The sequence below is a fragment of the Leucoraja erinacea genome, chromosome 3, assembly GCF_028641065.1.
Source record: "Leucoraja erinacea ecotype New England chromosome 3, Leri_hhj_1, whole genome shotgun sequence".
NCBI classification, from domain to species: domain Eukaryota; kingdom Metazoa; phylum Chordata; class Chondrichthyes; order Rajiformes; family Rajidae; genus Leucoraja; species Leucoraja erinaceus.
In genome coordinates, this window is record NC_073379.1 from 96,949,399 (window position 1) to 97,021,487 (window position 72,089).

Here is a 72,089-nt window from a genome sequence, read left to right on the forward strand (position 1 = left end):
TTCACCAGCACACTCACCGTTCTTCTCTGCTGCGAGTGCATCAAGTTTTGTCCCGACCAGTGGCATAATGTAAACGTCAGCGAGGTTTAAAAAACTTTTAAAACGCGCGTGCGCAGATCGATCTCCTCTCCTGCCAGTCAGCGCCGCATGGATTAGTCTCTTCTCCTGTCACTCCCTGGGACAGTCCGCCCCATCCTGTGCCATCGCATCTTTACTGGAGCTGAGGGACGCTCTGGATGGTCGGCGGAGATCTCCAACCGTACACAGTTTTGGAGGGACCAGAGATGGCCCATCCCAGCCCAGCCCTGCCCAGCCCGGCCCAGCGCTGATTAGGAGATGTTGGCGATGTCGCCAAATGGAAAGCGGAGACTCTGATCCCGGCGGAGGAGACCGACCAGCGCCCAGCGCCCGCTGTGAGCCCCCATCGCAACGTCAGATCCAGCCCCTTCCCCACTGGTTCCCCTCGCTGGCTCCTGCCCTCCTCCGCATGATACCCCCTTCTCCCCATAGGTCTTCACCCATCTTTTCTCCGAGCTCTCTCCCCCTTCCCCCCCCCTGCCAACACAGCCCCCACCCCCCAACCCCCACCCCCCCAACCCCCACCCTCCCGCTGACACACCCCTCCCCCCACAACCCCTCCCACACATCCAGCCACCCTCACAACCCCCCCGCCCCACATCCTCCCCACACACCCCACACCCCCCCGCTGACACACCCCCCCCCCACACACCTCCCCCCAGCACATGCACACCCCCTCCGCCACACACTTCCCCCTCCCGCCCACATCCCCTCCTCCCCCCTCCCACACCTCCCCTCCCGCTCACACACCCCCCTACACACCCCCTCCCCCCCCACCCACACCACTCCTGCTCACATACACCCTCCCCTCCCACCCCACATCCCCCCCCATCCCCCCACCACCACAATCTCCCCCCTCCTACATCTCCCTGCCTACACACACACCCCCGCCACAACCCCTCCTCCCCTCCCACACCATACCCCCCCTCCCCTGCCACACACCCCACTTCCCTCCACCCCCTCCCCTCCCACACATGAAAAGGAAGGGGAGGGAGTGCTCGGGGATGAGGGAAAATGAGCTGCACCTGCGCAGTTAGGGGCTATGGGTGAATGGTGGAATATTGCATTGGGGGAACGGGTGAGTGGTGGAATATTGCATTGGGAAATGGGTGGCGTTAGGGTACCAGGCCTCCCATGTGACTGGGACCCAACGGTTCCCACTCAGTCTAGTGTGTATTGTATATGATTTGTATGTGTGCTGAGGTCATTATATACTCTAGAAGACAACATGGGTTTATCCAGAGTTGAATAACAAGACAGGGATTTAGGGACATTCTATTTTTTTACTTTTGAAGATCAGCATAGAGAAAATGTCCACAAATAATTGACTATATAAGGAAGAATTAATAAGGGTGGCACATTGGCGCAGCGATAGGGTTGCTGCCTTGTAGTGACTGAGAACCGGAATCGATCCTGACTACGGATGCTGTTTGTACGGAGTTAGTGCGTTCTCCATGTGACCACATGAGTTTTCTCTGGCTGTTCTGGTTTCCACACACACTCCAAGGATGTACAGTTTTGTAGGCTAATTGGCTTCTGTAAATTGTAAATTGTCCCTAGTGTGTAGGATAGTGCTAGTGTATGGGATAATCGGTGTTCAACTTGGACTCGGTGATCGGAAGGGTCTGTTTGCACACTGTAACTCTAAGGTCCAAAATCTAAAGTAAAATAATAACATACCTTGTAAATAATGGCATTAGCAGGAAAATTAATTGGCTGAATGGATTGCTCTGATGCTCCAGAAGAAAAGGGCAATAATTTGTATAACAAATAATTTCCAATCTTTTAAATTATACATTTCAGAAATCTTACTGTTGTGGCCTCCATATTAACTGAATATGCTTTTTCTCTAAAGGTAGCAAGCTGTCATTGCAGTCTGACTGCCAGAATGCCACCGGTAAAAAGTGTGTTGATGGAAATGCCAAGAGCTCTGCTAGAAATCGTGCAACCCCTTCACGAGAACATGGAGGTCCTCAGTCAGCTGAGGAAAGCAGTGACAAAGGCAGCAGGAAACACCACCATGGCGAATCCAGGTCTAATATGGAGCTGGATACATTGGACTACAAGGTAGACAAAACAGAGGACAAAATTACCTTCCAGGCATTGATTAAACAAGCTTTGGCAGAAAAAGTATCAGTCACAATAGAGCACTCAGAGTTGAATCCAGAAATAATTCAGAACACCAGGATTATTTTGCAGCAGCAGCCTTTGTGCAAAGCTAAAGCTGGCAGTTCAAACCAGGAGGCTACTGCCAAGGCAAGATCCAAGTCTTCCAGTGTCAAAGTGGAAATCAAAACCATTTCATTTTCTGGTGATGGAAGTACTTTCATGCTCAGCAATAAAAAGGAAGAATGTTCAAGGTGTCAAAGGCATAACATGCTGGCGTCTTGTTCCGCTGCTTTAAACAACTGGGAGTGTGACCCACAAACTGACCAAAGTCCTTGGCCTGAATTTAGGATTACAACAAATGACAAGGAGCTGAAAGTTTCCGAGGAAAATGACGTTAGCTGCAGGAATAATGTTCCAATTTGTGAACAAAACTGTTACGAGAAGTTCACGTATGAAGAGAAGTACAACGATGAAACATTACACTATCCCAAAGATCACCCTTCATCAAAAGGATCCTGCAATTCATACATACTTAAACATGCAGGAGACTGCGCATGCAATCCAAATCTATTTATTGATTGTGCATTGACTATCCCACCTCCGATCGAGTTTGCAGATGGCAGTGAAGATATAGAACTACTCCCTGAGACTCAAGAAAGCGAATGTTTCATTCAAGAGAAGCACAACCGTGAGTCTGATGTCTCACATGGTACGTCAGCATGTTGTGAGAGTTACCTTTCTTCCAATGGGAAAGAAATGGTAGGAAATCCAAGGTACAAGTCCTCCCATATCAACGTTAATCACGAATGCCAAATCTCCGATAAGTGGGAAAGATTATCTGAATATGGTCACAGAGTTCGAGTCTTGGAGCCATTGGAAACAAGTTCCACAAAGAATGATTTGAGCAAAAATAAAAATAGCTGCAGAAACAATGGCATTGATAATGTAGAAGGGATAAGGGCTCCTAACATTCGTCAGATACAGCCAACCGTGAGGAGGAAGACATACCCACATAGTGATAGCATGGATGTGGCTCTTCAGATGGAATGGAAGGATGTCACTAACCTGCCTCACCAAGGCCAGCCACATGCACTGCATATTGCCCCCCCTTGCTTTACACATACTCTTCCCAGGAAACAAGGCAAACCAGAAAGAGTTTCCAGTGAAGATATGAGGAGTTTTAGACGTTTTCAAGGATATACTAACCCTGGCAAACAAAACTGCAAGGATTCGTGTGATGGGAGTAGATTCAGCTGCTGGTCATCATCGGACACGCTGAGTCCCATGAAGTCCCTAGATGGAAGTCCTGAGATGCAAGGAAGAGTCAATCACAGCCCGTTTGGGTTTCATTCAGAAGAGAGTGTTGACGATGTGTTCTGTCTGAGTCCGATCACAAAATCAGAATTTGAAGGCAGGACTGATATTTTTAGGACGGACTTGTGCCCGCACCAAGTTGCACTCCCTGAAGAAAGGATGAAAGATGTCACCAAGAGAGACATGGATTCATGGCAGAGTACAGATCCCCAGGAGCAAGGAGATTTCACAGAGAGTGGCTTCGATGAAGAGACTTTAGATAGTGACTATCCCAGTGAGCTTGTTGGAGATATTGCTTCAGCAAATGAGCAATTTCAGATACAAACCACACTACTTTCACCAAGTGACCACGCACCCAACAATGACCAAGAAACTGCAAATGTATTTGACACCATTTCTAAGGTGGATACTGACATCAGAGCAAAGACCGAAGATACAACCACTGAAGTCAAAAGGAGAAGGCACTCAGTGACAATATTACAAACAGGAGCACTTGATCAAATATCAATCATTCAAAATAACAACCGTAAGATTGAGAATATTGATGCATCACCACATTTCTCTGCATTTAGAGAATGTAATGAGGACGACATGGTATTCAATGAGTCTAACAGGGCTGATAGGTCTGACCTTGAACAAGAAAGTACTTCCTCAGACACTGTGGGAGATATTCAGACTTTGCTTGCCACTGAATGTTTGGCTCGGGTTTCTCTTACTACATTGAGTGGTGATTGTGAACAAAATCATGAAAAGACGGTTCCTTCGGCTAATGAAGAAAGTGACGATGAGACGCTGAAAAGTAACCACTGCAACACAACTACTGCTATTCAACAAAACAGCAAGCAACATAATAACACAGAATGTTCACCTCATCAAGGCGGCAATGCACAGAATCTTGTGAAAAGATATGAAACGTTAAAAACGAACATGGATGAAGTGACAATTCCCACAAGTGAGAATTGTCTCCTTGAGGATACACAGCAACAAGACTTTGCAGCACCAAGTGAAAGAGAGGAAGGGGAAATAGATTGCGAGAAGTCAGCACAAGCGGAGAAACGAAATTGTCAACAAGGTATGGCAGAAGCTATTAGTGATAACATTGATAAAGTTTACCATATAAAACAAGAGCGTTATTTGTAATAATACTTTTTTAATGGATTAAATATACAATTATATTTATTTTTACAATGCAGGGCAGAATTAGATTGCATGCTCAAACCCATTACAAGGCACCATCCTCTGATATTAGGGATCTCCAGAACTCTATCCCTCAAGTTTCTAAAAGTAAAATACTGTAAGGTAATAATGTAACAGCTACATTATAGCCTTGGATTTTTCAGTACGGGCCCTGTCAGCATTCCATGTTTCTCATTCCCCCTAGGATTTACTTTCTCAGGATGCAGAAAGAGAAACTTACTTATCCTTGTAGTCCTGGAACCACGACGAGTTCCTGAATGGAGGAAAGGCCTCACAGGACATAGAAACATAGAAAAACATAGAAAATAGGTCTAGGAGTAGGCCATTCGAGTCTGCACCGCCATTCAATATGATCATGACTGATCATCCAACTCAGTATCCTGTACCTACCTTCTCTCCATACCCCCTGATCCCTTTAGCCACAAGGGCCACAAGGGTCACATCTAACTCACAGTGGCGCAGCGGTAGAGTTGCTGCCTTACGGTGCCAGAGATCCGGTTCAATCCTGACTACGGGTGCTGTCCGCAAGGAGTTTACAAGCTCTCCCTATGACCGCGTGGGTTTTCTCCAGGTGCTCCGGTTTCTTCCCACATTCCAAATACATAGTTTATAGGTTAATCGCTTCAGTTAATAGTAAATTGTCCCAAGAGCATAGGATAGCGCTGGTGTAGGGGTGATCGCTGGTGGGCACGGCTTGACGGGCCAAAACGCCTGTCTGTATCTCCAAAGTCTAAAGTATACTGTAAATAATGTAACAAAGTCCTATGGACAGATCAGAACAAGCCTTCTTTGAAGAACTCCTCTAAAAGCTTCTATCAGCCAGCATGCCTTGCTGTCAGCATTTCTGGCTGTCAAAGTTGACAATAACTACAACATTAAAATAAACAATGATAAATTGTTTAAAAAAATCATATAAAATGATATTAACCATAAATATTTAAATACTTTTAAATGATTAACAATAATAAACCAATTAAAAATATTTTTTACAATTTTCAACTAACCTTATTCCTACATTTCTTCTCACAACCTTATAATCCCCTTTCAAATAACTCTCTTCTTGGATCACACACTGGGTTTAATTTAATATAACATCCAAAAGCCAAGTGTGTCAAGAGCGTTTCCTTGCTATATGTGCCAACAAAGGCACATTTAAATTCCTACTTGCTGCAACTTAATAACCATATAATAACCATATAACAATTACAGCACGGAAACAGGCCATCTCGGCCCTACAAGTCCATGCCGAACAAATTTTTTTCCCCTTAGTCCCACCTGCCTGCACTCGTACCATAACCCTCCATTCCCTTCTCATCCATATGCCTATCCAATTTATTTTTAAATGATACCAATGAACCTTAATGGGCCTGTTAATCCTAAAACACAGAGATAAATATATTTATCTAAATATTAATCATACTCAAATCCCCCAGCATAAATGCTACAAAACCTCAGCTAGACTCTGTTTGACTATTGAACTCTGTGTGGAGTCCAGCAATGGGGTACAGCCAAGGGCAAATCTGTGCATATACAAATGTCCTGGAAACTGCCTGCATTTACACTGAAGAATTTCTCCTCACAGAAGGAATTATCTGTCCAAAATTCCTACAGAAGTAAGATCACCGGAGGTAGTTAAAGAGCAGGTAGATTAATTTTTGACATATCAGGAATTTGCAAACAACGGGGAATTAGTACAGAAGAGATGCTAATCAGCCGTAATCATGAATTGTGTGGCAGTCTTGAAGGACTGGATGACTACTCCTGCTCTCTTCTGTCAATTGTGCAGTTCCATGCTGATCTGCCAGGATAAAACAACAAATGGTATGCCAGCTCCTTGCAAACAAGTCCACACAATGGGAGCAACTGTGTTGATGTTTGGCCCATTTTGCTTCCTTCTGATCCGTTCCCCATTGGAAATTGTAGGCTGCCATGTGACCTGCCTCCCGATCCTTTCCAATGTCATTCTGTGGCTAAACACTAGAGGGTAGCCAAAACAGCTGAGAATGATTCAGCCACCAATTGTAAACAGGTGAAGGTTTGACCTGTCATGATGTCAAGTTGTATTTTAAGCTACTGTTAATGAAAGTATCCAATATCCTAATTGCACCAAATATGTTGCTGCACATCACAGCAAGGCTAACCTGCACTCACCGTATGAAAGTATTTCCATCACTTTGCACTAATATGTAGCAGGCCCTATCTATTAATAAGAGGGACTAATTTTATATTTCTCTTATTTCTTTACAACATATAAGGTGGCAACAGCCCACCTTGTCTACACCAATTCCCAGAGCATTCCTATAATTCTAACTTCTCCACTAATTTTTCTGTAACCTTTTCTCTCTCACATGTCCATTAGCACAACAGTGCAGCTGGTAGAGCTGCTGTATCACTGCGTCAGAGACCCGTGTTCGATCCTAGCCTCGGGTGCTGTCTGTGTGGAGTTTGCACGTTCTTCCTGTGATCGCGTGGGTTTCCTCTGGGTTCTCCAGTTTCCTCCCAAATCAGGTTTTTAAGTTAGTTGACCTCTGTAAATTGTTTTTAGAGTCCAGGGAGTGGATGTGAAATTGGAATAGAGCAAATGCGAATGGGTGATCAATGGTCAGCATGGTGGGATGAAGGGCCTGTTTCCATGCTGAATATTTCAATAATTCAACAATTCAACAAGGATATGGCGGACCAATTGAATAACTACTTTGGTTCCGTCTTCACTAAGGAAGACATAAATAATTTGCCGGAAATAGCAGGGGACCGCGGGTCAAAGGAGTTGGAGGAATTGAGTGAAATCCAGGTTAGCCGGGAAGTGGTGTTGGGTAAATTGAATGGATTAAAGGCCGATAAATCCCCAGGGCCAGATAGGCTGCATCCCAGAGTACTTAAGGAAGTAGCTCCAGAAATAGTGGATGCATTAGTAATAATCTTTCAAAACTCTTTAGATTCTGGAGTAGTTCCTGAAGATTGGCGGGTAGCAAACGTAACCCCACTTTTTAAGAAGGGAGGGAGAGAGAAAATGGGGAATTACAGACCAGTTAGTCTAACATCGGTAGTGGGGAAACTGCTAGAGTCAGTTATTAAAGATGGGATAGCAGCACATTCGGAAAGTGGTGAAATCATTGGACAAAGTCAGCATGGATTTACGAAAGGTAAATCATGTCTGACGAATCTTATAGAATTTTTCGAGGATGTAACTAGTAGCGTGGATAGGGGAGAACCAGTGGATGTGGTGTATCTGGACTTCCAGAAGGCTTTCAACAAGGTCCCACATAAGAGATTAGCATACAAACTTAAAGCACAAGGCATTGGGGGTTCAGTATTGATGTGAATAGAGAACTGGCTGGCAAACAGGAAGCAAAGAGTAGGAGTAAACGGGTCCTTTTCACAATGGCAGGCAGTGACTAGTGGGGTACCGCAAGGCTCAGTGCTGGGACCCCAGCTATTTACAATATATATTAATGATTTGGATGAGGGAATTGAGGGCAATATCTCCAAGTTTGCGGATGACACTAAGCTGGGGGGCAGTGTTAGCTGTGAGGAGGATACTAGGAGACTGCAAGGTGACTTGGATAGGCTGGGTGAGTGGGCAAATGTTTGGCAGATGCAGTATAATGTGGATAAATGTGAGGTTATCCATTTTGGTGGCAAAAACGGGAAAGCAGACTATTATGTAAATGGTGGCCGATTGGGAAAGGGGGAGATGCAGCGAGACCTGGGTGTCATGGTACACCAGTCATTGAAGGTAGGCATGCAGGTGCAGCAGGCAGTAAAGAAAGCGAATGGTATGTTAGCTTTTATTGCAAAAGGATTTGAGTATAGGAGCAGGGAGGTTCTACTGCAGTTGTACAGGGTCTTGGTGAGACCACACCTGGAGTATTGCGTACAGTTTTGGTCTCCAAATCTGAGGAAGGACATTATTGCCATAGAGGGAGTGCAGAGACGGTTCACCAGACTGATTCCTGGGATGTCAGGACTGTCTTATGAAGAAAGACTGGATAGACTTGGTTTGTACTCTCTAGAATTTAGGAGATTGAGAGGGGATCTTATAGAAACTTACAAAATTCTTAAGGGGTTGGACAGGCTAGATGCAGGAGGATTGTTCCCGATGTTGGGGAAGTCCAGGACAAGGGGTCACAGCTTAAGGATAAGGGCGAAATCCTTTAGAACCGAGATGAGAAGAACTTTTTTCACACAGAGAGTGGTGAATCTCTGGAACTCTCTGCCACAGAGGGTAGTTGAGGCCAGTTCATTGGCTATATTTAAGAGGGAGTTAGATGTGGCCCTTGTGGCTGAGGGGATCAGGGGGTATGGAGAGAAGGCAGGTACGGGATACTGAGTTGGATGATCAGCCATGATCATGTTGAATGGCGGTGCAGGCTCGAAGGGCCGAATGGCCTACTCCTGCACCTAATTTCTATGTTTCTATGTTTCAACTCCCCGAATTCTCCTGCCACTCGCTGGCCTAAGAGCTGCCAATTAACCAAGTGATACCACTTTAGGGTGTGGGACGTCTTCTTGGGAATGAAACATAAACCAAAGGAATAGTTAGATCTCAAGCCAGATGTTGAGCAGCCAGGTTGTTGTCTTTGCGTCAATGTCTGCCAGGCCCTGAGCTCCATTTGTGGGTGGTAGAGCGGGCACCCAGAGATTACATGGTTGGCTGTCTGTTGGTCTGCTCCGCATTCACAGGCTGGGCTCTGGCGGAGCCCCCATCTCCACATGTTGGCATTGAAACTCCCAACTCCAGTACGGTTGAGCTTCACTCATGCTCCTCTGGGGAGGTATGATCCTGGACAGCTTTTATCTGGTGATGAGATGTAGCAGTGTAATGGAGATGAGGTTGCCTTCCACTCCTGTGGCCACCTGGTGGCTATCCGGTGTGCTTTTGTCTCAGTTGGCTGGATGGATGCTAGGAGTTGTTTTCCATGTGGAGCAAAGGGGTGAGGGGACTTCAGTCGGGGTGACCTCTGCTCTCTGCTGATAGCCTGATGGAGGAGATGATCTGGGTCCATGGCACGACGAGATAGTGCCAGAAATGCTGCTTGTCTTCGGATCCCTGCAGGCGGAATGCCTACAAGTATAGGGAGCTGCTCGACTGGAGTAGGTTGAAGGCACCCAGTGATGGTTCGCTAGGTTCTGTTCAGGCTCGTGTCTACCAGGCTAGTGCGTCTACTACTACTCCATACGGGTGCGCAGTACTCAGCTGGGGCATACACAAGAGCTAAGGCAGAGGTGTGAAGAGTTGATGGACTGGCTCCCCAACTTGCTCCTGCCAGCCGTCAGATGAGGCCGCTACGTGCCATCATGACCTTGTCGCGGATACCAGCCAGGTGTTGATGGAATGTAAATGACCTATCCAGCTTTACGTCGAGGTAAGTGGGTGTTTGTTGGAAGTCCAAGCGCCTGTTGTTAACAAAGACAGCTAGCTCTCGCTTAGCTTGTGGGAGAAGATCAGACAACCCCATGGAAACTCAACACTGTCATAGGGATACCATGCAAACTCCACAAAGTCAGTAATCGAGATTGACTCAAACCTAGGGTCACTGGGACGAGAGGGGCTGGGGTTGGTAGGAGAGTGTGCAGCTGCAGAACTACCTGGTGTGCTATTATGTCACCCCAATGTTATGTATAATACCTTCTCTCCAATATCATGGTATGTCACACAGTATAACAAGTACAATGTGTAGGAAGGAACTGCAGATTCTGGTTTAAACCGAAGAGAGACACAAATTGCTGGAGTAACCCAGCGGGACAGGGAACATCTCTGGAGAGAAGGAAAGGCGATTGGCATCCTGATAGCATCATTAATATAGTTTCTCTTGAACTAGATCTGAAGGCTGAAGCAAGTTGTCTTCTGCAGCTGCCCAGCGACTCCGTGCAAAGAGACGGGACAGCCAGTGAAAATTGTCCAGTGACTCCACCAGCAAGAGAAGGATCTGAACACTGGGCAAAGAGGTGCAAACAGTATAGGGAGAGTAAACACTGTAACTCAATTGGAGGAAGCTCGGGCACCAGCAACCAGGAATCAGGTGAGAACATGAGTGGACACATTAAAGATGTCATTAAAGTACCCTCACAGGTTTCATGGTGCCAGGATGTTCTGCCGCAGCGAGATTCATTCCTTTGCTGCAGAAAAATACAGACTTACTTTTTTTGCCTATCTCTTGATGTTAATTTGCTGATATCATTATGGGGGGAAATGGCATGGCCCTGCTCGGCACACGGGTTTTGTATGACACAATGCCATCACAAGTATGACCTGAAACAGGTTTCTCTTAGAAGGCAATTGAAAATCATTTGCTCACCCAGCTAAGATTTATCATCAGCTATTTCAGCTGTCGAAACTATCTTATACCTAGAATGTTTCTGAATGTCCCTGATATTGAGAAAAGTTTTTTTTTTAATGAATCAGCTAAACCAATTATTACAAAAATATTGTAACAATATTAAATACAAATAAGAGGCATAGATATGGGAAATAGTCACAGAATCTTTTTCCCATGGTCAGGGTATCAAAAATAAGACATCATACTGCTTAATTCCGTGACTCAACGATACTATCTTTTTAACTCTTAAAAACATTGAAATAAGTGCAAATGATAAAGCAAATTAATTTAATCAATAAAATAGAAATTAAGTGAAACTCGCCATTCTCCCTCACAGCTGTTCCTGTGCCAGGTCTCACTTTACTGATTTTCCCGTGTTATATGTTGGGAAATTGTTGTGGAATGAGACCCATACACAGGAGTAACAACTCATAGTCCTTTATTGTAACACAAGTGGAGGAAACATTACATGCTATCGTCTCCGTAGTCAGCATTAAGTCTGACCATGACTTGGTGAATGCACTGTTATCAATAGTCCGGGGTAGGGATGAAGATCCGGACTGGACTACATATGGAATGTGCAGCATGCATAATATGTGTGGTGATAGATATAGTAAAGGTAGGCTAATATGGTTAATCTACAGACATTCAGTAAGTTTGTACTCCATCTCTGGATTCCACATGGAGTTTGCATCAAGGAGCAACTGGAGGAGGCAGGGTAATTGCTAGCAGAAATCACAAAGAGCTGCACACGTATATTAATAAATTCCAGTCTAATATTACTCCACCATTCTGAAGTTTCTACTTTTCAAACCACTGCCCCCCCCCCTGTAAAACTCTGATAAACGGTTGTCTGATTATTCAGGAATTCTGGCTTCTGCATTCCCTCGAACGCACTTCAGGCTCATTTCTCACATTCGCTTGAAATTCACCTGGTCCACTGAATGATTTATCACGCTATTGCATAATGTCTGGAAAAAAAAGTGAATTAAAAGCATGTTGGTGTTTCAGAACATAGTAATTTTATTGCACTGTTATATAGGAGAAGTCTGTACTACATGCTAACCTTTGATGTCCGTCCAAGGTTCAGAGCAGCTCCTGACAACCTACATAGTGGTGAGCAGCAACAGCCATTGTTCAAAAATACCCTTAATTATAATCAAGCAGTTACTTCACATCTTTCGAAAAAAGGTTCTTGCATTATCCATGAATCAACCTCATTACTGACTGAATTTTTAAATGGAATTGCTTGTCCAGGCCCCATTTCAAATATAAGAAGCTCTTTATGTCCCTGTTATTGGATTTTATTTGGAAGGGGTCCTGGTTATGATAATCATCCCCAGCTCCAGGTCAGAGAGTGAACATATATTGTAACTCACTCATGTGAAAACAAATGCTGAAATTGACAAATAGCCTGAGAAAATGCAAGTGGTCTCTTTGCCTTATGTACTAGCAAAACAATTATTTCACCCAGAGAGTTGTGGATCTGTGGCATTCTCGGCCACAGAAGGCAGTGGAGGCCAATTCACTGGATGTTTTCAAGAAAGAGTTAGATTTAGCTCTTAGTGCTAAGGAAATCAAGGGGTATGGGGAAAACGCCTGAACGGGTTACTGATTTCGGACGATCAGCTATGATCATATTGAATGGTGGTGCTGGCTTGAACGGCCAAATTGCCTACTCCTGCATCAAATTTCTATTATAAAAGCTTTCAGCTAAATTCCACTTCATTACAACCTGTGAGACTGTTGAATTTTACGTTTTCATTTGAATGGGGAAGAACCAGCTTTGAGGGTGAAAGGCCAATGGGAGTAGAATGCTTTTATTTAATTAAAAGTTTCTCAAATAATTAACTTTCTTCGTAAAATGGGGCAATGTTCAAATACATTTGCACGTTTTTTGGTTAATGTTCATTTTCTTATCAAAATGTTGTCATTCAGATTCAGATTCAGATTCAGAAAACTTTATTGTCTGTCGTAACTGAAAATCTTCTTTGACGTGGCTCAACATACAGACAGGACAATGTACTGATAAGTAGTCATACAACACAGATTTCTGCGAGCACACACAGTGTGTATCGATCTTAAAAGCAAATATAAAGATTAAAAACTGTAAAAATAGACAAGATAAAAGTTGTGGATACGTGTAAAGTGACAATGCGTCAGGGTTAATTTGTCCATTGGTCATTTTTTATTTGAGCTGTTTATGGCAATGGGTATGAATTAGTTTTTGTGGATGTTTTTCTTGGCTAGGGGGACTTTATATCGGCGGCCTAATGGCAGAAGTTGGAAAGACTTGTGCAGGGGGTGGGTGGGATCCTGTGTAATGAGATTGGCTTTCCTTTTAACTGCCTAGGTGTGGTGTACTGACAATTGATTTTGAGTTTTGCCAGTTATTTTGCTTGCCTGATTGATGATCCGGGAAAGCTTTGATTTGTCTTTGACAGAGGTGAGGGTGAACCAGGATGTGATGTTAAAGGTGAGTACAGATTCTATAAGTGATTTATAGACAGCTGTTAAAATGTCCTGTCTGACATCAAAGCTCCTGAGTTTCCTCAGCAGGAACAGGTGTTGCTGTGCCTTCTTGTAGTCTGTGTGCTGGGAGAAGGACAGGCGGGTGTCAATCTCTGTGCCCAGGTATCTAAAGGCCTCTACCTGCTCAACTGTCTGCCCATTCAGCCTCAGAGGTTCAAAGAGAGGTTGGGGGGAGGATGTTCGCCTCCCCCCACAACACAGCTCCTTGGTCTTGGAGATGTTAAGAATTATTGAGTGCATGAAGTGCGTGTATTTGTTTAGTAACTATTTATACCTCTCATATTCTACAATGACCTCCCAAGTCACACACTATCCAGTCTTGGAAATATATTGCCAGTTCTTCATCATCATTGGGTTTAAATCCTGGAACACCTTACCCAACAGCATTGTGAGATACCTTCACCGGAAGGACTGGGATCAAAACAACTTATTACCACCTTCTCAAGAGCAATTAGGAATGAACAGTACATGTTAGCCTTGCCAGCAAAACCCAAATTAATAAGTAAAATTAAAGTCTATAAAACTATTAGGATTTGATGCATGTGAATGACATGGAATGATTGCCATTATTGAAGACTATGTAAAACTTGGAAGAAATTTTGAACTTTGTGCACCAATCATTTATATGTTTTAGGATGACTGTTGAATGTAAATGTCAATTTGCTTCTAATTTTGCAGTATTCCCTCACACTTGCCATGAACAGAACATACAATAATATTTAGTAAGGATTAGTTAATCCATAGGTTGCTGGTTAATGACCAAAGTTCTGGATCACTGATCGTGAAGACATAGATTTGTGTCCTACCACGGCAACTGTAAAGAATTTAAATTCAGCTAATTGAGTAAATGTAGAAATAAATAAATAGAGAAATAAATAAATAAAGCCAGTTGATTGGTGTAAAAACTAATTTGGCTTTAATTATGTCAGTTATGGTAGGAAATCTACCATCCTCATCATAAGGTGCTAGCTAAGAAGGTCTAGAAACATATGGAAAGGTCGAAAGAAAATAAAGGAGAGGACATGACTGTGTACCAAATAATTTTACATCTTCTCCTTGTCGAGTCCACATACAGGATTAGAAGTTGTTCAGCCAGAGCTGAACACACTTCTCGGCATCCGCATACAATGGTCTTGCGTTTCTCATGCTTCTTGTGTGTGGTGGTGGAAAGATTGGTGGAAACAGGGCCTCGACGTGCAGACTCTTTCCTTGACACCATTTTACATCAAACTTCACCAAAGAAGAAGATTCTGTTGGAGATTCAATAGTGGAAGATGTGATTGATATTCAAGGCAGACAACCAATTGATAATTCACTGTGGTGTAATTAGTTTAGTTTAGTTTAGTGTATCACAATACATGATTACAATCTAGCCATTCACTCATGGACCTTGTTCAATCCTGAACTCTCGTGCTGAATAAGTGGAGCTCAGATGTGTCTGTGACTCCATGGATTTCACAGGCCAGGAGCTCACATGTGTCCGTAGATGTTTGCAGGTACTGACGCAACATTTGCAGGTACTATCGCAATGTTTACGAACAATGTTTAGGGGGAGGAGAGGGGGTGGAGAGGGGGAAAGAGAGGAAAGGGGAGAGAGGGGGGGAGAGAGGAGGGGAGAAGAGGGGAGGGGGGAAAGGAGGAGGAGGATGAGAGGAGGGGAGGGGGGGGTAAAGGAGGAGGGGAGGGGGAGGAGAGGAGGAAGGGGAGAGGAGGAGGGGGGAGAGGAGGAGGGGGGACAGGAGGAGGGGGGAGAAGAGTAGGGGAGCGGTGTGGCGGGCGGCGCCAGGCAGCAGACAGCAGGCAGCGGGCGTCACCAACGGACTGCGAGTTTGGAAAGTTCAATCCAGAATCCGACGCTCATTCTTTCTGCGTCTTTTGAATAACGGGGGAAGGGGGGAGAGTAGAGAGTGGTCGGGGGTGGGGGGGGGGGGGGGGGCGGGGGGCGGTGACGTCACTCACAGCACGAGCAAGACGACGGGCACGCAGACCCATTGTGACGTCATCAGTGAAAGACAGTTGTTTTTATTTCAAAGCTTTGTCAGATTTTTGAACATTTTCAATAATTACTCGAGAAATAAAGCATGAAATTATCAGAGAAAGCGGTTTTGAACGCCACGGGAAAAATCTCTACCGGAATATGTAAAAATGTTACTGTTAGCGCATTGTTTTTTCTAGAAGATGTGACTATACACACGCACACTGTAGCTGCTTGCAGTGTAGCTGCTGCTGCTGCTTGTTGCTACTGGCGCCGACGATGGCGACCACGGTGTATTGCTCCTTGCTGTTTTATATGTGTTTGTTCATTTGTGTCGTCTGTGGAAACCCACAAAGATTACTTTCACGAGAGAGGTACTCATAAACATCGGACATACAGTACCTCCAAACATCGTTCCGGATTTCTCTCACTCGCTGGATTATTTGGACATACTCGTCGGTGGGGCTCTGGCTACGTTCAAGGTCTTGAGACGTAGGAGGGCCCGTGGGAAGTGCCCTGGAGCACTCACCCGACTCCGGCGACGAGGATCACGCACAACACTCCCGAGCATATTCCTGGCAAACGTACGTTCTCTCAAGAACAAAGTGGACGAACTGCAACTCGTGCAACGTCCGATCAGCATAGAAGGTTATTGGCTGCAACCTTCCCTCCATTGATGAACTGTACACTGCAAGGGCCAGGAAGCGAGCGGGCAAGATCATCTCTGACCCCTCTCAACCTGGCCACAAACTCTTTGAATCACTTCCCTCTGGAAGGTGACTCTGGATTGTCAAAGCTGCCACAGCCAAACATAAAAACAGTTTTTATCCACGATTAGTAGCTCTACTCAACAGCCAAAAATCTGTAGCCTCCCTTTGATCTGGCATTTTGGTGGTTCACATGCTTTGTCAATGGTGTTTTATCAATAATGTTTTATTATTATTAATATTTTCTGAGTAAGTAAGTAAGTAAGTGTTTTCTGAGTAAGTAAGTAAGTGTTTTCTGAGACATTTGTAACTGTCACTGTATGTCATGTTGTTACTTGTGGGCGGAGCACCAAGGCAAATTCCTTGTATGTGAATACTTGGCCAATAAACTTACTAACTTGTGTTTAAGAAGGAACTGCAGATGCTGGAAAATCGAAGGTACACAAAAAAGCTGGAGAAACTCAGCGGGTGCAGCAGCATCTATGGTGCAAAGGAAATAGGCAACGTTTCGGGCCGAAACCCTTCTTCAGACGTCTGAAGGGTTTCGGCCCGAAACGTTGCCTATTTCCTTCGCTCCATAGATGTTGCTGCACCCGCAGAGTTTCTCCAGCTTTTTTGTGTACCTTAAACTTACTTACTTACTTACTTACTTACTTACTTACTTACTTACTTACTTACTTACTTACTTACTTACTTACTTACTTACACACACACACAAATCCACATACAAGATCAGACCTTTAAATATATAGATAGATGGGCCAAACGCAGGCAGGTGGGATTAGTGTAGATGGGATATGTTGGTCGGTGTGGGCAAGTTGGACTGAAAGGCATGTGTCCACACTGTATGACTATGATTTACATGGGTGCTCCTGTTTCCTCACATCCTGAAGACAAGCAGACTGCTGGGTTCACTGGCCACTATAAGTTGCCCCTTGTGTGTGTAGGTGAGTGTTGGATTCTGTGAGCTGATGGGAATGTGGGAAGAATAAAATATGGTGAATGTAAGATTACTGTACATAGGAGCTTGATGGCCAGATTCATTGAGCCAGAGATCCTTTATCCATGTGTATAACCCTTTAACTCTCTATGACAAAACAAGGAGCAATGAGAAAGGCGACCTAGGTCTAACGTAGATGATTCACTTATTGCTGGATAAAGTAAAGGACATTTTAGAGACCCCGGCCATAACCTTTGAAATATCTTTAACTCTACATGGTACCTGATGACTAGAAAGTTGAAAAGACTTCACCCTTGTTCACAAAGACAGTGTAGTGATAAACTGAGTAACTATAAATATATCAATTGAATCTCAGTGGTGAGGAACATTTGAAGCACAGAGACCAATGCTGATTGATTAGAGAAAGCCAGCATGAAGTTCTTGAATGTAAATCCTGATAATACACTACATTTTCAATTCTAAGCACACTTATACATATAAGCAGGGTTTCAGCACATCTTCCCACAAAATTACAGGCAACTAGACTGAAGAAAGCGCAAGGAAATCCTTAGCATGAAAATGCTCTAACCATACAACACTGGATTGCCACATTAATATAACAATTGTATAAATATGTGGCATATATCATTCAAAATGTGGTATTTGTGTATATTGGCACTTTAGAAATTCTGAGGAAAGAGATACTGTAATATTTCAGGTCAAAGATCTTTCATTAGAACTGGAAAAGTTAGAAAACAAGTTTGTTTTAAATTGCAGAGAGGTCGGGGAGGGATGGACAGGACAATGAGAATGTATATGATATGATGAAGCCAAGGGTTCCTTCGATGATTAGCTGTTGCTGAATCAATGGGTTGATAGATTAATGAGAGAACAGAGAGATTCAGCTTTATAAATAAAAGATATGTAAAAGCTCTGAAATATAGAACAATGCAGGCAGCACAGTGGTGCAGCTGATAGAAATGCTGCATTACAGCATCAGCTATTTCGATCCTAACCTCGGGTGCTGCCTGCATGGAGTTTGCATGTGGGTTTCCTCCAGGTGCTCTGATTTCTTCCCACATCCCAAAGATGTGTGGGATTGTAGGGTAATTGGTCTCTGTAAATTACTCTCAATATGTAAAGGATGAGGAAATGGTATAACATAGAATTAAGGTGAACGGGTGATCTATGGTTGGAATGGATTTGATGGGCCAATGGGTCTGTTTCCATGCTGTAACTCTAAATTAAATTCTAAACTAAAGTAAGGTGTGTTCAGCAGTTCAGGTTATGCAGGAGAATATAAAAATAGTGAACAATAGGTAGGATGTGTGTTGCTTCACATGAATATGTGGGAAATAGTAACACAAATAATTTAAAGTCTCCTGCATCTTTTCAGATTCATTCTTCACCTTCAATGTCCTTGAGTTTCACATGCTGATCCCATAGAGCACAACTTGCTATTGTTTGCAAGGAAGATGTATGCAGAGCTAGGAGAAGCTGCATTGTATTCTGTCAGAGGGACTGAAATACGTTGGTTTTTTTTTCATTTATCCTGATGGTGAGAAAATGAATCAATGGGAAAGCGTTAATGTTCCAATATGTTGCCTTGGAATCATACATGTATTTTTGCCTTCAAATAAATTGCAGTTTCAAACTTTGGAAAATGATTTACCAGTACCTGTACTTTCGATCATTTAAAACCTTGCTTCTGCTCTTTCTCTGCCATATGCAGTGACCTCAGAAGAAACGCGTTCCATGGACCTGGCACAAGTGCGGGCTGAGAATGAACAAAGAGGCATTTACACAGAGACTTATAATTCTACTTCCTGGATCTTCAGCGGAGATAAACGCAACCCTGAGAACAATCCCCGGTGCCTTGGCAAGAGAGCTCACCCTGCAGCAAGTAATAAATTTACCACAACTTTGTAATCTCTTATCGGCTAATCACTAAAGATTGTTTTATCTGTCTATCTGTCTATCTGTCTATCTGTCTATCTATCTATCTATCTATCTATCTATCTATCTATCTATCTATCTATCTAATCGAAGGTAGACAAAAGTGCTGGAGAAACTCAGCGGGGTGAGGCAGCATCTATGGAGCGAAGGAAATAAGTAACGTTTTGGGCCGAAACCCTTCTTCAGACTGATGTAGGGTGCGAGGGTGGGGGAGAAGAAAGGAAAAAGGAAGAGGAGGAGCCAGAGGATTGAGGGAGAGCTGAGACGGGGAGTAGACAGCAAGGGCTACCGGATATTGGAGGTCAATGTTCATGCCGCTAGGGTGCAGACTGCTCAAGTTGAAAATGAGGTGCTGCTCCTCCAATTGCCGGTGGTGCTCACTCTGGTCATGGAGGAGGCCAGAGTGAGCAACGCTAGGCCATGACAGCAATAGGCCAAGGCAGCAGTAGGCCAGAACAGCAATAGGCAGCAGCAGCGGTAGGTCAAGGCAGCGCTCCCCCAGGCCCGACAGGCCCTGCCTGAAGCCGTCCCCCTCCCCCTCCCTCTACCCCCTCACCCTCCCTCCTTACCCCTCACCTTTCACCACCCCCTCTCTACCCATTCTCTGTTCCTTCCCTCTCTGCCACCCTCCCCCTCTACCCCCTACCTCACCCCACCTACCCCCTCACCCTCCCTGCCTCTACCCCCTCCCTCTCTATCCCCCTTCCCTCCCTCTCTACCCCTCTCCCTCTCTACTCCCCTATGCCCCCCCTCCTGCCCCCCCTCTCTACCACCCCTCCCTCTCTTCCTCTCTACTCCCTCCCCTCCCTATCTACCCCTCCCCTCCCTCTACCTATCTACCCCTCCCTCTACCACCTCCTTCTCTACCCCCCTCCCTCTCTGTCCCCTTTCTCTGCACCGCTCTCTGGCCCCTCCCTCTGCCCCCCTCCCTCTCTGCCCCACCCTCCCTCTCTGCCCCCCCCCCCCCCCCTTCTCTACCACCACTCCCTCTTCACCCCCCCCTCCCTCTAGGGAGTGCTGAGTATTGGGACCTATGAGTGAGTGGTGGAGTATTGCGTTTGGGGACCAGCCCTCCCGTGATGCCGCCCCCCCCCCCACCCCTCAAACTCTATTCCCCTCCCTCTTCCTCTCTACCCCCCTCTCCCCACCTCCCCTCCCTCTCTACCCCTCCCCCCTCCCCCTCTCCCTCTAGCCATGCCTGTGCAGTTGGGGACTATGCTTGAGTGGATAGGGTGGGGTATGGGGGGTGAGGAGCAAATTAATAATATTATAATATCAAGGGGGAGGATTAGTGTGTCTGTGGAGGGGATGGTCAGTGCGTGTGTGTGAGGCTCAGAAAGAAAGGGCGGTATTGACAATGCTATCAGCTGTTACTTACTCACCAATAATTCACTTATTCTTGTACAGTTTGCATTTTGCAAGCACCAAATTAGTTATAGGAAATATGCTGTCAAGCTGGAAAGGATACGAAGATTTCCAAGGATGTTGCCAGGACTAGCTTGTCTGAGTAATAGGCAGAGGTTGAGTAAGCTGGGATTCTATTCCTTGGAGCACAGGAGGATGAGGGGTGATCTTGTAGAGGTGTGTAAAATCATGAGCGGAATAGATCGGGTAGATGCAGGGGGTCTCTTGCCCAGAGTAGGTGAATTGAGGGCATAGGTATAAGGTGAAGGGGAAAAGATTTAATAGGAATCTGAGGAGTAACCTTTTCACACAAAGGGTGGTCCATGTATGGAACAAACTGCCAGAGGAGGTAGTTGAGGCAGGGACTATCCCAACGGTTAAGAAACAGTTAGACAGGTACATGGATAGGACAAGTTTGGAGGGATATGGACTAAACGCGGGCAGGTGCCATTAGTGTAGCTGGGACATGTTGGCCGGTGTGGACAAGTTGGGCCTGTTTCCACACTGTATTTGACACCATTCTGTTTCAAATCTCATCCCAGTCTTTATCCTAACATGGACTAATTTGCTAAAGTTCAAAGGTGACTTGGGAGAGGCTGCCATTGCAATTTAAAACAAACTTGTTCTCTCTCCCAACATTTTGATCTGAAACATTGACGTTATTTCTTCTTCCACTGATGTATCCTGATTTCAGATTCCATTTTTAGATTCAGATTCAGATTCTTTATTTCAGATTCCATTTTTAGTTTTTTGATTTTTAACCTTTTTCTAAGCATTGTCTTGTTTCATTTCCAGAAAGCCATTACATCAGATCCAATAGCACTCTGTACCTGTGTAGGAAGGAACTGCAGATGTTGGTTTAAACTGAAGTTGGACACAAAAAGCTGGAGTAACTCAGCGGGACAGGCAGCATCTCTGGAGAAAATGAATAGGCGACGTTTCGGGTGAAACAAGGTCCCGGTCCAAAATGTCACCTATTCCTTTTCTCCAGGGATGCTGCCTGACCAACTGAGTTACTCCAGCTTTTTATGCCTATCTACCACTACTTGTTGAAAACCGTTTTGCATGCAATGTCAATTGTTCCTACAAGAAATCAAGATCATACCTGTTCCAGAGTTGTGAAATAATTTAGTCAGGACCCTTGTTTGGGACCTCGCTCATTGAACTGTGGAAATAACTGTTTAATTATTTCTGAAGCAACTGCTAAACCTCACTAAATGTTGATCATCAAAATGCTCTTCCACAACTCCTCCACACTACCCTCTCACCCCATCCCTGTCCCCCATGTTGATCTTATATAATATCTTGAAGGCATTTTCAGATTTTTGCCCATTACAGCTGCTTCCACATTTCCATCCCACAAGTATGACGTTACTCTTTGATTCATGTCCCACAGTTCGGGAACGGACGGTGAAGATTGCCAAAGGAACTGGTGCTTATCCCTGGGGATTTAGGATTCAGTTTTCAAAACCCATTCTAGTCACGGAAGTCGACACAAGTAAGTTTCTCAAGCTTCGATCACCGTGTGTTTGCATTTATGGATAAAGTCATTGCCACACTGGATTTTAAATTCAACCAACCAATCCCACACATCTTCATAGGTGCCAGTGGGTGAGTCAGCTGTTTTACAACCTACCTGCCTGATTTTCTTTTCAATGGACTTCACAGGCAAAGAAATCTGGGAAATGTGTAAAGCACTTGGTCAATTCCATACCTATTCCTTCACCCATGCCAAAGATAATTAGTTAGCCACACCCATCTCGCTTACTCCCTATAATAGCCACAATCAGTCTAACTGGGCTTCTTGTTCCTGCTAGCACTAGATATTAGGGTCCAGTTGCAAAGGCCATATGGGACAGTGAATTACGCTTCACAATTCATCCCTAATCTCCGATGAGCCATCACAGAATGTTAAATATATAGAGCATGGGCTACCCACCAATAGGAAATGAGAGAAAGGAGCTTTTAAATGCAAATCCTTGGGACAGTCTCAGCAATGGAACAGTTTGTGGTGTAAAGGGAAAGAAGGAATAATGGGAAACAATTCTAGGTGGTCTACTTTTGGGAGTGTAATGCAGTATTTTTATATCACTTGATCTAATCCTTGATTGCTCCAAATTTGTAAAATCAATTAAAAGCATTAGGTACAGCACAGATTTTGTGGTTGGTATTAATAAAATGGTACTCAACACTTGACCTTGGAATTCTCATTTGTTAAGAGTCGTATGCACTGGATGTGAACAGGATCAATTAAATTCTTACTTGCTGCAGCTTCACATGCACATTAGATGCAAAAAACAATAATACATTCACAATGTATTGTCCGTTATTCTAAGTAAACCAGAACAAGATAGTCTAAAAGCTGAAATATGTAAAGCAACCAGAGTGGTGCAAAGTTCATAGAGGTTCAGTAGGTTTGTGGTTAGGGTTGTGCAGGGTGGTACGTGCATTATGGTTGATGGGCAAAAGCTGTTCTGGAATATGGAGGTAAGAATTTTCAGGCTCCTTTACCTTCTTCATTATGTACAATAGACAATAGGTGCAGGAGTAGGCCATTCGGCCCTTTGAGCCAGCACCGCCATTCAATGTGATCATGGCCGACCATCCCCAATCAGTACCCCGTTCCTGCCTCCTCCCCATATCCCCTGACTCCGCTATTTTTAAGAGCCCTATCTAGCTCTCTCTTGAAAGTATCCAGAGAACCTGCCTCCACCGTCCTCTGAGGCAGATAATTTCACAGACTCACCACTCTCTGTGAGAAAAAGTGTTTCCTCGTCTCCGTTCTAAATGGCTTACTCCTTATTCTTAAACTGTGGCCCCTGGTTCTGGACTCCCTCAACATCAGGAACACGTTTCCTGCCTCGAGTTTTTTATGATTTTTTTATTTTTATGATACTGCCTGTAAGGGAAATTCATTTTGTTGTTTCAAATTGAGACAATGACAATAAATGTGAATACAATACAATACAATACAATAGTGTGTCCAAGCCCTTAACAATCTTATATGTTTCAATGAGATTCCTTCTCATCCTTCTAAACTCCGGAGTGTACAAGCCCAGCTGCTCCATTCTCTCAGCATATGACTGTCCTGTGGTTATAATGGTGTAAACGAGAAGAGAGCACAGCCAAAGAGGTGTTGAACATTGATGATATTTGCTGCTTTCTTGAGCCAGCGCTTCCTGTAGATCACTTCAGCGGTGGGGAGCTCAGTATCCATAATGGACCGGGCGGGCAATGTCCTTCACCTGCAGCCACCAACACTTCAAACTAGGCCTTGAGGCAACCCGTCATTTTGCTCTCCACTGCACACTTGCACAATTTCAATGGCGTATTTGGCAAGATGCATGGTCCCTCAGCTTTCCCTTCCTGAAGTCAACAATCAGTCTTGTCTTGCTAATGTTGAGAACAACAATGTTGTTTCAGCAACATTCAATCAGATCATCAATCTCCTTCCTGTACTCTGACTCATCATTACCCATTATTTGTTCCAAAACGGTGGTATCATTGACGAATTTAAAGATGGGGCTTATAGGTTTGTCTGGCAGCACAGTCATATGTATGGAGAGTACAGGGCAGTGGACTGAGCAAGCAGCCCAACATACTCACTGATATCTGCAAATGAGGAACCCAAGGTCTTAATTGCATAGGGAGCAATAGAGACCCAGTTTCCCACATTGGAAAATTAGTTTGGAAAGGATGATGGTGTTGAGCGCTAACCGGTCGTCGAAAACCAATAGCCTGACACATATGTATTCCCATTGCCCATGTGGTCCAGCGAGAGTGGAGAGTCACCAAGATCACATCCACTTTTGATCTGCTGTGGTGGGAGACAAATTAAAGTGGTTCCAGGTCATTACTGAGGGAGGAGTTGATTTGCGATATAACCAACCCCTTGAAGTACAATGGAGATGAATGCCACCGGTCGGTAGACATTGAGGCAGGTCACCTTGCTCTTCTTCAACATCAGTCTTATGGATGTAATTATAAAGCATGTGGGGACCTCTAATGGTAGTAATGAGAGTGTGAAGATGTCCATCCCTGTGCGGCACGGTGTCGCAGTGGTAGAGTTGCTGCCTTACACCTCTTACAGCGCTTACAGCGTCAGAGACTCGGGTTCGATCCTGACTACAGGCGGTTGTATGCACAGAATTTGTACATTCTCCCCGTGACCGCGTGGGTTTTCTCCGAGATCTTCGGTTTCCTCCCACACTCCAAAGACGTACAGGTATGTAGGTTAAATGGCTTGGTATAAGCGTAAATTGTCCCTCGTGTGTGTAGGATAGTGTGTGGGGATCGCTGGGGGCGCCGTCCTGTGTGGTATGGCTGCCCAGCCTGCAGCTGTTCGTTTTTTCACGCTTTTTAAAAAATTTTTAGCGAGTTTTAGTGTTTTGTTTTTTGGAGTTCTAGTCTTTGTGGGGGGTGGGGGGGAGGAAGGGGGAAAACTACTTTTCAGCGGCAGCGCTGAACTTTTCATCGGGAGCCTGGGATCTCTCGCCGAGATCGCCAGTAGTGGAGCTCCATCCAGCGCGACCTTGTTGGCTTCGGAAGCCGCGGTCTCCGGTAAGGGAAGCGGCCGTTCCAGGTGCCCCAAGCCGCTGAGAGGATTCTCCCAACGCCGGAGCACCATCACCCGGCGAGAACGGCCTGGAACATCGGGCCTCCGTAAAGGCAACTGCGGAGGCCTCAATAGGACCGACTATGGTTGGACATGGATGGGGACTGGACATTGTACCTTCCCTCATAGTGGGAACCATTGTGGGGGGATGTTTTTATGTTTAAATTTCCTTATTATTGTCATGTCTGTATTCTTTCTTTATGTGCTGCATTGGCAAGAAGCATTTCACTACACCTAGGTGTATGTGACCAATAATAACCTTTGAACCTTTGAACCTTTGGTCGGCACAGACTCGGTGGGCGAAGGGCCTGTTTCCACGCTGTATCTCTAAACTAAACTAAAAACGCAAGTGGATAATTCGGCGCAACATTTGAGACTGTGGCCGGGCTGGGCTGGGCTGGGCTGCTTTCCGAGGGTTCACCTCCGGAAGGATCTTCCGATGTCAGCCTTGGAGACTGAGTTCACAGGGTCATTAGGGTTTGTGGGGGCCTGTGAAGGTAAATTGTTATTTTCCCTTTCAAAACGAGCTTAGAAAACATGAAGCTCATCACTGTCACTTGAGCTACTCATTTCACCTTGTAGGAAATGATGACTTACTGAGCATCCAGCATTTTAGTCTGGATGTGTCTCCTTGCAATCCCCATGGCCTTTGCCGATTTATTGTCTTTTTGTATGACTTTGGATCGCCGGATTTGAACGCTGCAGAGCTGCTCCAGGAGAGATTGTTGACCTTCCATTTCATGCAAGGTCTCTGGTTGGCGAACCCTCGGATGGTTCTGTTTGGACCACACTATTGGGGCAGGATGTAGACTGGAGTTAAGATCATGGAGGTGATTTGCTTTGGGAGGTATAAGGGGTGGCACTTCACAGTCAGATGTTCCAGGAAGAGGGAGCAGGAATTGAACAAGGCGATCACGTCCAAGCACCATGAAGAGTTTACTCCTTCTCCCACTTTTCCCGATGATACCACCCAGTCCATGAATTGAATTGAATACTTTGTTGACACATGTGACAAGTCACAGTGACATTTTTTGCTTGCATACCTTGCCAAGATATGCAAATAATCGCCTATAAAGGGTTCTTACAAAGTTACAAATTCCCCCCCACGCCAATTCCCCCATTGTTCTTCTCCCCCTGCCCCCTCCCTCACGGCTGGTCCCCCCACGATGGGTCCCCAGCGGCTGGAGAGCCGTGTCTGGAGAGCTGGGACTAAGCCATATCCATGTGAAACAGATTACATATCATTCCCTCAAGTCCTTTGGTCAGGCAATCTTGCCCTTAAGCCCTCAGTCTTATTTTGTAGGGATTGCACCTTGGCCAAGGGGATGCTGAGGAGGGGTTGCATCAGTATGCATTATGCACTACCTAACACAATGACCAAAAAAACTTCACAGGACTATTATGCAACAACATTTTACCACGAGCTACATCAAAGCCACATACATGTACCCCATAAATCAGTCTGAAGATGGGTCTCGACCCAAAACGTCACCCATTCCTTCTCTCCAGAGATACTGCCTTTCCCGCTGAGTTACTGCAGCATTTTGTGCCTACCTACATGTATCCCAAGCTACACAAAAGCCATATACATGTACCCCAAGCTACATTAGGAGGGACAACCAGGATATATATCAAATTAATTACAGTTAGAGACAGTTAAGGGAATTTTTGAGCTTATGGCTAAAATTACCAAAGGCACAGTTGCCAATGGGGATGATATTACATCCAGAGACAATCAAAGTCTAATATTGGATGAACACGGAAATCTCAGACAGCTGTAGATTTAGAAGGATTATAGAGATGGATTAAAAATGAGGGCTATGGAAGGATTTGAAAACAGGGCTGAGAAGGATAAAAAATCAAGCCCATGCTTAACGGGAAGCCAATGTAAGTTGGCAAGCACGTGCATGGTGGGCGAGCAGGTCACAGAGAATTGAGCAGCGTCTAGTTCACTGCATCTGTGCAGTTTCTGATTATTAGCCCAGACATCACAACTGCAGCTTTCGAGATACAATAATATTTGATTTTCTATATTTAACCGTACACTTCAAAGATGCTGCAAGTTGTTTGACATTATATTTGGTGAATGCTGGTAACCTGTTATTACTCCTGTCACTATAAAAGATTTAATTTAGAAAAACTGGGTATTTTATTAAGTTATTTCATGTATTTCATGTAGTCAGTCAGAACATTTTTCCAAGGATGGAAAAATCATATACTAGAGGCCACAGCTTTAAGGTGAGATAGGACAAACATTTAAAGGTGTTGTGCAGGGCAACCTTTTTACACAGAGATGAACACGGAAATCTCAGACAGCTGTAGATTTAGAAGGATTATAGAGATGGATTAAAAATGAGGGCTATGGAAGGATTTGAAAACAGGGGTGAGAATGATTTAAAAAATCATTTTTGTGGTGGGTGGTGGGTGCCTGGAATGTGCTCCCAGGGTTGGTGGATGAATTTGATCCGATAGTGGCAATTAAGAGACCTTTGGATAGGCATATTGGATATACAGGGAATGGAGGGCTATAGATCATGTGCAGGTAGATTAGAGATAGTCTTGGCCTCATGTTCAGCACAGACCTGTGGGCAGAAGGGCCTGTCCTTCTATGATCTATTGAGCACGGAAGGTAATTGCACTTCTGTTTGTAGAGAAGAGATGCACATTTTCCTTCCAAAGCTGTAAAATAATTTGCTGTGATATTTGGGCTTGGTTTCAGATGGTGCCGCTGAGGAAGCAGGACTTCTGATTGGCGATGTCGTGTTGGCGGTTAATGGCACCGATGTGACCAGCATCCCTCACTCTGAGGCAGCCAACCTGGCTCTTCAAGGTATGGAGAGAGTCAAGAGCCAAGAGTGTTTAATTGTTACATGTACGGAACAATGAAATTCCTCCTTGCAACCTCATAGCAGGCCTGGAAACACAATATATGATAAACAAACGTATAATACATTAATAATCCCAAAAAGAGCACAAATCCCCCCAAATCCTAAATGCAACCAAAGACACTGTATAGTTCGTAGTTGAGGTTTGTGTTGTGAAGTGTCCAAGAACCTTGGGAACAAACTATTAATGAACCTGGTTTTCAGACTCCTAAACTTTCTTCCCAATGGTAGGGCTAAAGTGACTCAGCCAGGGTGCAGTGGGTCTTTGGTGATAATGGCTGCCTTTTGAAGTAGCACCTTCAATGGTGGGGAGATCAGTACCAGTGATGGACGGGGCAGTTTCTACCACTCCCTGTACAGGACAGCTCCATTGATAGGGTGAAGTGCGCTGACATGGCTTGGCCTGGCATAGTTGTGCAAACTAATGCTCTTCCTCATCCCATGAGCCAAGTCACAATCAATGTCAGAACACTGAGATTTCCCTGTAATCTCCTTTGTTCCTGGATGATTGAGTTTGCTGAACCAGGCCATGATGTACACAGTCAATAAAGTGAGCTTCAGACACAACCTTTGCTTTTATTTGCAGTCACAGCTAATTGCGACTAATGCATTTCAGAATGCATGATGTTACGTATTAAATGTACAGCTAAGGTCAGTATCAGATGACCAACCCAACATCTTTTCAGAAGGTGCTGAATTTTCTACAGTAATGGTAATAATAATAATAATGTTTTGTTTATAGGGACAGTGCATATTAATTAACATTTTGCATGTAAATATGCAAGATTGTAGCCAATCAGTAGCTAAATTCCGTCTCATAGCAGGCCTGGAATGCTCCACTATTACGATACAAATTCCGTCTCTAGTCCCAGGCAAAGGTAGGTGAAGTGTCTTGCCCAAGGACACAACGACAGTACACATTCCAAGCAGGATTCGAACCGGCCACCTTCAGGTTGCCAGCCGAACACTTAGCCCATTGCGGCATCTGTCGTCCGGTACTGTGTGTACCGGTAAAGGATACACAAACACTGCAAAACCGTTCTGGGGTGTAAGTCCTGAGATGCCAAATCTCAGTGTTCTGACATTGATCGTGACTTGGCTCACGGGATGAGGAAGAGCATTAGTTTGCACAACTACGCCAGGCCAAGCCATGTCAGCGCACTTCACCCTATCAATGGAGCTGTCCTGTACAGCAAGGCCAATGTCGGAAGGCCCAACCTTCTTCTATTTAATCTCTAGATTCTGGATCAGTTCCTGTGACTTGGATAACTAATGTTATCCCACTTTTTAAGAAAGGAGGGAGAGAGAAAGTAGGGAATTAGACTGATATCAGTGGTGGGGAAGTGCTGGAGTCAATGATTAAAGATGTAATAGTGGAGCATTTGGATAGGATCGGTCCAAGTCAACATGTATATACGAAGGGGGAATATTGCTTGACTAATCTTCTGGAATTTTTTGCGGATGTAACAAGTAAAATGGATAATGGATGTGGTGGATCTGGACTTTCAGAAAGCCTTTGTTAAAGTCTCACACAGGAGATTAGTGGACAAAATTAGAGCACATGGTATTGGGGGTAGGGTATTGACATGGATACAAAATTGGTTGACAGGTAGGAAACAAAGAGCAGGTAGTGACAAGTGGGGTACCGCGAGGCTCGGTGCTGGGACTGCAGCAATTCACAATATATATTAATGATTTAGATGAAGGAATTAAAAGTAACATTAGCAAATTTGCAGATAACACAAAGCTGGGTGACAGTGTGAACTGTGAGGAGGATGCTATTAGGATGCAGGGTGATTTGGACAGGTTGGGTGGGTGGCAGATGCAGTATAATGTGGATGAATGTGAGGTTATCCACTTTGGTGGCAAGAGCGGGAAGGCAGAATATTATTTGAATGGTGTCAGGTTAGGAAAAGGGGAAGTACAGCAAGACCTGGGTGTCCTTGTCTATCAGTCACTGATAATAAGCATGCAGGTACAACAAGCAGTGAAGAAAGCTATTGGCATGTTGGCCTTCATAACAAGAGGAATCGAATATAGGAGCAAAGAGGTCCTTCTGCAGTGAGACCTGGAGTATCGTGTGCGGTTTTGGTCTCCTAACTTGAGGAAGGACATTCTTGCTATTGAGGGAATGCAGCTTAGGTTTACAAGGTTAATTCATGGGATGGCGGGACTGTCATATGCTGAGAGAATGGAGCGACTGTGATTGTATTCACTGGAATTTAGAAGGATGAGAGGACACCTTATAAAAACATAAAATTATTAAGGGATTGGACATGCTAGATGCAGGAAATATGTTCCCTATGTTGGGGGAGTCCAGAACCAGGAGCTACAGTTTAAGAATAAGGGGTAAGCCATTTAGAACAGAGATGAGGAAAAGCTTTTTCACCCAGAGAGTTGTGAATTTGTGGAATTCTCTGCCTCAGAAGGTAGTGGCGGCCGGTTCAGTAGATGCATTCAAAAGAGAATTCGATAGATCTCTTATAGTAGCAGAATCAAGGGATATGGGGAGAAGACAGGAATGGGATACTGATTGTGGATGATCAGCCATGATCACATTGAATCACGGTGCTAGCTCAAAGGACCGAATGGCCTACTCCTGCACCTATTTTCTATGTATCTATGTAACCTTAAACTAAGGTGGCTTCTTCAGAAAGGGGGCTGCCTGAAGGCAAGAAATGAAATTGCAGAGCAAATCCTCAGGGGTTCAGACTGTAATCTCATCCTGTACCTTCAAGTGGGTCCATACATGCATGGGGATAATCATCATGAACATAAACCAGCATCTGCAGTTCCTTCCCACACATAGTTATGAATTTGTTGGATTTCGGAAGATCCAAAGCAAATGGACTCCCAACATATAAATTCCCCATTTACCGGCTTGTCACATTCTCTTTAAGCCAGTTGCTTTGAGATAGGCTGGGCGATTCAGAAAAATGAGTGTAAAGCCAAGACTCAAAGTGCATTGAGGCCAAATCAGAGGCCCAGTTTCAGACTGCAGTCTGCAGTTAAATAGGGATTACATAGAATGATCCCAGATTTTGGAGCTCACACTCTTCCAAATATTTTTCTATATAGTCATTTTATAGTATACGAGCATCACAGCCCAGTATTTATTCCAATTCTCGAAGGCCTTGGTCTTCTCAAACTGCTGCAGTTGTTCTGATGAAGAGATTTCCACAGTGCCTTTAGCAGACCAGTGGACTCCAGAACTTAAACCCAGGGACAAAGAAGAAAGAGTGACTTATATCAGTAGATCTACAGTGTCCCCCATGCCAGACTGAGTTGTAAATAGCCCTCAAGATCTGCAGTGATTATTGTGTTCCCTTTTAAGAATGGCCGACTGAGTTTAAATGGCATTGAATGCCCTGGATGCTATTGCAAGCTGCACACTCAGGCAAGTGGTGAGCTTGACGTACCACACCTGACTACACCATCCAAAGCCTTTTGTTCCAGAACACATTCTTGTGAAATCTGGACATTTACTGTAGAACATTAAACCTCCTGTCCAAATCCTAGGTATTGCACACTCATTCAAAACAGCGGCACAGCGGCAGAAACCTGGATCCGACCCTGGTTCCTGACTATGGTTCCTGTCTGTTAGTTCTCTGTGTGACCACGTGGGTTTTCTCCGATGCTCCAGTATCCTCCCACACTCCAAGGATGTATAGTGGTGTAGGTTAATTGGCATTGGTTAAATTATAAATTGGTGTGTGTGTGTGTGTGTGTGTGTGTGTGTGTGTGTGTGTGTGTGTGTGTGTGTGTGTGTGTGTGTGTGTGTGTGTGTGTGTGTGTGTGTGTGTGTGTGTGTGTGTGTGTGTGTGTGTGTGTGTGTGTGTGTGTGTGTGTGTGTGTGTGTGTGTGTGTGTGTGTGTGTGTGTGTGTGTGTGTGTGTGTGTGTGTGTGTGTGTGTGTGTTTAATGTGCAGGTATCAATGTCCGGTAGGCGGCGCGGCTCTGGCCAGCAGCGGCCTCTGCAGCCTGTCCGTGTTTTATTATTTTTTGTCTGTGTTTTAATGTAGTTTTTGTTATTTTATGTTGGGGTGTGTGTGTGTGGGGGATGGGGGTGGGGGGGGGGGGACTTTTTGAATCTCTCCCTGCACTGGAGACCCGACCTTTTCTCGTCGGGTCTCAGGTGTCGTTGAGGCCGCAACGAGGAGCGGCCTCCAACAGGAAGAAGCCGGGGACTCAGGTGCCGACTCACCGTTGCCGTCGCGGAGCTGGCCGAGACCGGAGCGGGTGGAGCGGTGGAGGAGCGCTGCTGCTGCTGCTGCCGCTGCTGCTGCTGCTGCTGCCACTGCCGCTGCTGCTGCTGCCGCTGCTGCTGAGTCGGAGGCTGCTGCTGCGGGTCTGCGGACGGCGGCACCGGGAGCCCACGGATCCCTGGAGGGAGACCGCTTTTCGGGGCTCCTGCAACGGCGACTTCTCCCGCCCGAGTTGCGGGGTTGAAGAGCTCCTGGAGCGGGGCCTCACTACACCGCCCCGTGCGGCTGGAATGGCCGCGGGACTCTGCGAGCGCACGCCGGGGGCTCCAACACCAAGACCCGGTGTGCGACCTTGCACCACCCGGCGTGGCTTTAATGGCTGCGGGACAATCGCCATCGCCAGCCGGGGGCTATGACTTTGACTCTGACATCGGGGGGGAGAGAGTGCAGTGGAGAGATAAGTTTTTTTGGCCTTCCATCACAGCTATGTGATGGATGTTTATGTAAAATGTAATTGTGTTGTGTCTGGGGTCTATTTGTGTGTAATGTATGGCTGCAGAAACGGCATTTCGTTTGGACCTCTAGGGGTCCAAATGACAATTAAATTGACTCTGACTCTGACTCTGACTCTGACAATGGCTGGCGGGGACACGGTGGGCCGAAGGGCCTGTTTCCACGCTGTATCTATAAAATCAAACTAAACTAAGCTAAAAGTACAGTAATGTGTGATGAATTGCCTTTTTTACATTACAATTCCTAGGTCCAGATATTCTGACTCTCGTGGTGGGGTCAGACATCAGCCGATGCCCAAACACCCCGCGGCCAGCGTGCCGTGGATATCTGCATAAACGAACCCAATCTGCGCTTCTGAAGGGTTGGAGGAAGAGGTGGTTTGTTTTAAAACACGATGGATTATTCTACTATTACAAGAACAAAATGGTGAGAAGAAATAATTTAATGTTCAAATCTTTAACTAAGTTATTAACCCAAAGAGAGGCACAATGGTGCAGCTGGTAGTGCTGCTGCCTCATAGGGCCAGAGGCACAAATTCGATCCTGACCTTGGGTGCTGTCTCAGTGGAGTTTGCAGGTTCTTCCGGTGGCCACATGGGGTTCCTCCAGGTGCTCTAGTTTCCTTCCACATCCCAAAGGCATGTGGTTCTGTAGGTAATTGGCCTCTGTAAATTGTCCCTTGTGTAGGGAGTGGATTAATGTATGTTTTTAATGTTTATTTGTGTGTCTTGTGTGGGGTGGGGTGTGGTGTGGGGGGGTAAGGGGGAGACCGTTTCAGTCGCCTACTCCACGGAGAGGCAACCTTTTTCCATGACGCCTCCCCCGTGGCCTCACAGCAGGGATCGGTGCGGCATTTCCCGGAGTCGTGCCCGGGGCTTCAGCTGCGGGCGCAGCGCGGACTCTCGTCGCGGGGCTGGCGAGCCCTCGCCAGGTGTCGCCGGAGGGGAGCGCTCCGTTCGCTGGCCTGCAGCAGCCTGAAGCGTCTGGAGCCTGGGGTCCCTTGTTGGGGACCGGGGAGGAGAAGAGCTCTGACCGCTGGCCCGCGGCTTACTTCTACCGCAGGCGCAGCGGGGACTTACCATCAGGAGCGGGATCCCTCGCCGGGAACCCATGGAGAGGAGCTCCGACCGCCGCCCCTGTGGTCTGCGGTGCTTCCGGCTGCAGCGTGGCGGGGTCTTGAGATCTTCCACCGCCGGCCTGCGGGCTACACCAACTTGAAGCCGCGGTGTCCGGTGCGGAGGCACCGATTCAGGACTTTACCTGGACTTTACCTTGTCTACACATTTGGCCGCACACAGCAGCGTCTGCGGAGGGTTGAGGTCCCGACCACGGGGGAAAAATGGAGGAGGAGTGGCCAAATTTTATGCCTTGCACCACAGCGATGAATGCTGTGGTCGATGTTTGTGTTACATTTTTATTGTGTTTTTGTGTTTTCGTTTTTCATTGTACCGCTGCTGGCAAATTCATTTCACTTGCACTTTATGTGCAAGTGACGAATAAAACTGATTGATTGATGAATAAATGGGATAACAGAACCAGCGTAAACAGTTGAACAATGGTCAGCGGGAACTTGGTGGGCTGAAAGGGCTGTTTCCATGTTGTGGAAAACTATTTGAATGAGAATCTAAGTGACATGATTAGTAAGTTAGCAGATGACACAAAATTGGTGGTGTGGTGGAGAGTGAAGAAGGTTGTCTAAGGTTAAACAGGATCTCGTTCAACTGGGAGTGTGGACAAAGGAATGGCAGATGAAATTTAACGCTGCAAACATCATTGAGGTCCACTGTACACTCACATTTGATGTTTCTGACTTGCTACTATAGGTGATTTTTAAAAGTTGTAAGAGCACACAGACATAAGAGGAGCCTCGGCTGTTGGAAACAAGTTGAAAGTACATATGCATATATATTAAACCGACTGTAGTGACAAAATGTTATATCATTTCAAGGATTTAGTCCTTTAATCAATAGACAATAGACAATAGGTGCAGGAGTAGGCCATTCGGCCCTTCGAGCCAGCACCGTCATTCAATGTGATCATGGCTGATCATCCCCAATCAGTACCCCGTTCCTGCCTCCCCATATCCCCTGACTCCGCTATTTTAAAGCCCTATCTAGCTCTCTCTTGAAAGCATCCAGAGAACCTGCCTCCACCGCGCCCTCTGAGGCAGAGAATTCCACAGACTCACCACTCTCTGTGAGAAAAAGTGTTTCCTCGTCTCCGTTGTAAATGGCTTACTCCTTATTCTTAAACTGTGGCCCCTGGTTCTGGGCTCCCCCAACATTGGGAACATGTTTCCTGCCTCTAGCGTGTCCAAACCCTTAACAATCTTATATGTTTCAATAAGATCTCCTCTCATCCTTCTAAACTCCAGAGTGCACAAGCCCAGCTGCTCCATTCTCTCAGCAATTGAAAGTCTCGCCATCCCGGGAATTAACCTTGTAAACCTACGCTACACTCCCTCAATAGCAAGAATGTCCTTCCTCAAATTAGGGCACCAAAACTGCACACAATACTCCAGGTGTGGTCTCACTAGGGCTCTGTACAACTGCACAAGGACCACTTTGCTCCTATATTCGATTCCTCTTGTTATAAAGGCCAACATGCCATTAGCTTTCTTCACTGCCTGCTGTACCTGCACGCTTACTTTCATAGACTGATGTACAAGGACCCCCAGATCCCTTTGTACTATCCCTTTTCCCAACTCGACGCCATTTAGATAATATTCTGCCTTCCTGTTTTTGCTACCAATGTGGATAACCTCACATTTATCCACATTAAACTTCATCTGCCATGCATCTCCCCACTCCCCCAACCTGTCCAAGTCACCCTGCATTCTCATAGCATCCTCCTCACAGTTCACACTGCCACCCAGCTTTGTGTCATCTGCAAATTTACTAATGTTACTTTGAATCCCTTCATCCAAATAATTGAAGTATATTGTAAATAGCTGCGGTCCCAGCACCGAGCCTTGCGGTACCCCACTAGTCACTGCCTGCCATTCTGAAAGGGACCGGTTAATCCCTACTCTTTGTTTCCTGTCTGCCAACCACTTCTCTATCCATGTCAGCTTCCATGTATTGTCCCCAATACCATGTGCCCTAATTTTGCCCACTAATCTCCTATGTGGGACCTTATCAAATGCTTTCTGACAGTCCAGGTACACTACATCCACTGGTTCTCCCTTGTCCATTTTCCAAGTTACATTTAAAAAAAATTCCAGAAGATTAGTCAAGCATGATTTCCCCTTCGTAAATCCATGCTGACTCGGACCGATCCTGTTACTGCTATACAAATGTGTGGCTGTCTCATCTTTTATACTTGACTCCAGCATCTTCACCACCACCAATGTCAGTCTAACTGGTCTATAATTCCCTGTTTTCCCTCTCCCGCCTTTCTTAAAAAGTGGGATAACATTAGCTACCCTCCAATCCACAGGAACTGATCCTGAGTCTATAGAACATTGGAAAATTATCACCAATGCATCCACGATTTCTAGAGCCACTTCCTTAAGTACCCTGGGATGCAGACCATCAGGCCCTGGGGATTTATCAGCCTTCAGTCCCATCAGTCTACCCAACACCATTTCCTGCTTAATGTGGATTTCCTTCAGTTCCTCCGTCACCCCATTGTGGTGGATTAAATCACTTTAATTAAAGACAGGTGATCAGAAGATAATTGATACACATCCACGAGCTCTCCACGAGACTTTCAATGCCATCGAAAGATTAATTTTCCAAACACATTCTCTTGATTAATAGTTTCTTTATTGCAGTAGTAAAAGCAGTAAGATATTCATCCAAACTTCTTCTTGTATAAGTACATTTCAATTCAATCGTGGTCATGCTTGTGCAAGGTCGAAAGCTATGACCTCTCCCCCATTCTTCTTCAAACTAAACTAACTACTAGGGAGCCGGCGCGAGATTCCCAGCCGCAAACACGCCTCAGACTACGTATAAATCCCACCCACATAATTACAGTCAGATAAAATTTAAAGGTAACTGGTTATATAACCATATAACCATATAACAATTACAGCACGGAAACAGGCCATCTCGGCCCTACAAGTCCGTGCCGAACAACTTTTTTCCCTTAGTCCCACCTGCCTGCACTCATACCATAACCCTCCATTCCCTTCTCATCCATATGCCTATCCAATTTATTTTTAAATGATACCAACGAACCTGCCTCCACCACTTCCACTGGAAGCTCATTCCACACCGCTACCACTCTCTGAGTAAAGAAGTTCCCCCTCATGTTACCCCTAAACTTCTGTCCCTTAATTCTGAAGTCATGTCCTCTTGTTTGAATCTTCCCTATTCTCAAAGGGAAAAGCTGATCCACATCAACTCTGTCTATCCCTCTCATCATTTTAAAGACCTCTATCAAGTCCCCCTTAACCTTCTGCGCTCCAGAGAATAAAGACCTAACTTATTCAACCTTTCTCTGTAACTTAGTTGTTGAAACCCAGGCAACATTCTAGTAAATCTCCTCTGTACTCTCTATTTTGTTGACATCCTTCCTATAATTGGGCGACCAAAATTGTACACCATACTCCAGATTTGGTCTCACCAATGCCTTGTACAATTTTAACATTTTCAAGGAACTATGCACGGTTATTCCCATAGTTATAACATACTGAGTTAAGCTAAAAGGCTACTACATACTCAATAGAATGCAGGAGTTCTGAATGGCGAAGGAATGGCAGAGATGCACAGTGAATCAACCATGTCAAAAGCCTCAGAGAGATCAGGGTCAGTCATTGTCACAGAGAGAGAATAGGTCCTTATATATTTAGTTACGTTACATTCTGCCACCTCTCGCTAAACCTATCAACTGAAACCATTGCTACTCATGAACCACCCCCTCCCCGGGTACTTTCCCATACAACTGCAGGAAATGCTGCACTTGTCGCTTTCCTCCCCCCTCGACTCCATCCAAGGACCCAATCAGTCTTTCCAGGTGAGGCAGAGGTTCACCTGCACCTTCTCCAGCCTCATCTTCTGCGTCTGCTGTTCCAGGTGTCAACTTCTCTACATCGGCGAGACCAAGCGCAGGCTTGGCGATCGCTTCGCCCAACACCTCCGCTCAGTTCGTACTGACCAACCTGATCTCCCAGTGGCTCAGCACTTCAACTTCCCCTCCCATTCCCAATCTGACCTTTCTATCCTGGGCCTCCTCCATTGCCAGAGTGAGGCCCAGCGGAAATTGGAGGAACAGCACCTCATATTTTGCTTGGGTAGTTTACACCCCAGCGGTAGGAACATTGAATTCTCTAATTTTAGATAGCCCTTGCTTTCTCCCTCCTTCCCCACCCCCTTCCCAGCTCTCCAACAAAGTCTGCTATCTCCGTCTCTTCCTTTCCTCCCCACCCGCCTGACATTAGTCTGAAGAAGGGACTCAACCCAAAACGTCACCTGTTCCTTCTCTCCATAGATGCTGCCTCACCCACTGAGTTTCTCCAGCATTTTTTTGGCTACCCATGAACAAATCTGATCAGTGAGAAAGAAAATGAATGAAGAGAATGTGGTTGGAATGTGGTCAACAGATCTACTTCCATGCTGAGATACTGAATTGGGATTTAATCTTTCCTTAATCATGTTTTCACACCAGGATGAAGGCAGATGCCGCCCATTAGATGTGATGAGGCTAGATGAGGCTGAAGTTGCGATCGACACCAGCCTTGGGAAACCATTTGTCTTTAAATGTTTTTTACAATCAAGGAACAGGATGTTGTACTTTTGCTCAACTTCCAATCAGGAAATGAAAAGGTAAAGGACTACAGAATTTCTACTGTGCACTGAATTTAGACTGCAATGGAGATGATTACAATTAAAACATAAAATCTATTCATTATATAAAGTGTATTAAAAAATACAAACCCAAATACAACCTAAAAGAAACCAGCAGCAGCCGACGATACAGACCTATTCAATCAATTATTGTTGATCTGATCTCAGCCTGAACTTCACATATTCCTGGCTTTGCAACAAAATCCTTGACCTCGGCTGTCGTTCAAAATCTGCCCACTTCAGCCTTAAATATATTTCATGATTCAGCATCCACGTCACTCTGGGTTAGGGAATTACAAAGGATTCTCAAACAAGAAACCCTTCCTCATTTCCATCTTAAAAAGATGAACCTTTATTCAGAAACCATGCTCCCTTTTTCTAATTACCCCTGTGAGGGGAAACATCTTTGCGGCATTTACCCAGTCAAACTCTTTCAGAATCCTAAATGTTTCAATTAGACTCTTATTGTTCTAATCTACAATTAATATAGCAGCATAGACCCAAACTTCCTTAATTGTTCCCACATTCCAGGAAATAATCCAGTGATTCACTTCTGAACTGCTTCCAATATGAACATATTCCTTGCTAGATAAAGAGACGGATAAAATTCTGTGGTGTTTCTACATGACTATGGTTTATTGTACAATGATGCTGTCAATGAATTGTCTGAATAATGTTTGCATTTACTAGTTAACTCTGTTGGTTTGAAATCTCCCTTTCAATGTGGTTTCTATAGCAGAAGTATGTACATACCTAGGAACAAAACATGCATTAGTAGTAATGTGATTTCAAGTAGAGTGTGATATTGAAGTATAAACTATTGTCTCAAATTCATGGACATTGATTTATCCTTTCATTCTACTCTTAAATGAAAGTGAACCTCTTTATTTCCTACTACCTATAGGTGGCTAGAAGCTATGGAGCGAGCGATACATCCTGTTCACCAGGTATGAGCTGAAACATTGTTCGTTGTAACTGTCTTATAGAATCCTCTGAGCAAATGAACCATTTTGTCTTCTATAAGTTTTTTGGCTTCTTCCTCTTATTTGACGTGTCGATTTTCCAATATGCTGAGCCTCCATTCTTTTCTATTTTTTGGAATAATAGAGCACAGCAACAGGCTCTTTAGCCCAACTTTTCCCATTCTGACCAAGATGTCCTACCTACAGATTATGTCCTAATCTGAGGAAAGACATTCTTGCCATAGAGGGAGTACAGAGAAGGTTCACCAGACTGATTCCTGGGATGTCAGGACTTTCATATGAAGAAAGACTGGACAGACTCGGCTTGTACTCGCTAGAATTTAAAAGATTGAGGGGAGATCTTATAGAAACTTACAAAATTCTTAATGGGTTGGACTGGCTAGATGCAGGAAGATTGTTCCCGATGTTGGGGAAGTCCAGGACAAGGGGTCGCAGTTTAAGGATAAAGTGGAAATTGTTTAGGACCGAGATGAGAAAAACATTTTTCACCCAAAGAGTGGTGAATCTCTGGAATTCTCTGCCACATAAGGTAGTTGAGGCCAGTTCATTGGCTATATTTAAGAGGGAGTTAGATGTGGCCCTTGTGGCTAAAGGGATCAGGGGGTATGGAGAGAAGGCAGGTACAGGATACTGAGTTGGATGATCAGCTATGGTCATATTGAATGGCGGTGCAGGCTCGAAGGGCCGAATGGCCTACTCCTGCACCTATTTTCTATGTTTCTATGTTTCTACACTAATCCCACCTGCCCAAATTTGGCCCATAATCATTCCAAACTTTCCCTATCCATGTACCGTCCAAATATCCTAAATGTTGCTATAGTACCTCCGTCAACTACTTCCTCAATGACCCATAGCATTCCTCCAATGTTAATTTACTCGAGTTAAGCATGTTTTGCTGAAACCATCATCTGTCCATTCCCTCCACAGATGCTGCCTGACCCGCTGAGTTCCTGCAGCACTTTGTGTTTTGCTTAAAATTCCAGCATCTATAGTTCTTTGGCTTCATATAGAAAATGAGATTGTGTTGTTGGAATTTGACAGCCATACAGAGGGTTTAGAAATTATCTGAAAGAGTCCAATTACTGGTAATCTCTCATCATCAGTATGAACCATTGATTAAAAGGGCCTGTCCCACTTGGCAATTCTTTTTGGCGATTGCCGGCATCATTGAAAGACGTATAAGGTCACTGAAAAATTCGCAGCGTGATGCGGCGGTGGCGAGGAGTGACATGGCGTGATGACGTATGACACGTGGTGTTTTTTCAAGTGTTGCAACATTTCTTTTGCCGTCACTGGATTTTGAAATGTTCCATATCTTTTGGCGAAACTGATATGACGTCGGCAGTCGCTGAAAAAATAGCCAAGTGGGACAGACCCTTAAAGCTATTCTTACAACTTGCTGGACAGATTTTCAGCCTGTGCATCAAAACCCAGGAGAATAACAGTGAATTAAAATATGAAACTTAATGCCAGTCTAAAGTAGGGTCTTGACTCGAAAACATAATCTATCCAGGTCCTCCAGGGATGCTGCCTGATCTGCTGAGTTACTCCAAAACTTTGTGTCCTTTTGTGAAACTTAATTCATACTTGGATAGCTTTAATCAGATCAGCACTGAACTTCGCAAAGTATCAGAGTGTTTAATATGTTGACTCATATGACAATACCAAAATGTTAATGTCAATTATGCAGCTGCCCAGGATAAGTATGGGCCAGAGCTACATTTCTGGTGACCTCCCATTTGAACTATTACATGTCTAACTCTGGCCCATCCTCTTGCATCTACCCTTTCACCCCATATCTCATACCTGAACAGATTATGACTGTTGATGAAGCAGCCTTATCTTTCCATCTTCAATGTTGTACAACTAATAATTCAGAATTTTTCAAAGACAAGGCAAATATTACAAATTTCAGACTATCTGGGTGTCCTTTGCTGGCAAATGTTCCCTGGAGATTCCTTGTTTGATTCTGTCAGGGGTTGCCAATTCTATTACAGATGAGTGAAGTGCTGAGGTTTGTAACATTAGTAAAAACAATTGCATTAACAGGGAAATCCCTTCTTTTCAGACCCATGTCTGGGTAGATGTGACCCACCACAATGCCAACCTTCCACCGCTGGCTATCAAGAGCCCAGAATGTCTTGGCCTCCTTCGTCAGGTGGACAGGAACAAAACAGTGTGGGCTCAGCATTACTGTGTGCTGAAGGATGCCTGCCTCTATTTCTATGCTGGCATCCGCTCTACTCTTGCACTTGGTGAGCAATATTGGGGATGTGGATGTTACAGGAAAACAGTTGAGATGTTGTCCATTTTCCATCCCATGTTGTACAATGGGATATGATCTGGTAACCACTAGGTGGCGCAGCGGTAGAGTTGCTGCCTTACAGTACAGGTGCACAACCTTTTATCCGAAAGCCTTGGGACCAGACACTTTTCGTAATTCAGAATTTTTCGGCTTTCGGAATGGAAGATTTTTAGCGTAGTGGTAGAGTGCTCGGCTCGTATCCGCAAGGTCGCGAGTTTGCGCCTCGATCCTGGCAGTTACTCGATCGCGAGTTTGAGTCTTCAATGTAGTTTTTTCTTGCAGAATATGAGAGAATAGGGAGGGTTAGGCTGGGATCATTCTCTGCGAGAGGATCTTAGTGCGGGAGACAAGTGTAGGAGAGGTGTACTGACTGTGTGGGCAGAACTTTGGAAGTGATTGCCCACCATTCTCAAAAGCCGCTGTGTCTCCCTGTCCCTCCAACTCCAGAGGAATCCGCTCCCCGATGGGCCGCTACGGCGACAAGTGGCAGTTCGCCCACAGCCCGAGCTGCGCCCCCTCATCCGCAACCCGGGTTCCTCTGGAGTTGGAGCGGGGCTGGGCTAGAGTTGCTGCTGGCTGTGAGTCTCTGGGATCTCCGTGCTTGCAGTGAGCCTGGGGGTCGGTGTCCCAATGAGGGGGCGCAGCTCGGACTGTGGGCGAACTGCCACGTGTCGCTGTAGCGGCCCATCGGGGAGCGGCTTCTGGTGGTCCTGACTTCTCTCAGCTCCTGTCCAGGGGGATGGCCGGAGACGTCAGGACCAACAAGAACCCGCTTCCCGATGCGCCGCTACAGCGACAAGTGGCAGTTCACCCACAGCCCGAGCTGCGCCCCCTCATCCGCAACCCGGGTTCCTCTGGAGTTGGAGCGGGGCTGGGCTAGAGTTGCTGCTGGCTGTGAGTCTATGGGATCTCCGTGCTTGCAGTCGGTGTCCCGTTGGTCCTGACGTCTCCGGTCACCCCCCTGGAATGGAGCTGAGACTGGGAACTGTACCGCCCTTGCCCCCTCCCTCTGCAACTGCAAACAACCCCACAGTTCCCAGTCTCAGCTCCTGTACAGGGGGGTGGCCGGAGACGTCACAGCCCAAGCCATCAGCTTCTGTCCCTACGGGGACAGCGGAGAGCGTGTTCCTCTGGAATTGGAACGGGGCTGGGCTGCTGCTGGCTGTGGGTCTCTGGGATCTCCGTGCTTGCAGTCGGTGTCCCGTTGGTCGCCGGAGACGTCACAGCCCGAGCCATCAGCTTCTGTCCCTACGGGGACAGCGGAGAGCGTGTTCCTCTGGAATTGGAACGGGGCTGGGCTGCTGCTGGCTGTGGGTCTCTGGGATCTCCGTGCTTGCAGTGGGCCTGGGGGTCGGTGTCCCGTTGGTCCTGACGTCTCCGGTGACTGGCACTGGCTCCAACGTGAAGACAGTGCAAAACCCCCGCGCCGGTGCAATGCGCGGGGAGCTGGAGAGGGGAGGGAAGGGGTCACACACATGGCCGGGAAGCAGAGGGGTGTAGGTGGGGTGAAACTGAAGGGAGCGACAATTTGCTGCTGCCTGCCCGCTGAGTTTAAAAAGTTCCCACGCAAGACTCACGATACACTGTGTACAATGGGATATGATCTGGTAACCACTAGGTGGCGCAGCGGTACACTGTGTATCGTGAGTCTACCGTGGGAACTTTTTAACTCAGCGGGCAGGCAGCAGCAGATTGTCAATTATTAACCCTCCCGCGCAATATACCCTCACCTTCTCTTTTATGAATGGGGATTTAGTTCCCCTTTCTTCGAGGACCGACCGGAGGTTCCGCTGTCACCTCTGCGGGCCGCCCTCGGTGAACGTTTTCAAGGACCTTTCTTCAAGGACTGAAAAAATGTCCGCTATTCGGAGGTTTTCGTTATTTGGATCTTCGGATAAAAGGTTGTGCACCTGTACTTGCAGTGCCTGAGACCCGGGTTCGATCTCGACTATGTACGGAGTTTGTACGTTCTCCCTGTGACGTGTGGGTTTTCTCCGAGAACTTCGGTTTCTTCCCACATTCCAAAGACATACAAGTTTGTGGTTAATTGGCTTGGTGGATGTGTAAATTGCCTCTAATGTGTGTAGGGATTGTTGGTCAGTGTGGACTTGGTGGGCCGAAGGGCCTGTTTCCGCACTGTATCTCTAAACTAAACTAAAAATATTTTTAAACTGTGTTAGGAACTTTCTTGTTGAATGTTTATAACATTCTCATCAAAAGTAATAAGGGCAATTATTAGTAGTTTTTGTTTCCAATGGGAAGTCCAGGACAAGGGGTCACAGCTTAAGGATAAGGGGGAAATCCTTTAAAACCGAGATGAGAAGAACTTTTTTCACACAGAGAGTGGTGAATCTCTGGGACTCTCTGCCACAGAGGGTAGTTGAGGCCAGTTCATTGGCTATATTTAAGAGGGAGTTAGATGTGGCCCTTGTGGCTAAGGGGATCAGAGGGTATGGAGAGAAGGCAGGTACGGGATACTGAGTTAGATGATCAGCCATGATCATCCAATCCAATCCAACTTTATTTGTTAAGCACTTTAAAAAACAACCAAAGTTGACCAAAGTGCTGTACAGAAAAAAAAAAATAAGCAAGACATCATAAAACAGGCAGAATAACAGAACATACAGCTAACATGAGGCGCATAAATTGCATATGAAATTCAACAATAAATTAAAAGACATAAAACATGAGTATGAACCATGCAGTAAAATTAAGCAAATAAAGTAAATAAATAAGTCGACACCTTACTGGTCTACAAAGGCCACGGAGAATAGATGTGAATAGATATGAATAGATATGTGAATAGATATGAATAGATCATATTGAATGGCGGTGCAGGCTTGAAGGGCCGAATGGCCTACTCCTGCACCTAATTTCTATGTTTCTATATGTCTCACTATCTATTCTGATTCTTTATACCCATGAAACATATATTGATGCCAAAGTATTAAAAGGTCTGTTCATGTTCTCCTGTTGTTAAGTTGTGTGATTCAGTGCCATTGAACGGAGTCCTGGTCACCAATCTAATGTACAGGAAGTAAATGAACTATCAGCTCAAGGCAACCAAAGGTTAATCTGTTGCTAAGGACAATAAATGTCACTTTATTTGATTACTTCCCTGTATTTTTATGGTTGCCGGTGGTTCCAAAATCCACATTTTAGCATTTCCAATATTTGTGTATTCACATGAGCGTGTGTGCACAGCTGGGTGCTTCTAAACAACTGTTAATTAAGGTCTCAAACCTGGAGGTTTAAAAGCCAATCACCAACTATTGCTTTTGTCTTTTGATTCTGTTTAGTCTTCCAACTTTCAAAAGCAGGGAATGCTAATACTTGTCAGTATCGAACATTTATTTTTTGTCTTAAAATTTCTCTTACCTTGGATGAATTTGACCTTTTGATTAAATGGATCCTTTGTTTTCTGGATTAATTTTAAAACAATAGTAACAAGTAGAATAGTCAAAAGCAAGACGTCAATCAATTCGTCATTGCACGGAAACAAAAGATGATAGTAAGAAATTGAACAAATAGGCATAATGCGACATTATACAGTGGCACAGTGACACAGTAGTTGCTGCCTTAATGCCCCTGTCCCACTTAGGAAACCTGAACGGAAACCTCTGGAGACTTTGCGCCCCACCAAGGTTTCCGTGCGGTTCCTGGAGGTTTTTGTCAGTCTCCCTAATGGTCGAAAGTGGTTTCCGCTTCTTCTATGTTCCGGCGATTATTTCATCAAATTCAAAACCGGCCGCGACTATAAATAGGTTGCCGTTTTAAAAATCAGTAATTTTTTTAGTCGAAGCCGGTTGCGATGGTAGTTGAAGGTGGTTGCCGGAGGTTGCAGGTAGTGGAAGGTAAGACCTTTTTTCACCCAGTTTTATTCCACCAGGGAGGTCTTACCTTCCACTACCTGCAACCTCCGGCAACCACCTTCAACTAGCATCGCAACCGGCTTCGACTCAAAAATTACCGATTTTTACAACGGCAACCTATTTTTAATCGCGGCAGGTGTTGAATTTTTTTAAATAATTGCCGGAACATAGAAGAAGCGGAAACCACTTTGGACCATTCGGGAGACTGACAAAAACCTCCGGGAACCGCACGGAAACCTTGGGTGGGGTGCAAGGTCTCCAGAGGTTTCCGTTCAGGTTTCCTAAGTGGGACAGGGTCATTACAGCGCCAGAGACCCAGGTTCAATCCTGATTACGAGTACCTGTCTGTACAGAATTTGTACCTTCTCCCCGTGGCCTGCATGGGTTTTCCCTGGGAACTCCGGTTTTGTTCCTCATTCCAAAGATGTACAGGTTTGTATGTTAAATTGTAAATTTTCCCTAGTCTGTGTAGGTGTAGGATAGTGTTAATGTGCAGGGATCGCTTGTCAGCGTAGACTCGGTAAGCCAAACAACCTATTTCCACGCTATATCTCTAAACTATAAACTAAACTAAAAATCAAATGAGGCAAGAGCTCCACTACTTTATACTAACCTGGACAGATATGGAAAGAAGTATGGCAGATTTAATCTGCATCATTGGTAAACAGTTGAATGCAAGGATAAAACTAAGAGAAAATCAATGATGTGGCATGTGGAGGCCACAGAAAAGAATATAGCAAAACAAGAATAAATATAACCAGCAATATACCCACCAAATAAAAGCTCCTCCATGTAAACCAAAATATCTGATCATGGTGTGGAAGATTCAAAAGAACCAGATTTAATTTTAATTTAGTGAAGGTACAAAATCTACTGTGTTCCCATCCTAAGATTTGTTATTTTAGAGATACTAAACAAGATTGCTACTGAAGCACGATTGCCAATTTCTAACCATTTACACAAATTGTTGCTTCTGTTAATAGTTCTGGATCCTTTTCTTTATTCAAAATTATACGTTTGACTGTAAGAGATGACAACAGCAATTATCCACACAGCAAAGACAATCACTCGTGGAATAATCGCTGAATTATATAAATTAACGCCACAAAGCTGGCCAAGGATGAGGCTAAACTACATATTATCTCCATTATTGGGCCTTCACTTTTCAACTGCGAGACATGGTATTTTACCCTCACCACTTCTCTGACGGGGTGTGTTCCAGCCCACCATCCTTCAGAGATATTTTTGCTAAACTCCTCTTATCTGCACAACTTTTGCCTTTTTGCCAACTATTGGGCACTCTGCCAAGAGAACTAGAGTTCTCAATGTTATTCCTTAAAGTGTGTATTTATAAACAAGCTTTAAAGGGATAACATCTCGGGCTTTTTTATTGAATACAATTTGCCAGACTAAATTGCAGATTGCTTGGACGATGGCACCAAATTTAGAAAGGAATCTGCTTTCCGTGCACATGTTCCTAATAGTTTATTCTTAACATAGAAACATAGAAAATAGGTGCAGGAGTAGGCCATTCGGCCCTTCGATCCTGCACCGCCATTCAATATGATCATGGCTGATCATCCAACTCAGTATCCTGTACCTGCCTTCTCTCCATACCCCCTGATACCTTTAGCCACAAGGGCCACATCTAACTCCCCCTTAAATATAGCCAATGAACTGGCCTCAACTACCTTCTGTGGCAGAGAATTCTAGAGATTCATCACTCTCTGTGTGAAAAATGTTTTTCTTATCTCGGTCCTAAAAGATTTCCCCCTTATCCTTAAACTGTGACCCCTTGTTAACTCCTCCTATTTCTTGCTACATGCTAAATTGTAGAATTGTCGAGTCACAGGCTCTTTGGCCAACCATGCCAGCCACCAATTACCCTTCATCTATACTAACCCTTTTACCAGCACTTAGTCCATGCCTTTCTATGCCTGGCAATTCAAGTGAGAATGCATGCCTCCATCACTCATTCATCTGAAAACACTATATCAGTTTCTTCATGTTTCCAATTTCAACCATTCCATCCAACCATCTTATCATTTGCCTTCTGCAGTGTCTAAATGCTTGTCCTATATTGGATGAATACGAGTTAAACATTATTAACACAGGAGCCAGGTTTCTTCACTCTAACTGCAAAACCCATTTTCCGGTTTATAAATCAATCACTCCTAATTGTGAAACTGAACCACTTACAGCTCACCTCTAAGGTGTAAGATTTAAAGGAGTATTTCCAGAAATATGTAATTAATATAATGGAAAATCTAGCTGCCAATGGTAATATACTTGATTTTGTTTCATTTAAAATGAGTGCGAGCCATGATAGCATTTCCTCTTCTGACCTCTCCTTGTAATTTTCTGGTATATCTTTTACTTTTTAATCAAATGGAATAGAATTAATATATAGATTTCATCTGTTTCAATTTGAGACTTTGCAAGGATTTGTTTTTTTTGACCTGTGCGAAAAGTGTCAAGATGTCGTTTTTGTTTTATATTGATTGTTTTATATTTGATTGGCCGAACCTAATAATGGTGTAAAATTTGGCTCTTTTGTTGAATTGAAAGGGACAATGTTACAAATTTGTAAGCATTGTTACACTTATAACTTTTTAGATAATTCATTAAAAGAAGTACTGACACTTTTGAAAAATATAAAAGTGGATAAGTCTCCAGGTCCTGACAGGATATTCCCTAGGACATTGAGGGAAGTTAGTGTAGAAATAGCCAGGGCTATGACAGAAATATTTCAAATGTCATTAGAAACGGGAATAGTCCCCGAGGATTGGCGTACTGCGCATGTTGTTCCATTGTTTAAAAAGGGTTCTAAGAGTAAACCTAGCAATTATAGACCTGTTAGTTTGACTTCAGTGGTGGGCAAATTAATGGAAAAGATACTTAGAGACAATATATATAAGCATCTAGATAAACAGGGTCTGATTAGGAACAGTCAACATGGATTTGTGCCTGGAAGGTCATGTTTGACTAATCTTCTTGAATTTTTTGAAGAGGTTACTAGGGAAATTGACGAGGGTAAAGCAGTGGATGTTGTCTATATGGACTTTAGTAAGGCCTTTGACAAGGTTCCTCATGGAAGGTTGGTTAAGAAGGTTCAACTGTTGGGTATAAATGCAGGAATAGCAAGATGGATTCAACAGTGGCTGAATGGGAGAAGCCAGAGGGTAATGGTGGATGGCTGTTTATCGGGTTGGAGGCAGGTGACTAGTGGGGTGCCTCAGGGATCTGTGTTGGGTCCTTTGTTGTTTGTCATGTACATCAATGATCTGGATGAAGGTGTGGTAAATTGGATTAGTAAGTATGCAGATGATACCAAGATAGGGGGTGTTGTGGATAATGAAGAGGATTTCCAAAGACTACAGATTTAGGCCATTTGGAAAAATGGGCTGAAAGATGGCAGATGGAGTTTAATGCTGATAAATGTGAGGTGCTACACCTTGGCAGGACAAATCAAAATAGGACGTACATGGTAAATGGTAGGGAATTGAAGAATACAGTTGAACAGAGGGATCTGGGTATAACCGTGCATAGTTCCTTGCAGGTGGAATCTCATATAGATAGGGTGGTAAAGAAAGCTTTTGGTATGCTAGCCTTTATAAATCAGAGCATTGAGTATAGAAGCTGGGATGTAATGTTAAAATTGTACAAGGCATTGGTGAGACCAAATCTGGAGTATGGTGTACAATTTTGGTCGCCAAATTATAGGAGGGATGTCAACAAAATAGAGAGAGTACAGAGGAGATTTACTAGAATGTTGCCTGGGTTTCAACAACTAAGTTACAGAGATAGGTTGAATAAGTTAGGTCTTTATTCTCTGGAGCGCAGAAGGTTAAGGGGGGACCTGATAGAGGTCTTTAAAATGATGAGAGGGATAGACAGAGTTGATGTGGACAAGCTTTTCCCTTTGAGAATAGGGAAGATTCAAACAAGACTTCAGAATTAAGGGACAGAAGTTTAGGGGTAATATGAGGGGGAACTTCTTTACGCAGAGAGTGGTGGTGGTGTGGAATGAGCTCCCAGTGGAAGTGGTGGAGGCAGGTTCATTGGTATCATTTAAAAATAAATTGGATAGGCATATGGATGAGAAGGGAATCGAGGGTTATGGTACGAGTGCAGGCAAGTGGGACTAAGGGGAACAAAATTTGTTCGGCATGGACTTGTAGGGCCGAGATGGCCTGTTTCCGTGCTGTAATTGTTATATGGTTATATGGTTATTTATAGACAATAGGTGCAGGAGTAGGCCATTCGGCCCTTTGAGCCAGCACCGCCATTCAATATGATCATGGCTGATCATCCACAATCAGTGCCCCGTTCCTGCCTTCTCCCCATATCCCCTGACTCCGCTATCTTTAAGAGCCCTATCTAGCTCCCACTTGAAAGTATCCAGAGAATCGGCCTCCACAACCCTCTGAGTATACAAGCCCAGCCGCTCCATTCTCTCAGCATATGACAGTCCCGCCATCCCGGGAATTAACCTTGTGAACCTACGCTGCACTCCCTCAATATCAACATAGAAACATAGAAACATAGAAATTAGGTGCAGGAGTAGGCCATTCGGACCTTCGAGCCTGCACCGCCATTCAATATGATCATGGCTGATCATCCAACTCAGTATCCCGTACCTGCCTTCTCTCCATACCCTCTGATCCCCTTAGCCACAAGGGCCACATCTAACTCCCTCTTAAATATAGCCAATGAACTGGCCTCGACTACCTTCTGTGGCAGAGAGTTCCAGAGATTCACCACTCTCTGTGTGAAAAAAGTTCTTCTCATCTCGGTTTTAAAGGATTTCCCCCTTATCCTTAAGCTGTGACCCCTTGTCCTGGACCTCCCCAACATCGGGAGCAATCTTCCTGCATCTAGCCTGTCCAACCCCTTAAGAATTTTGTAAGTTTCTATAAGATCCCCTCTCAATCTCCTAAATTCTAGAGAGTATAAACCAAGTCTATCCAGTCTTTCTTCATAAGACAGTCCTGACATCCCAGGAATCAGTCTGGTGAACGTTCTCTGCACTCCCTCTATGGCAATAATGTCCTTCCTCAGATTTGGAGACCAAAACAGTACGCAATACTCCAGGTGTGGTCTCACCAAGACCCTGTACAACTGCAGTAGAACCTCCCTGCTCCTATACTCAAATCCTTTTGCTATGAAAGCTAACATACCATTCGCTTTCTTCACTGCCTGCTGCACCTGCATGCCTACTTTCAATGACTGGTGTACCATGACACCCAGGTCTCGCTGGATCTCCCCTTTTCCTAGTCGGCCACCATTTAGATAATAGTCTGCTTTCCTGTTTTTGCCACCAAAATGGATAACCTCACATTTATCCACATTATACTGCATCTGCCAAACATTTGCCCACTCACCCAGCCTATCCAAGTCACCTTGCAGACTCCTAGCATCCTCCTCACAGCTAACACTGCCCCCCAGCTTAGTGTCATTCGCAAACTTGGAGATATTGCCTTCAATTCCCTCATCCAGATCATTAATATATATTGTAAATAGCTGGGGTCCCAGCACTGAGCCTTGCGGTACCCCACTAGTCACTGCCTGCCATTGTGAAAAGGACCCGTTTACTCCTACTCTTTGCTTCCTGTTTGCCAGCCAGTTCTCTATCCACATCAATACTGAACCCCCAATGCCGTGTGCTTTAAGTTTGTCAAGAATGTCCTTCCTCAAATTAGGGGACCAAAACTGCACATGATACTCCAGGTGTGGTCTCACTAGGGTCCTGTACAACTGCAGAAGGACCTCTTTGCTCCTATACTCAACTCCTCTTGTTATGGCCAACATGCCATTTGCTTTCTTCTCTGCCTGCTGTACCTGCATGCTTACTTTAATTGACTGATGAACAAGGACCCCCAGATCCTGTTGTACTTCCCCTTTTCCCAACTTGACATTATTTAAGGGGGGTTAAGGGGGGACTTGATAGAGGTCTTTAAAATGATGAGAGGGATAGACAGAGTTGATGTGGACAAGCTTTTCCCTTTGAGAATAGGGAAGATTCAAACAAGAGGACATGACTTCAGAATTAAGGGACAGAAGTTTAGGGGTAACATGAGGGGGAACCTCTTTACTCAGAGAGTGGTAGCGGTGTGGAATGAGCTTCCAGTGGAAGTGGTGGAGGCAGGTTCGTTGGTATCATTTAAAAATAAATTGGATAGGCATATGGATGAGAAGGGAATGGAGGGTTATGGTATGAGTGCAGGCAGGTGGGGCTAAGGGAAAATAATTGTTCGGCATGGACTTGTAGGGTCGAGATGGCCTGTTTCCGTGCTGTAATTGTTATATGGTTATATATGGTTATATTATCATGTATTGCCACCACCCTGTGAAGCCCAACTTTGTCACTACCTCAGCCTATCTGCTACTGAAAACTTGTGTGTAGGCAGGAACTGCAGATGCAGGTTTATAACTAAGATAGACACAAAAATGCTGGAGTAACTCAGCGGGACAAGCAGCATCTCTGGAGAGAAAGAATGGGTGACGTTTCAACCCGAAACGTCACCTATTCCTTCTCTCCAGAAATGCTGTTTGGCCCACTGAGTTACTCCAGCATTTGTGTTTATCTTTGGTGTCTGCGACTGAAACCTTCATCTATAGTTTTCGTGCTTCAAGATTTATCCAAGCCGACTCCAGCTCTACCGCACTTCACGTCCAATGATTAGGAATTTTGCAATTTATAATAATAATAATAATAATTTTATTTATAGAGCACTTTAAAAACAATCATAGTTGCAACAAAGTGCTGTACATCACTAATCATTGACAAAAAAGTGAATACACACCAATAATAACAATCAAAAGAAATAGTAGGAAAAGACATGTAAAATAAAGAAACATTAAAAACAATAAAAACAGAAGCAAAGTCTCTGGCATGGTCAAAAGCCAGGGAGTACAAATGTGTTTTATCCACAAAGGATCTTCGTAAAAAACCTTAGAAACTGCATCTGATGTGAATGGTGAGAACCCTGTGGCAAGGCAGAGAGCAATAATGTTCCGATCCCACAAAGAGCCAGTCCAATCACCAAAAAACGTTTGTGTATAATTTCCGCGGTTCTCAGCCCCGGTAGTCGGCTCCGGGCAGGTCATGCGGGAGAGATTGGCGGCCGTCACACAACGTCCAGACCGCGCCCATTGGCCGGGTGGCCTGCGGCATACTCATGGTAGGGCCAGGTTGGCAGCAGCATCGTGGAGCAGGGCTGGGCTGTCGGCTGCAGACATCGGGTCTCCCGAGGCTGAGTGCGTCAGGAGAAATCCAAAATCTCAATTTGGATTGTGGCAGGTCACCAATGTAGCGGCACCAAACGTGGTGAATAAACAGTTGCTGCATTCAGACACAATAGGTTTGAAATAATACATACACGATTGGTCCTCTAACATATTGTCATTGCTGCTGCAGCTGAGCGAGGGTGTTGTCTCAAGCTCAGCTACCTGTCGACTCAGGATCTCCAGGTGAGATCTGCTTAAGTACTAGGACACTCCCCTTAACCCATGATGTCACATGACAGTCCTCGTAACCACTGACGAGGGTTTGACCATGAATGGATGGATGGATGGACGGATGGATGATTAGGGAACTGAATTTGCAGCAAGGAGCAACATCTGTGCATGTGAGCCTTGGAATTGGCGTCACTGTGGGAAAGCAAACAAAAAGCCTCTTTAACAACTCATCCAAAAGCCAACTCCTCCACCTACTTTCGACAGTATTTCTGATTAAACATAGAATCTTAGATTATTGTGCCTAATGGGACTAAGGGGTTGGACAGGCTAGATGCAGGAAGATTGTTCCCGATGTTGGGGAAGTCCAGAACAAGGGGTCACAGTTTAAGGATAAGGGGGAAATCTTTTAGGACCGAAATGAGAAAAACATTTTTCACACGGAGAGTGGTGAATCTCTGGAATTCTCTGTCACAGAAGGCAGTTGAGGCCAGTTCATTGGCTATATTTAAGAGGGAGTTAGATGTGGCCCTTGTGGCTAAAGGTATCATGGAATATGGAGAGAAGGCAGGTACAGGATACTGAGTTGGATGATCAGCCATGATCATATTGAATGGCGGTGCAGGCTCGAAGGTCAGAATGGCCTACTCCTGCACCTATTTTCTATGTCTATGTCTATCTCCCATAACCTTCTGACTCAGATGTGCTCAATACTAATTTACCATAGATGACGCTACCAGGACATGACAATGATTCTTTGGCGCTGCCATGTAATAGTTTATGATGTCCCCCATAAAACCAGTACTGTTGTATGTTTGATCTTTACCCACAGGCGGGATTTATCTGCAGGGCTACACAGTCAGTGAGCAGAGCCTTGGATCCAAGCGTACCATAATCGAAGCTAAACCACCTTCTGAAGAGTTTAAAACCTTCTATCTGTGTGCAGATAATACAGCTGACAACAAGCGGTAGGTGGAGTCTACCTCATTTGCAATTTGTTACCATGGAACGTAGACCATAGATTTAACGGTAGTTTTTTCCTGCGTCGCTTTTATCAGATCATTAAAAGCATTATGAAATTTGTCATTGCTTAGAACGCTTCATGAGATCATTTGATTAGCAATCTCCAATGAACTTAAACGACTGAAGCAGTGTGACCTATGCTCGAATTAATGATGCAGCATTAGTGTTCAAATAATTCCAGCGTTATGTGTGTGATCAGCAGAGTGAGTCATTTTTTCCAAAGTGCCCATTGCCTTTAACAGCCTGCTACTGAGAAATAAATGCTACTGCAGAAATAAAGAGATCGAATACTATTATTTGCCCCTTTTCTCTCCAGCTGGATTATGGCACTAAATGCATCTATAAACAAGTGGCTGCCATTACATCAGGCCATCCATGACTTCATAACGAACCCTCCTGAGGAGACCCGGATGTGAAGAGGCACACCAATCTTTCACCATTAAATGTACATGAAGGCAACAGAGACTAGATCGCAGAAATCATCTAAACCAAGATAGATTTTTGTTAGAGAAGAGTGTTAAGGGTAATAGAATTAAGGCAAGTAGAAAGAATTATGATATAGATTAAACATGATTTAATGGAATGGCAAACATATTCGAGCAGCTGAATGTCCTAGATAAAAGTGATTTCTTATGCTTATGAATCCTCATCAATGTTAAGTGAATACACAATTATTTTGCATTAAATTCTAGACAAAGCTCACTCATTCTTTCAAGGATTACAATCTGATCTGTGTTGTGGCAATGTTATAGTGAATATGCATTCCTCCAGTGCCTCTGTAGTGGTTCAATGGTACTTTAATGTCACATGTACCAAGGTACAGCAAAATCCTTTATTTTGCATGCAATTCAGTAAAATCCTACCATAATTAAGCACAATCGTAAATATGTACAAAGGTGCAAACAGTAAGCAAAACACTGAATAATTTATCATGCCATACAACGACTATTTACCCATCTCCCCATCAGTGGAAGATTTTATGTAATCTAGATGCAAATCACAAAATAATGTGTAGAAGATTGCAGCTTTTTCCACCTATTCTAACAGAATATTGCCTTGGATTCCACCTATGGCGAAGGGAAGTAACTTCATGTAAGTGAAATATTGGCAGATCTGAAGGGAATCTATTAATACCTGAAGAGATTGGTCTACATTTAAAGCTAAACGACCATACCAATGTGAAACTAACATCCTGAAATTGGCACTAGTCCAAAAATGTTTTATTTCTGTTAAATTTGTGTTTATTTCAGTGGCAAAGTGCGTTGATGTTTTTCTTAAGAACTCCATTCTGAATAACCTAGAATTGATAGAATCTCTAATATTCTGGATTAAAGAATCTGCTCATGTTGTGAGATTGGTGCTGTGGTGTAGCCTAGCATCAGACAGTCCTAATTCCAAATAAACACTACCATTCTCCAACTCCTGTCTTAACAAAGCATGGCTGACACATACAGCAGCAGCTGTATTATTTACAAAAGAGCATGTTTTTGCTGCAACGAGGACAAAGTAAGAGTATACACAAAATGCTGGAGTAGCTCAGTGGGTCCAGCAGCATTGCTGGGGAAAATGGACAGTTTCTGGTTGAGACCCTTCTTCAGACTGCAGTCCCAACCCAAAACGTCCCCTATCCATTTTCACTAGAGATGCTGCCTGACATGCTGAGTTTCTCCAGCATTTCGCATCTATCTTTGGTATAAATCTGCAGCTGCAGTTCCTTTTTATTACACATTATAAGTGCAAGTTATTCCTAGCTGCAACCAACGGCAATAAAGCCATGCATTATAATTAGATTAGTTCATACTTCATGCTAGCCCATGGCTCTGAAGCGAACAACCAGCCAGCTGTATTGTGTGTTTCCAAATTGTGCGCCCACATATTGCCATGTGCAAGTCAGGAATGAGCTGGGGATTAGGTGTGATCCGATCCCCTACACTGTGCAGATCAGATTGGAGTCTCGGAGGGAACCCCGACATGATGAGCTGAGGGGCCAGGAGTCAACTACATGTGCCTCCTGCGTTTTACTTCAGCCGTATGAAACATGACCCATTCCTTTCAATTGGGTATCAACCAGGATTGAAAAGATATGCAGTAAAAACATATTTTACTTAATGTTTTCAATTAATTTCTATCACTTGGGTGTGTTTTAAGTAAATTTATTGTTATTATTGTTTTAATTTTAATAACGTTTTGAGTTTTTCAATTATTGAAATCGACTTCAACTCATTTTCTTTAACATCTCTAATGAGACTTTTAAAAACAATTCGAAACTATCGTAAGAGAATCAGGCAGCCTGAGAGACGGGCTTTCAGATCAGTTTGACACCAAGTGTCACACGTGAGAGAGGGGCCTGCAGTCAATGGATTACACTGGGCTGTGAATAGTAAGTGCAACTATTGGAAAAGGAGAGGACACAAACATAAGGAGCCGGTCAGATTGAGTGCACTTCAGCCATTGGATGTACCTTTAAAAGTAAAAGGGCATAAAGTTGAACAGATAAGCAGTGTTGGGGATCCTCAGGTTGAGAAAATGATTCAAGTCTTATCTCGATAAGAACAATTGCCTGAAAAGTCAATACAAAACTGTGTTAAGCATTAAATTTAAATCTAAAATCAATGACAAAGTGCAATCAACTTCTTCAAGTATGTATGCAGCCAGTGGAGATTTCTGTGCATTTGACACAATGTGGTAGGGATGCTGTTCTGCACAAAGCTGCGACGCTGGTCAGCATGCAACACGGCTGCAATGCTGCAGTAACTCAGATGCTAAAAGGTGATCAAGTGACAACAGCTAGTCGTTGACCAAAAAAGTAAGCCTTCTTTTCCATTATGACTTGGGAACGGCAGATGCCACCAAAACTTGAAACAGATAAAACTCAGGGTGTTTGTAGACAGCAGGGAAGTTTTTTGAAAGCAGGCCGACAAGTTAGCCCATGATTGACGGTGTAGATATCGTGTCAGAGGTGTCATTTTAATCATGGGAGGTTCAAGGATTCAGAATGGAAAAAGTAAATGATGAAGAGCACAGATAACTATTTATTAAAGCAAAATACAAGTAAAACATAGATAAACTATCAACTATCAATGTACAAAATCACTGGTCTCACGCCCCTCTGCGTATTCGAGTCTCCTGTCTGCACCAGCTGGCAGCAACACAGACCACGGTCCACACTATTCCTCTCTCTCTCTCTCTCTTGGGTGAAGCTCTTTTCTCTCCCCAAAGATGAAGATCATGCTCTCATGGTAGAACCATGTATTTATATCATAATTTTTATCTCTAAGAACAACAGGTGATTATGTGTCAAACTAGTTATTTTCCTTGGTACCATAATGGCGTGAGTTATGTGGCCTATCAGACACCAAGCTAGTCTCGAATGTCTCTGGGAAAGCAAGGCTTATATTATTGACCTCTCAGGTGTCTCATGATATACTGGTCCCTTTGAATTAACTCAAGCATTCCTCGAAAACATCTACTTGTTTTCCTAAGCAGGATTTCAAATGGGGATCCTGCTAATTCAGCTGACAACTCAATTTTAGTTCACATAGTCTTTTTAACCCTTACACTACAGAGGAAAGTGTACATGATTGATTAGTTAAATCTGTAGATTCCAAAACCTGTGGCAATGGCAGATTTCTTGAGAAGGTAGGCAGAAAGAAAACACTGATTATATCTCAGTTTTGTTCAACGTTACATAAATTGATTTTTTTTTAATGTATATTTTGCAATCAGCCTTTGTTGATTTATTGTATTACATTTTTGGCTTTTGGAACATCGAAAGAATGCAATTAAATCAGATGTCAATGTAAGTTATTTAAACAGAGTGCTATGAATATCATAATGCCAAGAAGATTTGCTTCAGCATTATCTTATGTATGCATTATCTGTACTATTAAGACATTAAAAAATGGATGAATCAATTTTTCTGCAGTTACTGCAGATCTAATTCCAGCTTTGGAATCACAGCAATAGTCTGTGAAACTGTCAGCCACTGTAAATATTAACCTCCCATATTTCACAGTGAATATAATTGATTCACACTAATTCATAATATCCCTGATGTCGAGGGACCTGCCTTCATGTCACGATAGCCCCCTCCAGCCTGAGCTATTGTTTACTGACCAGAAGTGCTTTGTGCTTCCAGTTTCTGAACCAATAATAACCATATAACCATATAACAATTACAGCACGGAAACAGGCCATCTCGGCCCTACAAGTCCGTGCCGAACAAATTTTTTTCCCCTTAGTCCCACCTGCCTGCACTCATACCATAACCCTCCATTCCCTTCTCATCCATATGCCTATCCAATTTATTTTTAAATGATACCAATGAACCTGCCTCCACCACTTCCACTGGAAGCTCATTCCACACCGCTACCACTCTCTGAGTAAAGAAGTTCCCCCTCATATTCCCCCTAAACTTCTGTCCCTTAATTCTGAAGTCATGTCCTCGTCTGTGCTACTTATTGGAAATTATGGAATGGTTATGGTTTAGTTAAGGGGAATATTAAGCCTGATCTGACAGAATATATACCTGGTGAAAGGCTATTCGATATTGACCTTTCAGAAACCACAGCAGTAGTGCTGACAGTGTCCAGACCATTAGGCTGTGGGCCGATCATCAAAAATGTGTCTAGAAATCAACTTCCGTGACCCATGTCTCGGGACGACATGAAATTTTGCACAGATTTAGATAAAATATAATTGAGTAGGAAGTCATAACTCGTCAGCGCCGAAAGTTGCACATTAATTAATTAAACTAATTAGAAAATGAGATTGAAAAAGTTAGCACCATCTAGTGTCCAATCCCCATATTACACCATGGGGAGTCTATTTGTGTTGCAGTCTATTTAAACCATATATTATTATATTATATATATATATATATATATATACTATATATATATATATACAAGATGTGAACATGACTGTAATCATATATAATTATGTATAATTATCTATATTACTAAATCTTTGATCTTGACCGCTTTTGGCCGCTTTTGGCCCACTGTGCTGCGATTTCCGACAGAACGCCGCCACCTACGGCCGTCATTTATGGCCACCTCACTCAGAGCCGCCCTCCGCCATACGGGTGCGGAGGAATTTGAAAGGCACTACTTACTGCAAATTGTGGCTTGGGAGCTTTGGTTGAAAGTTTTTAAAAATCGCCATTCTCTCTGCTGCCCCTGCTGGAGGGAGAGACTATAAAACCAGGAAGTGGTGTGCCTCATTCAGTTTCTGCAAGATGGATGAAGACAAGGTTCACGTCTCTCTGAGCTCTGAATAACACTGAACAAATGTCTACACAACTGTGAGTACCCTTAATGTGGTTTGAAAATGAAAATATGGTTTGTTTGAAGTAAAAAGGCACTGCCTGCAAATGGTTGTTTGGGAGCTTTGGCTTGAAGTTGAAGTTGAAAGGCACTTCTTACTGCAAATGGTGGCTTGGGTGCTTTGGCTTGAAGTTGAAAGGCACTACTTACTGCAAATGGTATCATGAAGTTGAAAGGCACTACTTACTGCAAATGGTGGCTAGGGTGCTTTGGCTTGCAGTTGAAAGGCACTACTTACTGCAAATGGTATCATGAAGTTGAAATGCACTACTTACTGCAAATGGTGGCTTGGGTGCTTTGCTTGAAGTTGAAAGGCACTACTTACTGCAAATGGTGGCTTGGGTGCTTTGCTTGAAGTTTAAAGGCACTACTTACTGCAAATGGTGGCTTGGGTGCTTTGGCTTTAATTTGAAAGGCACTACTTGCAAGTGCACTTACTTCCTGTTTGCACTGTATATTGATTTTAGATAAAACGCTGCCACTTACGGCTATGATTTTTGGCCATCTTACTCAGTCCCCCCTCCGCTGAGCAGGTGCAGAGAATTCTTCCCATCATTGAAAAATAAAAGTGTTATTTGTGTTTTAAAAATGTTGAGAATCTCTCTCCTGTCAATCACGCCCTGAAAGCCACACATTTTCCGGTGGGAGGGGGATGGGTTATAAAACTCGGAAGTGTGGGTGTGGCTCAGTCTCTGCATGATGGGGGAGGGAGTGGTCATGACTCTGTCTGAGCTGTGAATCAACTGAACACACTGAATGTCTACTGAACTGTGAGTTTGGTGTTTTGTGTGGTTTTATGGTGGTTTCACCCTGCATGAAATGGTATGAAATGTATGCCCTTCTGGATCATCGTGGTGATGATGGTGGGGAGCAGCACAGCCCTGCACACCACCCGGGCTGTCTTCAGCACCCTCATAGCGCTGGCTCCGTCAGTTCACCCGCTGCAACACCGACAGCCCGACTGATCACTCGCAGCACCCTCCGGCCATCCGACCACTCTCACCGCCCACCGGTGGCCTGATAGCCCAACTGATCCTCCACAGCATCCATCAGCCTATTGACAAGCCCGACCGACAGACTGACCCATTGACCGACTGACTGACTGATTGACTGACCCTAATCCTAACCCTAACCCTAGCTCTACATTTGTTATTTATCATTTTTATTTAACAGTTCACATCATAACTTTTTAAGATAAATCAATTAAAAAACAAAACTATCAGCAAGGTTAGCATTACCTTTATTCCTTGGAAACTTTGTTATTGTTTTGATGTAAGTAGGAGGCAGCCATGATCCCAGTGTTCTTGCTGCCTAGCGACCATAAAACAAAGCGCGGAATTGGTCAATTTCGACCGACCTCAATGTCAAACGTGCATTGATTGGGCAATTACTATTTGGAAAATTTGAGGTTTTTCTCATATTTTGAAAAAATGTGCAGGTTTTGATCTTGACGAGTTTCAGGTGTGATATATATAATATTTTTACACAATATGTTAAAAGTTCAAATAGTTCCGTGAGTTGGGTCATGAACTTGAACGAAAAAGCTCCTCGGTCCACAGATTCCATGTTTAGAAAATTAAAATGACTAAGGCGGCACGGTGGCGCTGTGGTAGTTATTGCCCGACAGCACTTGCAGCGCCGGAGACCCAGGTTCGATCCTGACTACGGGTGCTGTCTGTACGGAGTTTGTACGTTCTCCCTGTGACCATGTGGGTTTTCCCCGAGATCTTCGGTTTCCTCCCACACTCCAAAGACGTACAGGTTTGTGGGTTAATTAGCTTGTTATCAGTGTAAATGATCCCTAGTGTGTGTAGGATAGTGTTAATGTGTGGGGTGATTGCTGGTCCGCACGGACTCGGTGGGCTGAAGGGTCTGTTACCGCACAGTCTCTCTAAACTAAACAATAAAGCTTCCCTGTTCTGGGGAGCTAGTCTTTCAAAAACCTGCCACTATTTTAACGAATACATCAGTGTTTGGTTTTGTTCCTATATTTTTGAGAATGTCTGGTGCACTAGAGACTGGTCTTGCTTAATAAAATGGATAAAGGATGCATTTGATTGTTAAATATAGATTCTCAAGGTTCCAGACCTGCTTTTACAAAAACAAGAAGGTGACTAACTATCCCACTGTATACTGATGATTGTAACATCGAGATAGTGGGATTTAATTCCCTACACTGTTCGCCATCACTGTCACAGGCAGATCAATAAAAAACATTGATTCAACAGTTGCTGATGAATCAGGAATGTGCAAAATCACTTTTGACAAACCTTTATATTTGGGATCTGATGGAAAACCTTTTTTCATAAAGTAGTTGCAACATTTGTGCGGAACCATTAGGTAATTCACCGAGGCCAATTAACCTACATGCCCGAGCAGTCGTTCCAGGTGCGACAAAGGTTCACCTGTATCTCCTCCAACCTCATCTACTGCATCCGCTGCTCTAGATGTCAGCTGATCTACATCGGTGAGACTAAGCGAAGGTTGGGCGATCGTTTAGCCGAACACCTCCGCTCGGTCCGCAAGAACCTACCTGACCTCCCGGTGGCTCAGCACTTCAACTCCCCCTCCCATTCCCAATCCGACCTCTCTGTCCTGGGTCTCCTCCATTGCCAGAGTGAGCAACACCGGAAATTGGAGGAACAGCACCTCATATTCCGCTTGGGGAGTCTGCATCTGGCGGGCATGAACATTGAATTCTCCCAATTTTGTTAGCCCTTGCTGTCTCCTCCCCTTCCTCAGCCCTCGAGCTGTCTCCTCCCATCCCCCAGCCCTCGGGCTCCTCCTCCTCCTTTTTTCTTCCTTCTCCCCGCCCACCCCCTATCAGTCTGAAGAAGGGTTTCAGCCCGAAACGTTGCCTATTTCCTTCGCTCCATAGATGCTGCCGCACCCGCTGAGTTTCTCCAGCATTTTTGTGTACCTACAAGCCCGCACATCTTTAGGATGTGGGAGGAATCTGGTGTACCCTGAGGAAACCCACACGGTCACAGGGAGACCAATGTTGGGCGAGTCCAGAACCAGGGGCCACAGTCTTAGAATAAAGGGGAGGTCATTTCAGACTGAGGTGAGAAAAAAACTTTTTCACCCAGAGAGTTGTGAATTTATGGAATTCACTGCCACAGAGGGCAGTGGAGGCCAAGTCACTGGTTGGATTTAAGAGAGAGTTAGATCGAGCTCTAGGGGCTAGTGGAGTCAAGGGATATGGGGAGAAGGCAGGCACAGGTTATTGATAGGGGACGATCAGTCATGATCACAATGAATGGCGGTGCTGGCTGGAAGGGCCGAATGGCCTCCTCCTGCATCTATTTTCTATGTTTCTATGTAATGTACTCCACACAGACAGCACTCAAGGTAAGGATTGCTCCAATAAAATTATTTTTATTGCAATCCCCGAGTCTCTGGGGGTGTGAGGCAGCAGCTCTACTAACTGCGTCCTTTACAATTAATCTAGGAGAACAAGCAATAAAAACATAATATTTCAGATAGATTAAAAAATACAGCTGACAAGGTGTATTGCAATAATAAAATGGTCAAGGTTAGGATTTGAAATGTGGGGGGTAGATCATAAGTTTGCATGGCTCCGTGCCTGGTGCAGTTCTTGTCTCAGCAGAACTGGCAGGGACAAGAGGTCAGTGTGAGTGGTCAGGTAGAGATTGACCTTACAATAGAGTCTGGCAAGAGTGGAGATGCAGCAAACCAGATCACACCTCAACGATCAAAACACTTAGAAAGGATTTGGAGAGGGTCATAAGGACATAAGTGATAGTAGAATTAGGCCATTCGGCCCATAAAGTCTATTCCGCCGTTCAATCATGGCTGATATATCTCTTCCTAACCGCATTCTCCTGCCTTGCCCTCATAACCTCTGACACCTGAACTAATCAACAATTTATCCAGGTTTTACAGATCTGTAAACCTGTAAAATTATCCAGCACGTTCCAATCATGCAAAAAGGAATAGCTGTGACATTTTTAACTTGCTCCTCTTGAAAACCTCATGCTGCAAGTACCATTGAATGCCACCAACCAGTGTGTACTCTACCAAAGGAACATAGCCTCTAATGCTCTGGTTAAAACACATTTTTAATTCTGTTGGTGATTGTGTCAATCATAAATTAAAAAATGCTTGACTGTTTTGCAAATACTGTGAAAAATATGAATATAGGGGTCCAAGTTTAAACAGGTCACTTTCAAATGGGTCAGTAATACTGTCCAGACAGACTGTGTGTGAGAGAAATACATTAATAGTTCCGTTTGTCAATTTTGCTGGTGGCCATATATTGGAATTATTTTTAATGTTATTCCTTAGTGTAGATTGGTATAAATTTGCACCATGTAATGAACTGGCTCTGATAATAATGGGTATCATTTTATTGGAGCAATGAAGCATTTTAATTAACATTTTCTGATATCTGCATTTGCCTAGTGCCGTTTACACAGAGAAATGCTCTAGACAGTCTCAGTGAGAGAACAAATGAGCACTGAATCAGAGCACTATGTGGAAGAATTAGGCTTCAAGGAGAATTATTAAACGGATAAAAGGGAGGTAGAGGGTCCTTGGGGCTTTCCAGGGTGTGGAGCCAAGATGGTTCTCAGTGCTTAGGAAAACTGTCTGAAAATGGGTCTCGACCTGAAACGTCGCCCATTCCTCCTCTCCAGAGATGCTGTTTGTCCCGCTGAGTTACTCCTGCATTTTGTGTCTACCTTTGGTTGTAAGTGCTGCTTTACAGGAGATTGAAGAAGCCATTAGGAGACGGTGAACTCAGGGAGGCTGTGGTCCCGGATACACTGGGAGAAAGGAAAGGCAACAATGGCAATTTAAAGATCTGTCAGAATTGCAACTACTGTGGACAATGTTTAGCAATGTTACAAAATTTTGAGATTTTAAAAATCAAGTCTGCAATTTATCCCATCAGATAAACAATAAAAATAAGTTTAATTTGACACCTAATTCACTTTCATATCTCAAGTATTTAAAAAGTTATGGCCATTTTCATACTCGGAAATTAGCATCTTGTTCCCTATTGATTTTCTATTGACATAACAAAAAAGCTGTGATCGTGGACAGTCAAAAGCCCATAACTTTCTTAAAAATTAAGAGAACTGAATGAAATTTTCAGTTATCATAGATTGAAGCATTCTGAAACAAATATAAAATAATCTTACTTGGATGACCTGAAATTAAAGCATATAATTAGTTAGTTACCTAATTGTAGGTAATTCGAAACTTCAATTACTAGATCTAAACATCTATCCATTTCTTAATAAATGATTAACATTTTTAAATAGCCTGTGTCCAAATAATATTAACAAATAATTCACAATAAAACATGATTTTTAAATCTCATTTACATTAATTTATAGGCCAAATGGAAGGAATTTAGTGTTCAATTGCTGTAAATTAAAGTCCATTTAAATCAGCTTTCTAGTGGGATCCTGTGAATAATTAACTAGGCTGAAAAAACTCGATTTGAACAGCCTAGGGAAAATCGCGTTTTTAAACCCGCCCCCCTCTAAACGGCGCCAAAATCGCGCACACGGGCTGGGACAGATTTTCAGCGACGCTTCACGTACGTTTCGCAACATACCTACAATGTTGATAAAATTCCAACATCTGCTGTATCTTGTGTCTCTTTTTACTACTCGTTCCTTCCACACAGACCCAAATTGCCCCCCTCAACCTCCTCCCTCCTCCTGAATGAACTTGTTCTCACACTTGTAACAAAGTATAGGCAGGTAGAAGGCTTAGGACGTTTGGCATGTCCCCTCCAACTCTCAGCAACATCTATAGATTGTCCACAACGCCCTCTTTTTCCAGTTACCGTGGGCAACATGTTCTCTGCTTTGCTGGACCCACACAAGATGGAAGCTGGACTTCCATGGTAGAAAATTATCATTCAGGAATTTTTTACATATATAGATACATCTACAAATTCTTAGAATTTACTTTGGTTTGACTGCACAAATATAAAAATCCATTCAATCAATCAATCAATCAATCAACCTTTTTTGTCATCTTGCAAGCAACAGTTGTACAGTGCAAAATGAAAAGACGTTTCCCAGTGAATAGCGGAGCATCGCACATGAAATTTAAAACACTTCACACATAATAACACTAAAAAACAATCCAGTCCCTGATGGAACAGTATAAATAGTTAAAAGCAGGTAAAAACACAATGTTAAGATACAATAAACCAATCATAAAAAAATGTCTGGGCCGCTGATTTGAGTGGCCAGTGCCAGTTATTAAAGTGTCCGTGCCAGCCGCAGAATCAAGTGACTGTGAGTGCAGAGTGACTGTTTAGCAGCCTCACAGCCTGTGGTAGGAAGCTGTTTAGCAGTCTTGTAGAAAATTCTGTGAACTTGTCAGATTTGGTGCTTCATCGCTGCTATGATTTAATGGAATTACATTTTAAAGTGATATTCTTCTGTTAGTTAAACGCTGGACAGAGAGGTGGCAGTTACTTGATTATTCCTAAACCCTAGTGTTGAAATCCAAATTAGTCACACCTAATACCCACAAAAATCTCCGGATAACTGATGGATAAACGGTGCATTTGTTTTGTTCTTGTTATGCTGGATGAGGGTTATGTGTTGGCCATGGTGCGAGCAACTTGCTCCTTAAAAGATGACACAAAATCTTATACACACCGGAAAAATAAATAAGACCCCAGGTTTGACAACTTTGGGCAGCATAATGGCATAGTGGTAGAGTTGCTGCCTTACAGCGCCAGCGACCCGGGTTCGGTCCTGACCAGGGGTGCTGCCTGTACGGAGTTTGTACGTTCTCCCCGTGATTGTGTGGATTTCTTCTGGGTGCGCAGATTTTCTCCCACATTCCAAAGACATGCGGGTTTGTAGGTTAATTGGCTTCCGTAGGGATTGTCCATAATGTTTAAGATCGTGCTACTGTGCGGGCTGATTGCTGGTCAGCGTGGACTCAGGGGGCTGAAGGGCTCGTTTCCACGCTGTATCTTTCTCTATTGTCTAAACTCATCCAGTAGGTAAGACTACCATCCATTCACCAAACTATAATAGAAAAATGCCAGCGTGAGAACAATTTGCTCACCATTAATGAATAATTATAGATAGATAGATTGTCCCGGGGAGCCTTACTTGCGGCGGGTGTCCCGGGGAGTCGCGTGGGCCCGTCCAACAACTGTACTGCCACTGACCAGAACGACGGCCGAAGACCGGAACGATCTCCAGTCGGCCCAACTCGCCCCACAGACCTCTCGGGACAGTAGTGAAGCCGAGCGGCGGGGTCTGTCTAGGCCGAAGGAGCCTCAGAGGTGGCGGCGGTGGGAGCCTCGGTGGCAACGTGAGCCTCGGCAGCAATGGGGGCCTCGCGGTCGATGAGCGTGAGGGGGGAGGGGAAGACAATAGACAATAGGTGCAGGAGTAGGCCATTCGGCCCTTCGAGCCAGCACCGCCAATGGGAAGACAATGGGGATCCGGCCTGGGGGGACCGCCGTGAGAGACAGTGGGAGAACAAAGGGGGACCTGGCGAGGGGGAGGGGGGGTCACTCTAGTTTAGAATCCTCTGCCCAGGGGATAACTCCTTGTTCCTTCATTCTGGTGAAGGCGCTGTGCACACGGCAGCCAACCAACAGTTGCTTGTCCTTTTCTTTTTGTTTTCACTTTTGTTTTTGGGTACTTTGTGTGCTGTGACTGTCGGCAGACCAATTTCCATCCGGGGTTGAATAAAGTTTCATCGTATCTTACTGTATAGTTATTGATATAATTTTTATTCCTGTACTTGAGATGCATCCAGTGAAACAACAAATGTTGTCAAACAAAATAAAAACAGATTGGCAGTGGGCACGATTCAAGTCTTTATTATGAAGTGATGTGCAAAATTCAGATGGGAAGCTAATTTATACTGAAATCACAGAACTCAAGCATGTAAATACAAAATTAATAAAGACCAAATACAGATGAAGCGTAAACTCTTGACTTAATGAAAGCAGTGTTTTACACAACGACGATTGTGAGTTGTTTGTGATGTCCATCAATCTTGAAGCCTTGTCCGTTTCCACAATTCTATATTGATGACCAAACCTTCAGTTGGTGTTAAAACCAGGCCTTGAATTTCCTCCCTAAATCGCCTCACGTCTTCCCTCCTTTCAAGCAGTCTATAAATTACTCTGAGCAGGTGCCACGTGTTATTTGGCATTCAGCTTCGTTTAATGATGCTTTCTTGAAGAATCTTTGGACATTTAAAGGAGCTATATAGATAGTTCCCATCAAGTTAGACAGAATATTTGCGAGAAAAATAGTCGCTGAATCGACTGTAGAAGACAACCAGTCAAAGCAGGTTGGTGGGTATGGCAATGTATTAATAGTATTCTGGAGTTTCATGTAATTAAGTTTGTTGCTTAATGAGAAATTTAACTTAGCAGCTTAGACTCAGTCATAGTGTGGAAACAGGCATTTAGAAACATAGAAAATAGGTGCAGGAGTAGGCCATTCGGCCCTTCGAGCCTGCACCGCCATTCAATATGATCATGGCTGATCATCCAACTCAGTATCCTGTACCTGCCTTCTCTCCATACCCCCTGATCCCCCTTAGCCACAAGGGCCACATCTAACTCCCTCTTAAATATAGCCAATGAACTGGCCTCAGCTACCTTCTGTGGCAGAGAGTTCCAGAGATTCACCACTCTCTGTGTGAAACAAGTTCTTCTCATCTCGGTTTTAAAGGATTTCCCCCTTATCCTTAAGCTGTGACCCCTTGTCCTGGACTCCCCAACATCGGGAACAATCTACCTGCATCTAGCCTGTCCAACCCCTTAAGAATTTTGTAAGTGAGATTTCGGCCCACTTTGCCCACATCGGCCAACATGTCCCAGCTACACTAGTCCTACCTGCCCACGTTTGGTCCATATCCCTCCAAACCTGTCCTATCCATGTACCTGTCTGTTTCTTAAATGTTTCTACCCCAATTACCTCCTCTGGCAGCTTGTTACATACACTCACCACCCTTTGTATGAAAAGGTTACCCCTCAGATTCCTATTAAATCTTTTCCCCTTCACTTTGCTCCACAATGCACATAGTCTGGGCAAGAGACACTGTACATCTATCTACCCGATCTATTCCCCTCACAATTTTATACACCTCTATAAGATCACCCCTCATCCTCCTGCTCTCAAAAGAATATAGTCCCAGCCTAAACCTCTGCCTGTAGCCCAGACCCTCAAGCCCTGGCAACATCCTTGGAAATCTTCTCTGTACCCTTTCTTGCTGTCAACATATTTTCTATAACATGGTGCCCAGAACTGAACACAATACTCTAAATGTGGCCTCACCAACGTCTTATACAACTGCAATACGACCTCCCAATTTATATACTCAATACTCTGACTGATGAAGGCAATATGCCAAAAGCCTTTTAGACCATTCTATCTACCTGTGACTCCACCTTCAAGGAACCATGCACATGCACTCCTAGATCCCTCTGCTCAACAATACTCCCCAAAACTTGAATTAAAATTTGTTCTCATCCTGTAAGAGTCTGTTATGTTTTCTTATGTAGGCAAAAGTACAGAGAGTCAGTGTCTTCTATTTGATGTATTTATGTTTCCATTTAAGAAGTTATGTGCCTCAGATGTTTTCTATTTTGTTGCTTCTACATTTTTCCAGTTGCCAAATTTGTTACCTTCATTCAGTTTGGAAACTGTTCATGACAGATGGATATTCCAAAAAACTGTCTTGAAATAAAGCATGATAGAAACATAGAAAATAATGCAGGAGTAGGCCATTCGGCCCTTCGAGCCTGCACCGCCATTTAATATGATCATGGCTGATCATCCAACTCAGTATCCTGTACCTGCCTTCTCTCCATACCCCCTGATCCCTTTAGCCACAAGGGCCACATCTAACTCCCTCTTAAATATAGCCAATGAACTGGCCTCAACTACCTTCTGTGGCAGAGTGTTCCAGAGATTCACCACTCTCTGTGTGAAAAAAGTTTTTCTCATCTCGGTCCTAAAGGATTTCCCCCTTATCCTCAATCTGTGACCCCCTTGTCCTGGACTTCCCCAACATCGGGAACAATCTTCCTGCATCTAGCCTGTTCAACCCCTTAAGAATTTTGTAAGTTTCTATAAGATCCCCCCTCAATCTCCTAAATTCTAGCAATAGAAAGTTTCATAATTTTGTACATATACCACGTGACAATAGTATGTGGTGGTTCGAATTAATTCCAATATGATACTGGAATACCTTATGTTATGTAGATGGTCAACTTGTTTTTTTTTAAGCTAGTAGCATAAAATGTGTCCAAAATATTCCACACCAAATGTAGAGCACATTATGACCAATTCCTGGAAATGTAACGTCACAAGATTATAAATGACCACTTCTGTCACATCTTATGTACAGACATAATATTATTTTTACGGATACCCATTATATTTTAAATCCACTTGGATTTATCCACGATCAAATTCAGGTAGTTTTGCAAACATAATATGCAAATTTTCATCCAATATGGAATTTCAGGACAGAGATCACAGATCCATATACCAATTGTCTTTTTCTTATTTAAGAATGTCAAACTTCCCCTATTTGCTTGTAAACCATTGGATATTTACTGCAATTGCCAAGGCTGTGTGCAGTGTCTGCTTTGGATTCAGTTTCCTCATTGTAGCTCATCTTACATTGCAGTCCACACCATGACAGAACTGAAAAATGAACTGAAGCCATAACAAGCTCAATCTCCTCTCGCAATTATCTTTATTGTTGATTATAAGCAGGGTTATTTTATGCATCTCATTCATGATTTGCTGCAGACAATATATTAAACAATAACAAATATTTTTTAAAATAAATTATATCCAAATCCTTCCTGGCGTAACGTGCACTTATTATTACACGAGTTGAATGGCACCGAAAGAGGATTATAATTCGTAACATGAACATAATAAGAATCGAGCACTGCACCATGCCAGCCATAAATGCAAACATGACTCATTTTCATTACTATGCAACTACTGGCCAGTTTAGATGGAATCTCCTGCAAGATTTCAGGTCAATAAAGATATCCCAGAGATTGCACGCTAATCATATAAAGAGGTCATTTCAAATATATCCTTTTTATCCTGCAAGGGAAAAAGACATTGATATAAAGATAGATGACATAGACATAGAGAATCGGCCAAGATCATATTAAATGGCAGGATAGGCTCAAAGGACCGAGTGGCCAACTCTTAAGGTGGTGGCAATGCAGCAAATATGGCAGTTCCACTGGCATAGATCAGAGTCACAAAGCTAACTACCAGCTGCAGCTTGGGAGATAACAACCCTTGGACTGCAAGCCAGGTTGTAGCATAGATGTTGCTATCTAAAGTAAGAATCAGCTCCACTGTCCAGTTTCATTGGCAGGGTTGCCCGAGGGGTGGGGGGGGTACAGACATAACATTATGTCGGTACATAAGATATGACAGAAGTGGTCATTTAAATGCAAAGTCCAATAACTCTATATTTAAGCAATAATATTCCGTTTAATGTGATCTTGAGAGTACATAATATTTTCAGATTCAGATTCAACTTTAATTGTCAGTGTACAATAGAGACAACGAAATGCAGTAAGCATCTCCCTGGAAGAGCGACATAGAATATGATTTCAATAAATAAATCTATTTACATGTCTACAGACATAGTGTATTTTCCTGTGGGAGGAGTGTCCCGGGGGGGGGGGGAGGGGGATTGGCAGTCACCGAGGTACGTTGTTGAGTAGCGTGACAGCCGCAGGGAAGAAGCTGTTCCTGGTCTTGCTGGTCCGGCAACGGAGAGACCTGTAGCGCCTCCCGGATGGTAGGAGGGTAAACAGTCCATGGTTGGGGTGAGAGCAGTCCTTGACGATGCTGAGCGCCCTCCGCAGACAACGCTTGCTTTGGACAGACTCAATGGAGGGGAGCTTTGGAGGGGAGCGAGGAACCGGTGATGCGTTGGGCAATTTTCACCACCCACTGCAGTGCTTTCCGGTCGGAGACAGAGCAGTTGCCATACCATACTGTGATGCAGTTGGTAAGGATGCTCTCGATGGTGCAGCGGTAGAAGTTCACCAGAATCTGAGGAGACAGATGGACCTTCTTCAGTCTCCTCAGGAAGAGACGCTGGTGAGCCTTCTTGATCAGAGTTGATAAAATCATGAGAGGAATAGGTTGTGTAGATTCACAGAGTCTCTTGCCCAGAGTTGGGGTACCAAGTGCCAGAGGGCATAGGTTTAAGGTGAAGGGGGAAAGATTTTATAGGAATCTGAGGGGTAACTTTCTCACACAAAGAGTGGCGGGTGCGTGGAATGAGTACTGTAGCTGGGGCATGTTGGTCGGTGTGGGCAAGTTTGGCCGAAGGGCCTGTTTCCACACTGTATCACTCTATGACGTGAAGTGAAAACTGAATATTTATTGTATTTTGATTGACTTTGGCAAGTATTATTTTGTTTACTAAACCAGGTTGTGAGAATAACCACATTTTTCAAGTATAATTGTGCAAAAAGTGGTTGCAAACAAACTCAATGTGTAGGGAAGGCAAAGGCCCAGGAAGTCAATATTTGGAGTTGGTGCATCCTGTGTCCA

At 44.0% G+C, this 72,089-nt stretch overlaps 2 protein-coding genes across 4 annotated transcripts in view; one reads left to right on the forward strand and one right to left on the reverse strand.

The window, feature by feature from the left end:
* Positions 1-8,564: 8,564 nt before the first annotated feature.
* pdzph1 (PDZ and pleckstrin homology domains 1) lies at positions 8,565-56,395 on the forward strand. Its single transcript, XM_055633245.1, has 10 exons — positions 8,565-10,721; positions 18,905-19,075; positions 21,929-22,030; positions 27,867-27,977; positions 32,997-33,175; positions 38,362-38,519; positions 39,445-39,487; positions 41,592-41,778; positions 53,991-54,126; positions 54,498-56,395. The coding sequence occupies exons 2-10, from the start codon at positions 18,928-18,930 to the stop codon at positions 54,595-54,597; spliced, it is 1,164 nt and encodes a 387-aa protein (XP_055489220.1). The 5' UTR covers positions 8,565-10,721; positions 18,905-18,927; the 3' UTR covers positions 54,598-56,395.
* A 15,045-nt stretch (positions 56,396-71,440) lies between these two features.
* macir (macrophage immunometabolism regulator) overlaps positions 71,441-72,089 on the reverse strand; it is a 12,605-nt gene continuing 11,956 nt past the window's right edge. For all 3 annotated transcript variants that reach the window (XM_055633248.1, XM_055633247.1, XM_055633246.1), the window contains one exon: positions 71,441-72,089. This exon is cut by the window's right edge and continues 5,980 nt beyond it. The gene's annotated coding sequence lies outside the window, so the exon portion shown is untranslated.

Coding starts and splice junctions, on each gene's coding strand:
- pdzph1 (XM_055633245.1), top strand. CDS start 18,928: ATGGACCTGGCACAAGTGCGGGCTGAGAATGAACAAAGAGGCATTTAC. Junction 33,176..38,361: donor ACTATTACAAGAACAAAATG/GTGAGAAGAAAT, acceptor TTTTCACACCAG/GATGAAGGCAGATGCCGCCC. Junction 39,488..41,591: donor CGATACATCCTGTTCACCAG/GTATGAGCTGAA, acceptor CCTTCTTTTCAG/ACCCATGTCTGGGTAGATGT.